The sequence below is a fragment of the Apium graveolens genome, chromosome 2 (genome assembly GCF_009905375.1).
Source record: "Apium graveolens cultivar Ventura chromosome 2, ASM990537v1, whole genome shotgun sequence".
Lineage (NCBI taxonomy): Eukaryota > Viridiplantae > Streptophyta > Magnoliopsida > Apiales > Apiaceae > Apium > Apium graveolens.
In genome coordinates, this window is record NC_133648.1 from 49,809,605 (window position 1) to 49,881,693 (window position 72,089).

Sequence of the window (72,089 nt, forward strand, 5' to 3'; positions counted from 1 at the left end):
CGAGAGCAAGGTGATGAAAAAAGGGGAGAATAATGCTTCTTGTTGTTACCTTGGTAATTGTAATGTAATTTCTTGGTTATGGCTTAACCTTGGTTAATCAAGTGGTTAAAACACTTGGCCAAGAATCATTCTTGCAAAAATATCTTTGCCAATGCTTGCATCATTTCTGTAACGCCCCCAAATCCGGGGTCAGGAATCTGGGTCGTCACGCCATCCTTCACTCATGTGTATCCTGGTATTGATTCAATAATCCAACAGACCCCAATCTCATACTCGCACACACAAGTTATAGCCTTAGAAATGACGTACAAAATGTAATCTTCTTTTATTGCACTCAAATGTACGTTACAGGATCTCAAACAATTATTTATAACCTCTACATGAAGTTACAATAATTACGACTGATATCTTATGTCTGTCTGATACTCTAGCACACCTGAGACAAAGCTGTCAGGGATCCCCCCCCATGTCTGTAAGCGACTAAGTCCCACAACGGCATACTGGTCATCTGTTGTGTTGTGTTATTTAAAAGAAAGCAAGAGTGAGCTATAATGCCCAGCATAATAATGTACAGTATGAAAATGACTGTATGATAAACTCACGTACAACATCATATCTGATAGTTACATTTTATTCGAAAATAATTTCCCTTGGTGATACACGCCTTTTACGAAAATAATCCTTTGGTGGATTTTATTAACCTGCGAATACCTTAATAGTAAACCCAACACCTAGGCTTGGGTTACGGTATTGCATCACAATTCTAATTGGAAGAATTTGGATATTCACTGGAGCCACCGCATACGATGATCAGTCGTACTGCGATAAAAGTAACCTTTTCTACTAGTAGAAGGATGAAACCGTCATCTCTCGGGTATCACCCTTGCCGCATACGGGCTATGTGTCCTCATTTCGGGTATACACACACTTCGCAGGTCCATAGGTACATATTGTACCGTCTCCTACGGTACCAGTAGCCTATCCAATACACGAAGTACTTGGATTCTACCCCTCCCTTGTCCTTTAGGAAATCCTATCATATCTTGAGACTTTGAACCACATCGAAGTTCCTCCAAGCGTTTTGCTTGTTGATAGGCATAGCTTTACTGTATATATATATAGGTACTTCCGAAAGTTTTGGAGGAAGTACTAAGGATGTGAGTTGACCGTTGTCAACAGATAATCAATAAGGGGGAAAAGTTTCTCCTTGAAACTATATTCAAAATATTAATAAGTCGGGATAATATTCACCGACGATCTGAAATTATTCGAATGATATTCCGAAATCAGAAAGTATGTTTTAAATAAGGATCTATGATTTTTAAATCAATAATAAACCCTTTAATAAATAATTAAATGATAATCGATAACAATCAAACGTCGAATGAGTTTACTCTCTAAAAGATTATTTAAAATAATATTCTTCAACTAGTTTGTGTCTGCATAATTAATTAATCTATAATGATTAATCGGTTTTGTAATAATTAATCGTTGGAGTATACTACTCCCATAATAAGGAATAAGTATATAGTATTTATTATTCGAACAATAAAATATAGTTGAGGGAATATGATCGTTGGGAAATCGTTTTAATAAAAGTTCGAGGTGTTTTAATGTTTCGTAAGTGGACGATGAGTCCCTTTAAAAACGTACTACTATGGACTTATAATCGTCCAAAACATCTCCGGGATGATTCCCGGGTTTATACTTTATAAAACAAAACTAACCGACTCTCGGTCTTACGACTTATACATCACACTCTACTGTAGCGTTAATATTCTTAAATAAGCACCTCCGGAATACTTCCGGGTTTTCATCAATTTAACTGACCGATCCTCGGTCTAAAATAAATACACGCCATGCTACTCGCTAGCATTAACGTTCTCAATTATAAACTCCTCCGGGATACCTCCGGGTTTTTATAAGCTTACACCGACCGACTCTCGATCTAAATATAATGTTTCGAACTCGGTATGAACATATACTAGAAATTATCAACAATTGAGTAATGTAATGCATCTCAAACTTCGTAAAACAGTTTAAAGCAATCTTATGCATATATCACAGTTTTGTAAAATATTCACAACACGACAGTTCTTAAAAGGTAGGGTTTGAAAACTTGCATGGGTATCTCGAGGTGGAGGATGCTCTAGGTTCCGCTCGGAAATCTATGACCATAAACACAATTCATTTCGTTAGGTCCCGTTCTAATTTACGGTGACTCACACTCATGCGCTATTTATTATGCACCCTCTCAACTTATAATACCCTTATTATTCCTTTAAGTCCTTATTCACATCATGGTCGCTTCATTTTTCTAAGTATCTTAGGTTCATTCTCTTTATCGTTGTCGGCTCCGCTTATGGATTCTTACGGTTTCTACTCGCGCGGTCTCGGCTCCGATATTTTTATAAAATTGAGAAATCATTATTTTTACTTGAAATTTTTGTTATAGTTAGGAAACCCAATATTTTACTCTCTGTAAAGATTTCATGATTTATGAACACTTTTAAGTCAATCCTTTATATTTTCAAAATTCGTGATTTGTAGCAGTTTTTGTCGCGTAAATCATTTTTACTAAAAGGACCATAACTTTTGATCCGTAAATCGGAATCAAGTGATTCAAGCGCCTAAACGATCCTTATAACATTGCCTATTATAATCAGGGGTTATTTTTCAAGAAACTACAGTTTAAAACTTCGGGACTTTCTGCAGAAACTTAATGTTATGATTCGTTGGTTTTAACGGAGTTACGCTTACGATTGGGGTTTCGTTTACGCCCTAACTCTTAACACAACCATCAATAATCATCATTTAATAATCAACACACAAACTCCTCTCAATAACATCATGTTCTTGAGGCAACAACAATCAACCTTAAATCTACTTAACTTAAACTTCAAGATCTCAACAATACCACTTCTTAAACTAAGTTTTCTACCACATACTAAATGGATCTTAAAAATGAATCTTAAATAAAGTTGGGCCAAATATTTTTACCTTTCTTGAAAGCTTGAGATGTGTTCTTGATGATGGTGGAGGCTTGGAAGTGTTTGGTATGAATTTTGGAACCTAAAACCACCATTGAAATCAAGAAACCAAAGAGAGGTTACTATTCATACTATTCACTAGTGAGTTTCTTGAATTTATTTCACCCATCAAACCTTGATAAAAAAAGATGAAAGAATTTTCTTACCTTAGTTTAATTGCTAGGAGGCTTGAGAATTAATGGGATGATTTTACCATGGCTAGAACTTGAGATTTTGAATTGGACTTCCCCTTCTTTTGCATTAGGGCCGAATGGAAGCATCAAGGGGGGTATTTATACTCCTCTTGGTTGTTTAGCTTGGTTGATTTGCTAGGTAACTTCTAGGAAATGGGGTGGAAGATCTTGCACTTGATTTTTATTCTCCTAGGTTGAATCCTAGGTTTATTCTTATTGCAAATCTTAGGGACAAATCTTGGGTAGCTTCCTAGAAACTACTTATGTTAGCTTCCTTAGCACATTATTTGGATAGCTTGCTTGATAATCCTATGGTTAGCTTACTATTTGATAAAGTAACCATGGTTACTTTTTTACCATGGTTTAGTTAGTGCGTTACGTTTATTTAATCGATTACACGTTCGCTCGGTTGCTTAAACGTTTTCGTAATACTTACTCGCAAATGGTTCACGACATAATTCCTTTAATATTTCTTCCCTATATTTTTAATTATCATACTTGAATATAAATCCGTAGGGTTTTAATCTCGTAATTATATTGTGATTCTCGTAATCCTCGGTGAGTCGTAAATACGGTTGTTTTTCAAAGTTCATTTTCTTCGAAAACTAATATCGTTTATGTTGGGTTCCGAAGGCATAAAACACAGCGAATAAGAGTAAATAAAACAAAAAAAAATTCGAAACCCAAAAACAGGATCCATGTATAATTATGGGCAGATTATGGAGATAACGAATCATACCTTTCAAGAGCTTAACTTTCACGAACTCAACGGAGATCCTAGCTATCACGCTTTGTGTCTACCTCTCGGAGAAACACCTCTATGGTATCCACACGAGCACCTTCAAGAACGTCTCATGAACTTGACTACGGAATGGATGTATTAGCCTCCTTCTTGACGATCTGAATTGCCTCTGCCTCTCTTTGCTGCTAGGGTTTTCTCAAAAACGTACAAGCCACTTTAACCTATCATTATGTATTTAAAATGGTTGATTAAAAAGGCCCATAACAGCAAAGCTCAACCCTAGTAGGTATTGGATTAAATAATAAAAACGAATTTCTATTATTTAATTAATAACTAAGTCATACTTAATTATTATGGACAAAAATATTCCTTTTAATTCGAATTTATATTATCTCAATTAAGTCTTACTTAATTATAATAAAATTTAAATAATCATCAATTAATTTAAATCCATAATTTAAATTAACTATTCCATTAAGTGCTCTATTTGTGCGACCCTATAGGCTATTATTTAATTGGCAATAATTTTATTCTCTAATAAAATTATAAACAATGAGCGGTATCTAGTAATACATCATTGTTACCCAATTAAACAATAATTAAATCGTGATTAGATAAAACCTTTCGTGATTAATGTTTTTCGTGTAATATAATCCCTTTAACCATACATATTATAGATTAAACTCGAGGCATGTATTTAGTCATCCTCTTCAACATTTAATCCGGATTTACTTGATCCATGAGTAGATTATCGAGACAAATCATTATTTGAGCATAGTCATGCTTTTATAATCTCACTCAATCAAGAGGCCAATAATATCTCTCCTAATTATAGGAGGGTTAAATCATTTATCTATCATTCATATTTCTCATACGATTTATGATATACCCGATGTCCACTTTTATCATCACCCGATCAAAAGTAACTTTTAATGTAGTCAAAGTATATTAATCCTCGTATAGAAATATAATGATTTCAAGTCAAAGGATCGTTACACCATTATCACTGTGAGTCTTTCTTATGACTTTATTAAACATGAAGAATCTCACTGTGGGTCTGTCCAGTACCATGTACTCTCACATGTACCTATGTATTGACTTTAGTATCCCCATACTTATAACCAATGAGATGTGGTTATCTTGTCAAACAACATACTAGTCTATCTATGTATTATTATTGTCCTATATAATAATACTCGACTAGGGACCTTTAAGAATATGATATATTATATAATCTCAAGTTCAAGTCATGTACTTAAACTATACAATTTGTATCATGATTCTAAGGACATTTATTATGCTAACAAAATATCGCAGTAATTAAGGTCATAAGAAATACATTTATTGAATGATCAACTGACATAAAGATTATAAAAGAATAATGTATTGCCTCTAGGGCACCTACACTAACAGTTTACATACACTCATTTAGTACGTATAATCGTAATATCAACTCCGAAACTCATTTTCTCATGCACTACATAGTGTGGGCTCAAAAGTTTTTCCCCGTCCGTCAGGGTTACTATTCATTAAACGTTTTACAAGGTTTCAAAAATTCAAGTTATTATATTACCATTCATAAGGATCTTTTACCGATGTCAAAAATTTGGGTTCTTACAATTTCCTTGTCACTTGTCCAATCCTTGTGGCTTGATGACATCATCTTTCTCTAATCCTCTTAATTAATACTTAATTGCTTGGTTAATCTCCTTGTTATTTGTATAAGTTTGATCCTTGGTCGCTTATTTATTTTACGGTTCGCTTAACTCTCGTTCTCGTTGTTCGTTTGAGAGATCATATCCGGAATCTTATTATTTGGGCTTCCATAAAATTTTCTTAATATCTTATGTTTTTTTAATGATCCTCTGTTATAATTCTTGAATTGAATTCCTTTTAATCATGTTGCCTTATACTTAATTCTTTCGGTATCTGCTGGATTTTCGGGAAAAATAAAAGTGTTGGAATTCGAATTCGAATTCTGACGACCTTTACATACACACATTTACATTATGGAGTACTAATATGATCTCAGAATTTCCATAACAGAACTCCTATATAGGGTGGTCTGATAATTTTCATTAGTCAATAACTTTAGCAAAAGTCATTATTCATTAAAATTACAAAAATTGGGGTTATTACAAGGACTGTACTTACTTTTCAAATAAACAAGTACTTTAGTTTTTAATACAAGTTTAATTTTCTTAAAATCTATGACATTCACCAAACCGTAAAACAAATAAAAGACAAATGGAGTACCTTATAATTTTATATATCATTTTAAAAATTTGAAAAATAAATCTGATTCTATTGCGGAAAACGAATTATATATAAATTTCATTAAATTTTTTTAAAATATGTATACAAAATTGATTTTAAATTTGATTTTACCAAAGAATCAGTTTCAATCAATTTAATTCTTTTTTAAATAGAAAAGTAATGTAATTTCCTTTTTTACTCTTTTTATTGAAAAAAATGTGTGTTATATTTTATTAGTAAAAGGTATTGTTTACCAGATTCTTAATAAATATGAATAAGTTGTCCCTAATCCAAATTACATTTCTAATAATATAAAACTACTAAATTTTAGAACTTAAATTTTACCTTAACATTGAAATTAAATTTATGTCAAATATAATAGTAATGGTTTTTAGAGATTTTATTAAAAATAATAATTTTCAATTTTTTAACAATTTTATATCTTTTGAAAGTAATTAAAAAAATAGGGTTTGCGCAATTTATCTGGACAAAAAACTGAATTTTTTGAAATTACATTTAAAGTTGCATTGGATTTTATTTGAGATTGCATATTTTGCAAAACAAAATTTAAAAATTATATTATTACAAATGAAAACTTAAAAAATCATATTTTTATAAAAAAAAATTCAAAAAAATGTATTTTTGAAAAAAACTTCTAGTTTTTATTAATTTTAGGATTAAATAATATGTGTGAGAAAGATAAAATAGCAGAGAAATAGTCTGGTTGGGTGTATGTGGGCTGGTCCTAGACCTGAACCAGACACAAGTAGTAGAAGTGTGTAGAGTGCACGGACACTTGAACTAACAACGAAAGAAGGTTCTGGAAGACCAAACATAAACTGCTCCTACTCTTACAAAACACAAAGTAAACCCCTAATCTTAAACATTACCAAAACTCCAAACACACCCTTCAGCTGCTACTTCTCCTCTTCCTTATCCAAACACAAACCCTAATTTCACTCCAATGGCTTCTGCTAATGCCATTTCAACTGCTTCTATTCTCTCCTCTCCCACTCAGGTACTAACCCTTTTCATTCTACATATGTTTCTTAATACTTGTGTTTCTGTTTTTTTTTAATGTTTTAATTTTTAATTGTGTTGAAATGGGTTGTTTTCTTTGTTGTTTTAGGGGAGTTTGAGAGGCAATAGAGTAAATCAATTGCAAGGGCAGAAGGTGAATTATATGCCTAATAATGGTGGAAGGAGCAGGAGGCTTGCTGTTCGAGCTGCTGCTAAAGAAATTGCGTTTGATCAGAAATCGAGAGCTGCGCTTCAGAGTGGGATTGATAAGCTTGCTGATGCTGTTGGTCTTACTCTTGGTCCTAGAGGTAGTCTCAACTTTTGTTTGGTGGATTGTATAGTCTGTCTCCGTAAAATGTTGTTGACTTTGTGTGAATTTTTTTTTTATCTTTTCTTGTTTTGTTTTGGTGAATTGTCTAATTTTTCTGTAAAATGTCATTGATTTTGTGTAAATTTTTGAACTTTTCTAGTTTTGTTTGGTGAATTGTATAGTTTGTGGTAGTGAAATGTTGTTGAATTTGTGTGAATTTTTAATCTTTTCTTGTCTTGTTTTGGTGGATTCTCTAATTGGTCTGCAAAATGTCATTGAATTTGTGTGAAGTTTTGAACTGTTCTTGTTCTGTTTGGTGAATTGTGGTCGAATTTGTGTAAAGTTTTGATCTTTTTGTTGTTTATGTTTGTGAATGGTTGAATTTATGTGTTGTTATATGTGTTTTTGGTAGAAGCTAATTGATTACAGGTTGATACAATTTGAAAGTATATCTAGTTAATTGTGGTAAAATGTCTTTCTATTTGTATAATTGGACATGCCGGTTTGTTGAATAATTGGCCTATTAAAGTTTTGTACCACGACGGGTTGATTGGAGAAGTGTCTCAGAAATAGGCGGTGCTCTGTTTGCGCAAATTGTTTCTTTTGCCATTTTTAGTGTAACACCAAAATTATGTGAAATTCCAAATCTTTATGTGAAAATATCTTGTATTTTGCTTAATAGCCTCTGTTAGGACCAGATTAGTTAAATGCTTATATCTGTATTGGCAAATTATAAATATATAATTTTGAGCTTTTAAGGCTCTACCTTTTAATTGTATTGGATTGGTGAAACTCTGCGTACAGTGGATTCATATAGTTGGTATGATCTGAGTTGCTATCATATATACTGTATGTATTCTTTTCTTACATTTCGATTTATCATTATTTATTTTGTAATATTGATTATTTGCTTCCTGTTAATTTTTCTACTTAATAATCTCGTGTAGAGATTAAGACATGCGTACAGGAATAGTTATTATATGGCTGTGGACATGGACAAGTGTATTGAACATACAATTATGAATAATTACATTTAATTGATTCTGTGTGAAAAAGAATCATGTTTTCCTCAGATTTTAAATCAAGCTAGTTTATAACCAACAGTGATTAATGAATATCAATAAGTTGTTTTTGTAGTTCTAAATGTATTGATGTATATATTTACTGTTGTTTTCAAGTACTGTGCAGTTGTTTCTTTGCACGCATGAGGAATTTTATTTTGCTTTGTTTTTTTTATGATGATACTGGATGTTTCTTTGAGCTCATTCACCTCGGAAAATGCTGAATGCAGCTTCTTGTACATTTTTTAAAGTAAAAGTGTTGTAATACCCCATGTCAACTGATGTATTTTTTTAAATCTTCAAGGGAGGAATGTTGTCTTGGATGAATTTGGAACCCCTAAAGTGGTTAATGATGGCGTTACAATTGCTCGAGCTATAGAGCTTCCTGATGCTATGGAAAATGCTGGTGCTGCTCTTATTAGGGAGGTTTGTGCCATCAAGAATTTGATTCTATTCTTTCAGGCTGACTTCTCTCCTATCTGCTTCCAACACTTTTTTATTTTTATTTGTCAAATTTTGTGAAGGTTGCAAGTAAAACCAACGATTCTGCGGGTGATGGTACAACAACTGCGTCCATTCTTGCACGTGAAATAATCAACCTTGGTCTCTTGAGTGTGACCTCTGGTGCTAACCCTGTTTCAATTAAGAAGGGGATAGATAAAACAGTCCTGGCCCTGATTGAAGAGCTAGAGAAAAAAGCAAGACCAGTTCAAGGTCGTGATGACATAAAAGGTAGGGATTGGCAGTTGTTTCTACACTCGGTAATTTATACGTAGTTGAATTCTCTATTGTAAGTATAATTATCTGCTGAAAATTTTGTTAAATAATTTTAGCTATTGCATCCATCTCTGCTGGAAATGATGATATTATTGGTACAATGGTTGCGGACGCAATTGACAAAGTTGGTCCTGATGGTGTTTTATCGATTGAATCCTCGTCTTCTTTTGAGACAACTGTCGATGTAGAGGAGGGAATGGAGGTTTGTATCTATTTTGGACTTTAACGGCACTTGACTTCATTTTATAGTTCTGAGACAAATATTTATAAATAATGTATGAATGTGGCTGGTAAGGCTGGATCATAATTTTGCTCATTTGGTGATCCTTTTTGATGTTACAGATTGATAGAGGATACATCTCACCGCAGTTTGTTACAAACCCTGAGAAAATGATAGCTGAATTTGAGAATGCTAGAGTATTGGTTACTGATCAGAAAATCTCTGCAATAAAAGACATAATTCCCCTGCTAGAGAAGACCACCCAGTTGCGAGCGCCTTTGCTTATCATTGCTGAAGATATCACGGGGGAAGCTTTGGCTACACTTGTAGTGAACAAACTGAGGGGCATAATCAATGTTGCTGCTATCAAAGCACCTGGTTTTGGAGAGAGGAGAAAAGCGCTGCTTCAAGATATTGCAATTATGACAGGTGAGCAGTGTACAAGTTAATACAGCAAGCTGTTATAGAAATAATGGTTTTGAATACACCAAGAGTCGAAGGACAGAATTTTTTTTGTCTAAACATTGTAGGAGGTATCAGTTTAAAAGGTGTAAAGTGTGCTACATAACAAACTATCTTTCCTCAAAGCTACAGATTTATGAGAAGCTGCAAAGAAAACACTTTTATTACAAATTCTTATTTATCAGAAAAATTTTACTGTTTAAAAATCAAAATAACAAATGTTCAAGTTTTGTGGTGGTGATTCTGCTAATTTGAATTGTTGTGTTCACTTAAAGGAGCCGAATACCAAGCCAGTGACTTGAGTTTACTCATTGAGAATACGTCTGTTGAACAGCTTGGTTTGGCAAGAAAGATCACCATTACAAAAGATTCAACAACCATTATTGCTGATGCCGCGTCAAAAGATGAGATCCAGGCCAGGATTGCACAGATTAAGAAAGAATTGTCTGAGACCGACTCTGTTTATGATTCTGAAAAACTTGCAGAGAGAATCGCCAAGTTATCAGGTGGGGTTGCCGTTATTAAGGTAGGTGCTGCAACTGAAACTGAGCTTGAGGATCGTAAGCTTCGTATTGAGGATGCAAAGAATGCAACTTTCGCTGCCATAGAGGAAGGTATTGTGCCTGGTGGTGGTGCTGCCTTGGTTCATTTGTCAGAATTTGTTCCTGCTATTAAGGCCAATCTTGAGGATGCTGAGGAGCGTCTCGGAGCTGACATTGTACAGAAGGTAATGAATGGTGCTGCTTATTGATAAATAAAGTAGCGACTAGTCTCTTTTGTATGTTCCTAATTCATTGTTAAATTCATGATTTATTCAATATCATAAAGTTAGTGCTCGAGTCTCATGCTTTAGTTCTGTGTTAGTAGACCTGTCTAGTTTCTACTTTATGTTTGTTGCACCAAGTAAGCATAGTTGTGGAGAAGGTAAAGGCTTACTATAGTTATGTGCATTTGGAGAGAGATACTTTGAAGCCAATTACTCTGGACTAGATTTCCATCTCTGATAAACCTGTAATTTATCCTCTCAGTATACTATCTTATATTATTTTGGGTATTGCTGATTGATATTTTCCTTGTAGGCTTTGGTAGCACCTGCATCTCTAATAGCCCAAAATGCTGGAGTTGAAGGTGAAGTAGTAGTGGAAAAGGTGAAGGCCAGTGAATGGGAGGTTGGTTATAATGCAATGACCGACAAGTACGAGAACTTGGTTAATGCTGGTGTAATTGATCCGGCAAAGGTAACAAGGTGTGCATTGCAAAATGCAGCATCAGTTGCAGGTATGGTCCTTACTACACAAGCTATTGTTGTGGAAAAGGCAAAGCCTAAGACAGCTGCAGCTGGTACGCCGCAAGGTATGTCTATATGATGACTGATTTCGAGCCTTTAGTTTGTTAGAGCCGGGAGCGTTAAGGTGGTTTATTAAGCATAAAATGTGGGGTTACCACATGTTGGCCCTCCTGGTTAGGTCATTTGTATGAATAGTTTTTTCACTAAATTTTGACATACAACTCTTGGTACTATTTTCATAATAATCTGTTATTGTTGAGAGGGAAAATGCAACATCTTTACTAACGTTTGTCAAGTGTCAAGTGCCAAGTGCACAAGAACTTGATGAACAAGGTTGATCCCTCTTTCTTTCTCTAGGGTGAAAGTAGCCCATTATAATGTAAAATTGAGAACCCCCAGATGCTTATGCTTTTTTAGTTGTTGATAATTAAAACCCCAACACTTCACATTCAATAAAGTAAAAAGCGAAAGAAAAGAGAACCTATGTAATACGCTAGACCTCCGAGGGGTTTGTGGATTTAACGCCAGCAGATTGAATTAACTATTTTGAGCGGGAATCCAAGTAGCTGTGTAGAATAAAATTATTTGGTAAATAGTTGTATTCAAACTACGTTAGCATCAATTGCACGAATAATACCTATATCGAATAATGGAAGTTTGTGAAATGTGTATGCACGAGAAGTTGGGGAATTTATATTGACGGACCTGAACCAACGGGTGGCCCATAACATTAGCACCCTCGCACTTTCCATTTCGTAAACCAATTTCTTTATTTATTTTGGGATGCTGCTAACTTTCTACCAAAATTTCTAAAAAACGTTCTCCTTTCTAAAACAATATTAGATCTCCCGGAAATTTAAGGTTTACTACTAAATTTGCTAAATGAGTTTCTTCTTTTAAGTCGTTCATCATATATTACCAGACTGGGATGGCAACTGAAAATCTAAATTTGAATTTAAATATATTCGCATTCTCTAAATTGAAATTAGTCGAATTTCTGATCGGATTTTTTCCGTATATTGTCTTTTAAAAATTCGTCACTAATAGATTAAAATTACGTTTTTCTTAATACCGGTATACAACAATGAAAGATTAAATATTTGTTAAATCCGGACTTTTATCCGAATATTTCGGGCTGTGAGTCTGACCGAATTTTGAGAAAAAAAAAAAGAGATCCATTTAAGGTACGCGAGTCGGGCCGAATCAGGCCAGGTTTTTTTCCGGTTGATTTTTTCGGACTTTTTTTAAAATTGGACCGAGTTTTGGGTTTCAAATTTTTAAACATCTATAGTTCTTTTTATTGAGATTTAATTTTTTTAAATGTAAATGTAGATATCATTTATTTCAGGAAAATAAATTGAAAACAATAATTGAAAATCTTAAAATTGGTACAGTTAAAGCTATGAGTATTATTTTGTAAGGGAACGAGTTAATAGAATTTGAATATTTGAATTTTACCAGGAAAACACATATTTGAGCAGCAATGTAGATGGGGGGGATGATGTTGTATAGCATTCCGATGCTGTGATGAATCTGCTACTATCATCTACAATCTGCTACTGCTACTATTATCCATATCTCAGCCAGCCCATGTTGGTTGGCTCATCCTTTCCATATCACACTATTCGAGGTGATAGACTATGACATATTTTGAAGCCATCCCAAACAAAAATATCCCATCATTTATAATCCCCTTTAATTTAAACGGCAATTTAGTTATATTAAAAGTTAAATTATAATAAATTCTACTTTTATTTAAAAATATTTGTAAAAATAAGGTGCAATCAATATCAATCATATATTCAACTAGTTGTTCGAATTTTTTAATTGAATTCTAGATTGCACGTACTTGAAATAGAGTTGTAAAAACCTATGGCTATTGCATGTAGTGGAATCTTGTTACACAAAAAAAATAATATTTTTTTGCTAAATAATAATAGTATTTTTGCTTCTTTTTTTTACAAAAACATATATTTGCAAATAAAAAATTGAAGTAGATGTTTTTACAATTTTTTTAAAATGTGAGAATATTTTTATAAAAATATTTTGAATTTTAATATTTTATACGAAAGCCCTACAAAAAAAATTACTTATATTAATTAAAAAAATACAAATTTGTGATTATGATATTTTAACACTCGATAAACAGACTTCTCTTTAAAATTCGAAAAATATAATGTATAAGTATAATTTCATAACATAATTTAATAATGAAATGTTTTTATTACTTTTTTTTCTGAAATAGAATGATTTTATTACTCAAAATGTATGCCATAATTTGATATTGGTAGAATTATTATCCACCAAACATTAAATAATTACAGTTGGAGAACAAAATCTAAACAGATATTTTGTTACATGCAAGATTATTTATTTATTAATCCACTAGATTTATATTGAAAAATGACAGCTTACCTACTTAGAAATATACATGGGTAACATACAAATTATCCATAAATGTGAACAATCAATACCTTTTGGTGTCATAGTCCTATATTGAATATGTTCTTGTTGACAATTTATGTCAAAATGTTCCTGCTCCGGAGGTGGTCCCATTTTTCTCTTAAATATTCTTTAAAACGGTAGGGCTTGAATGATTTGACAATTAAAGCCTCGTTAGTTAAATGTCTTCGTCGTACACTTAAAACAAGGACGCGGCAATATTAAGAATCAGCGAGATCAATTATTTTTCATCAATTTTATATATCTATGAATAATAAAAGAGTACTTTTTTATTTAAAAAACAGTACTTTTTTAAATTTGTAAAAGCAATCGCTAAACATTAAACAAGTTTATAATTATTATGATTTAAATATGTTATGTTATTATTATTTTAAATTGTTATAAGTGTAATTGAGTATTTTAATATAATAATAGAGGATGTCCGATTTTAAATTATTTAAAAATTTCACAACATATAAGGTTGTATTTTAATGGGGTTGGTCATAATAATTTATTATATATTAAAAATAAAATATTATAATTATATAAGTTGTTATAAATGCGATATAATATTTGAGATTCACCAAATATAGCCAAGATGTTACACACTATGATAATGTGGATGCGAGCTCAGATAACAAGGTGGCAAGTGAAACTCTCTCTAAACACTGTAAATAAATATACTAGTTTGATGATGTAAATATAGGTTGTTCTATTACTTTCAATGGTGAATCTACTATAAGAGTGTGTTGATTACATTGTAGATATAGAATTCAATCTTGTGACATGGTATTAGAGCGTGATCGATTCTAATTTACGCTTTTATCTCCTTCATCTTCCTTCTGGTTAGTGTTATTCGAGCTTATTTTCTGAGCGACTAATGCAATCTCTTCCTGATCGTTGCTTGAGCTTAAGTTCAGTGTAATTGCTCTACTGTACTGATTTATATCAACAAAATTGTTGTGATTAATGTATGTCTATCAAGTGTTTGATAATTTGTCATAGTCAAATCGTGTTAGTTCTCTGCTTTTATGTCTAGACAATCCTATTCCGCTGATGTTTCATCTCCATCTACGTCTCATATAGCTAATCAATCTAATTCTACAAGTAATACCACTACTACTGTCATTAATGTATTTCATTCATTATATCTACAAAGCTCCGATAATCCTGGAATTGCTCTGATTACACCACCTTTAACTGCTCACGATAATCAATAATGGAGTAGAGCTGTGAAATTAGCATTATCAGCTAAGAATAAGCTGGGATTAATTGATGGTTAAGTACCTAAACCTGTTACTATTTCGTCTATGTATGCTGTTTGGCATCGATATAACGATATGGTGCTATCCTGGTTGTTAAGCTCAATTTCCAATGAAATTAGAGATAGTGTTGTGTACTTCAGCAATTCCAAGGACATCTGGGATGATTTAGTTGTTCGTTTCTCTCGAAGTAATGTTCCTCGAGTGTTTCAGCTGAAGAAAGATCTTACTGCCCTACACCAGGGCACATTATCAATCACTGCTTACTTTACTAAGATGAGGACACTAACTGATGAACTGAATGTACTGGCTCCTCTTCCTAAATGTGTTTGTGTTCAGAATTCATGTACATGTGGAGTCAATTCCAAACTTTGACATATGAATAGATTAATAGCTTGAGTCAATTTCGTATAGGCCTCAATGAAGCCTTTACAGGTATTAGAGGACAAATGCTCATGATGAAGCCTTTGCCTACTCTGAGCCAAACATACTCATTACTGCTTCAAGAAGAAAGTCAAAGATCTGCACCTCTGAGTCATGTTCTTGAGAATGTGGCTATGAATGTGAAGTTCTCTGACCACAAGTCCATGCCTTTTTCTGCTTCTAAGAATACTAATAACTCAGAAGAAGTGTGAGATTATTGTCACAATACTAGACATTCTGAGGAAAAATGCTTCTTCCTTCATGGATACCCTGATTGGCATAGATTATTTGGCAAACCAAAACCAAAGTTACGAGCACCAGGTGCTTGAAAGAGATATGTCCTAAGTCCAATCATGTATGAGGATTTAGGAATAACTTTTATGAAATCTGTTTTGATTTCATTGATATTAATAAAAGGCTTGTTTTGTTTTTATTGTGGGCTCTATCTATTTAAATGTTTAAATAAGATATACCACAATTTAGAGTAAAGCTTTTTATGGATTGTGATGAGATCATAATAATGAGACCTAAAAGATGATAACTCTAAACTTAAATAGTTATCGGTCGTAGGATTACTAACTGGTAATTAATAATCCGTAAAGATCGGTACATACTATGCTTGCTTCATTATGAAGGATGTCTGTTCTCATAGACATTTGTGTGGTGACACTATAGCTAGTATGTAGGTGTTTATTATAGAATAAGTTCACTGAACATGACTCACACAGCTGAACAACTGATGGAGTTCACTCACGTGTGAGAAGTTGTTCACATAGTGATAGTTGTACAAGTATCCTTAGACTTGAGGTCATTATAGTCATCTTGTGTACACTGAACTATGCTTTGGTTTAGTTCTTAGTCTCAAGGGATAATTATAAGGGCTCTACTGGGTATAGGAATTTTTACACGAAGATAGTGTATGATCAATAAAGGATCTACCCCTTACAGTGCTGATCCACTTATGTTAGTTCAGGAATCTCTGGCCAGAGTGAATGAAATTAGAAAGGAGTTTCTAATTTACATTAAATAGAACTAAGCATAGTGAATGAGAAAGCAAGTGATTAAATAAGATAGGCTTGGCACAAGTTTCATGCCTTGTATTTAATCGTGACATTGCATGGTAGAAGGAATTAATTGTACGGTAACTACTCACTGAATAGGTTCTTGGTATTCTAAACAGTGAATTCGTATTATCCGGATAGTCGTGATATGCTGAGAAGTACCCCTCACGATGTAGAATAAATATGATTAATTAATTAATCATATTTAATGAATTAGAGTATTTATATAAATAATGATAAAATATTTTATTATTATTTATTTCTACTACCGGCTTAATATTGAACCTACAGGGTCACACCATAAAAGAGAATGATTTAATGGTGGAGGAATTAATTAATAATGGCTGATAATTATTTAATTATAAAATAATTAATTAATTGACAAATTTAATAATTGATTAAATGAGATTTAATTGATTATAAATTAATTAAGAAAAGGTTCTTAATATTATTAATTAAGAATTTATTTTTGGAAATTAAATCAAGTGAGAGGATTATTTCTAAAGAGTTTAGAAAAAGGATTAATAATTAAAAGGTGTTTTAATTATTAGTGAGAATAATAAAGGGTTAATAATAATAATATTTTATGGGAAAATTTTCAGCTGAAAATTTTGCCTATAAATATACTATTATAAACCCTATTTTTGCCTCAACCAAAAAGATTTACAAAATCCTAATTCTCTCCATCTCCTCCTCCATCATTACATCGTTTTCTTGGTGGATACCGGTGGAGTGCTTCACACTTGAGGAACAGCTGCTAAGGATCTTCGTTCATCGTTCTTGGATCGCTATTAAAGACCTCCATTTTTCCATTAACGTAAAGCTTCTTAAGGTAAACATACTGAACTACGAATTAAATATTATTTTTTCGCATGGATCCTGCGGAGGGTTTCGGTTTTTTTTAAGATTAAATTTACATTTTTCGCTGCGTTTATGTGCTAAAAACCCTTCAGTGCTCACGTTAAGAAAGCTGCTCAGATTACGGTTAAGCCATCAGACTCCACAGACACACCTAGTGATTCTGGTACTACATATGTGTTCTCAGATGCACGGAGTGAACAAATCACTAAGATGATTCAGCACACTATGAAGAGTATGAGTAACTGGAATACTACCTCTCATCTTTCAGGTAAAATATTCAGTGTCCCATCCTCTCACAATGCTTATACAATTCACACTCAGTATAATATCTTTTGGATCTTAGATTCAGACACTACAAATCACATTCATTGTGTTTCATGTTGCTTTCTGACAACACTTTAAACCTCTAAATGTTGTTCTTCATCTACCTAATAGGACAACTGCCCACATCACTCATACTGATGATTTATCTTTAACACCATCTATCACATTATCTGATGTCTTTGTGTTCCATCTTTCAAATGCAATCTTATTTCCATATCAAAACTAACCACATATGCATCTGTCTCTGTTGTCTTTTCCAAACATTCATGTTTGTTACATGTCCTTTCCCTGAAGCAGATGGTCGAGATTGGTAGCATTAATGTTGGTCTATACACTCATACTGTGTCTTCTTCTCATCAGTGTTCTAGAATTCATACTGAACCACCTTCTGAGGCTAAAATCTGGCATACTAGATTATTCCATCCTGCAACTAGTATTTTGAACAAGTTGTCTGTATTTTCTTCTGTCAATTCTTCTTTGTTTACAACTTGTGATGTTTGTCTTAAGGCTAAACAACAAATATTGCCTTTTCCTTCTAGAGATATATCTACTTACAAGTTGTTTGGTCTCATTCACTGTGATCTATGAGGTCCTTATAAATTGTGTACTCATGGAAAGTGTAATCAATTCCTTACGATAGTTGAAGAATATTCTAAATGTATTTCGGTGTTTTAATTATATGATAAAACTCAAGTCCCTAGCATTCTTCAGAATTTTATTCACTTAATCAAGACTCAATTCAATGCCAATATCAAGATTGTTAGGTCTGGTAATGACACTGAATTCACTAATCATACAATACAGAATTTATTTCCTTATGTTGGTATTCTACACCAAATCTCATGTCCTCACACCCCTCAACATAATTGGGTGGTAGAACGTAAGCATCAACATATTTTAGGTGTTGCTAGATCTCTAATGGTTCAAGTGTCTATCCCTAAATCTCTTTGGGGTGACTGTGTCTTAACTGTAGTTCACCTAATCAATTTACATCTTGTGACTCAGCTTCAGTACAAATGTCCTTATGAGATTCTTTATAATCGACTCGCTGATTATCATCACTTAAAAGTGTTTGGGTGTTTATGTTATTGCTGATGTGACTAGTCCTCATGACAAATTCAATCAAAGGGGTCTTAAATGCAATTTTTTGGGTTACCCATTAGAAAAGAAGGATTACAGGGTAATACACTTAGACACTAAGAAATGTTATATTTCTCGAGATGTTATATTTATTGAGAATGTTTTTCCCTTCCAATCTCTTGGCACTCCTGCGGAGAATGTTTTTCCTGCCTCTTCTGGTTGTTATTCAGATTCTCCTCTTTCTTTTGATACATTCTCTTTCCCTGTCGACTCATCTATTGATGTTGTTGACCATGTTATTGTTGACAATAGTTCAGAGGTTTTTTCTGAGCCTACACTCTGCCCCTCTGTAGTTCCTTTAGTCAGACCATCAAGGACCAAAGTTCTCCCTCCAAAATTTAAAGATTATACAGGTTTACCAGACTTTATATCTAAACAGGTGACTTCTAACCCACCAACATTCAATATGTGTGTCCATACTCTACACAAATACATTTCATAACGTGTCTTCAGTTCTCCTCATATCAAGTTTATGGCAAATATAAGTGTTGTTCCAATCCCTTACACCTACAAATATAAAGTCATTCATAAATTATGGGATGATGCCATGGTAGCTGAAATCAGTGCTCTTGAAGATAATAACACATGGGATATCGTTCCTCGACCCCCTGATAAAAATCTAGTTCACTGTAAATGGCTCTTCAAAGTCAAATACACTGCTGAAGGCACTGTGGATAAATACAAGGCTCGGCTTGTGACAAAGGGGTTTACATAAACTATTGGTGTGGATTATTTAGAAATATATGCACCTGTCTCTAAGATGACCTCAGTTCGTGTGGTCCTTGTGTTGGAAGCTAAGTTTAATTGGCATATTCATCAAATGGATGTAAATAATGCATTTCTTCATAGGGTGTTGACTGAAGAAATCTACATGAAACTGCCACCAGGATTTCAACAATTATCTTCTGGTTCTCATCAGTTCCCACTTGGAGTTGAACTAGTTTGTCGGCTTAGAAAATCTATATATGGGCTAAAGCAGGCACTCAGGGTTTGGAACCACAAATTAGCCACTTTCTTGGTTTGGGTTGGGTTCTCTCAGATTGGCTGTGATCATAGTTTATTTACTCTCAAGCATGATGCAGATTTCGTGGTTGTCATTGTGTATGTGGACGATATTCTGGGAACTCTGCTGCTCTCATCTCTCAGGTGAAAGCTTTCTACATTCTCAGTTTAAGATCAAGGACTTAGGTCAGTTTGGGTTCTCTCAGATTGACTGTGATCATAGTTTATTTACTCTCAAGCGTGATGTAGATTTCGTGGTTGTCATTGTGTATGTGGACGATATTCTGGTAACTGGGAACTCTGCTACTCTCATCTCTCAGGTGAAAGCTTTTCTACATTGCTCGCTCTTCTAAAGGTATTTTTCTCAATCAGCGAAAGTATGCTCTTGACATACTTGCAGATACTGGGTTGACTGGTGTCAAACTTTCAGTTGTTCCTATTGAACATAACCATAAACTTATTGATAACAATTCTTCCTTCTTGTATGTTGATGATGTTGCTATATATCGTCGTTTAGTAGGTCGTTTGTTGTACTTGACCATTACTCGGCCTGACCTATCTTATGGCGTTCGTGTACTTTCTCAATTTATCTCATGTCCTAGAAATGATCATCTTCTGGTAGCTTACAAAATGGTAAAGTATATTAAGGGCACCATTGGCCAGGGTCTGTTATTTGCCCATGATACTTCTTTAGACCTGATTGCCTATAGTGACTCTGACTGGGGGGGTTGTGCTGAGTCCAGACACTCTCTTACATGGTATTGTGTTATGTTTGGTACATCCCTAATCTCCTGTAAGTGTAAAAAACAAGCCACAGTTTCGCGTTCTTCTGCTGAAGTAGAGTATGGAGCGATGGCTTATGCTTGTTATGAAGTCATGTGGCTTGTTAATCTGCTTCAAGCCTTACAATCTCCTACTCCTTTACCGGTTCCTCTCTATTGTGATAATAACTCAACTTTAAATATTGCCTCCAACCCTGTTTTTCATGAGCGTACAAAGTATTGTGTATATGTTGTGTACTTGATGATTTCATGAACAAAACATCTTGGTAGATTTTACTTAGTGAAAGTATATAGCACTCGACGAATAAGGTTCATAGTCCCGACGGATGACTCAATATAGTCCCGACGGATGATGACTTATTATCCATCGAGTGAGTGGCTTATGTAACAATAAGTCTGAAGCACATTTCTGCATAAACATTGTTTAGAATCTGTAGTAGTACTTAAGTCATGTTGACTTTAGTTAGATATGCAGAATAGGTTGATTAATTGTACATAGATGATGTCTTGTAATTCTGCATAAGTGAAATAAAGTCAAGTGCCTGATTGCTACCCGACGGATAAACTACAATGAATTCGACGGATGATCAACAACCTGACGGATGATCAATAACTCGATGGATGATCAATAACTCGACGAATGATCAATAACCCGACGGATAAAGAATTCAAATATTTGTTGACAGTGACAACACAGTCACATGCGTCGAGTGGATACAAATGGAATGTGGTAGCCTATTCAACTGGGTTTTCGAGAACAAAGAAGCATTTCCATTTCCATGCTATTATGAAGATATTCAAAGATGCTGAAATAGAGTAATGAAGTAGCATTGTAATAGACTAGATAGTTTTATTTTATTATCCTGTCTCATTACTTTGTAATCTTGGTGATATATAAACCAAGAAGTAGCAACTAAGGAACCATCGAATCTGAGAAACAACCAGAGAAAAATTTGTAAGCAGGATCCTTAGAATTTCTCTGCATTCTTAGTTGTTCAATTGTTGTAAGCAGCTGTGAGCATTTTGCACACAAGGTTCTCTCGATATATATTATATATCTCTGGTGGAATCATTCAAATCCACCAGAAAGTTTTTAAAGACTCCTATTTTTAATTACTTGTATTTTGATTCATTTAAGTAACTATTCCATATTGTGCTAATCAATTCACACTTATATATATTCGAGTGAGAACATTTTTATTTCAAGAAAAAGTTTCAAGAATTTCATTCAACCCTCCTTCTGTAATTCTTGTTATATTGTTAAGGGACTAACAATTGGTATCAGAGCAAGCTCTTAACTTACAAAGAGTTTAAAGATCAAAACAATACAGCAAGATGAACAAGAAGGATGTTGGAGTTAAGATCCCTTTTTCTTGATAAAGATAATTACCATCATTGGAAGGTAAAGATGCATCTTCATTTGCTTTCTCAAGATGAGGCCTATGTTGACTGCATAGAAAGAGGCCCTCATATTCCAATGAGAGCTGCAACAGGAAACGAGCCATCAGTCCCCAAGCCAAGGCATGAATGGTCTGATCCTGACATTGAACAAGTCAGGAAGGATAAAAAGGCCATGAACATCATGTTTAATGGAGTTGATGGAGATATGTTTGACAACATTATCAACTTCAAAACTGCTAAGGATGTTTGGGATACAATACAGATCATCTGTGATGGCACTGAGCAAGTTAGAGAAAATAAGATGCAACTCCTGATTCAGCAATATGAGCATTTTCATAATGAAGAAAGTGAGTCTCTCACTGACATTTTTAGTAGGTTTCAAAAACTACTAAATGCTCTAAAGTTGCATGGAAGGGTCTATTAGACAAAAGACTCCAATCTGAAATTCCTTAGATCTCTTCCAAAGGAATGGAAACCAATGACAGTCTCATTAAGAAACTCACAAGATTATAAGGAGTTTACTTTGGAGAGACTTTATGGCATCCTGAAAACTTATGAGCTTGAAATAGAGCAAGATGAGAGGATGGAGAGATGAAAGAAGAAATGAGGATCCATTGCACTAGTTGCTGAGTTAGAGAAAGAGAAGGAGATGAAGATGGAAGCTGTTGAGTCAACTTCAAGGGTCTGTGAAAGCAAGGGCAAGGGGCTTGCAGTAGAAAGTGAAGATTCTTTGAGCCAAGATGACATGGAAGACATTGATGAACACCTAGCATTTCTTTCCAGGAGATTTGCGAAGCTCAAGTTCAAGAAGAACTTTGGAGCAGCCAAGCCAAATAGAAACATGGTGGATAAATCAAAATTCAAATGTTTCAAATGGGGCTTGGCAGGGCATTTTGCCAGTGAGTGTAGGAAGTCAGATTCCAACAAGAAAAAGTTTGAGCCTGTGGATTATAAGCAAAAATACTTTGAGCTGCTCAAACAAAAGGAAAGGGCTTTCATTACACAAGAAAATGACTGGGCAGCAGATGGTCTGGATGAAGATGAAGATGTCAGCTATGTCAATCTAGCCCTAATGGCCAAGTCTGATGAAACAGAAACAAGTTCTTCAAGTCATTAGGTAATTACTAAAAACCTTGCACATTTATCTAAAGCTGAGTGTAATGATGCTATAAATGACATGTCTACTGAGTTATATCATTTGCGTGTTACACTTAAGTCTCTTACTAAAGAAAATACTAAAATCAAAGAAAATAATTTGTTTTTGAGTGAGAGAAATAATGTGCTTGAGTCTCAGTTCATTGATTTTGAAAAGATAAGAATTGAGTGTAAGATTGCCAATGAGGAATTAACTGAGTCCTTGAAGAAAGAAGAAATATTGAAGAAGAAGCTCGAGCGTGAACATGAGGTGATTAAGGCATGGAAAACATCTAGGGATGTCCATGCTCAAATCACCAAAGTTCAAGGAATTGAGTCTTTCTGTGATGCAGCCTGGAAAAAGAACAAAGAGAAACTAGAACCAAATTTGGTGGATAGAGTGCTAACAGATGTAGACTCGACGGACGATGAGGATCATCCGTCGGATAACAAAAAGGGTTATCTGTCGAAGATGAAGACCCTCATTCGTCGGTTGTAAGCAAGCCTATCAGTAAAGCCAAACTTGTTAAGCTGAATGAGAAGTATGGTTCTGTTTCCAAGAACTTTGTTTCAGGAGAATCGAGTCAGGTTAAGAAAGGGAAAAAGGCTAATGTTGGTCACATGACTGTCAAATAGTTAAGTGACAGACTAGAAAAGATTGAGGTAAAAATAGAGACTAAAAAGAAAAACAATAGAAATGGTAAAGTAGGGATTAACAAACACAATAACTACACACCTGATAAATATGCTCCTAGAAAAATCTGTGTCAAGTGTGGTAGTATAAATCATCTATCTGTCAATTGCAAATCTGCCATGCCTACTTCCATGTCTGTGCCACCTCACTTTCCTAACATGAATGCCATACCTCCCATTCCTATGAATGCTAAGTCTACACAGAATATGAATGCACAGTTTACTAACATGCCATTTGCACCTAATCCTTATTATGCTGCATTTAGTATGCCACAAATGCCATTTAACATGCCTTACTGGAATAACATGTTTACTAATAACATGCCATTCCCTGTTGATTATAATATGCATGATAATTATGTTGCAATGAATAGATTCAAAGGCCCAACTCAAATGACCAAGGATGAATCTGATATCCCCAAGTCAAATGAGATAAAGCCTAAGAAACAGAAAAAGAAAGCCAACAATGCAGGACCCAAGGAAACTTGGGTACCAAAATCAACTTGATTTGATTTTGATGTGTGCAGGGAAACAGAAAGAATCTTTGGTACTTGGATAGTGGTTGTTCAAGACACATGACTGGTGATTCTACCCTGCTCACAGAGTTTAAGGAGAGAGCTGGCCCAAGTATTACTTTTGGAGATGACATCAAGGGTTATACTGTGGGATATGGATTGATTTCAAAGGACAATGTCATCATTGAGGAGGTTTCCTTAGTGGATGGTCTCAAACACAATCTATTGAGTATCAGCCAGCTTTGTGATAAAGGCAACTCAGTAACCTTCAACTCAGAAGCCTGTGTTGTGACTAATAAAAGAAGCAACAAAGTGGTTCTCACTGGTGTGAGAAAAGGAAATATGTACCTAGCTGATTTCAACTAATCTAATGCAGAATATGTTACTTGTCTTCTTAGTAAAGCATGTCAAGATGAAAGTTGGCTATGGCACAAGAACCTATCCCATTTAAACTTCAAGACCATGAATGAGCTAGTAAAGAAAGAACTGGTTAGAGGCATTCCTCTAGTGGAGTTTTCTAAGGATGGACTGTGTGATGCCTGCCAAAAAGGGAAGCAGATTAAAGCATCATTCAGGAATAAACTTGATTCAACAATTGAAAAACCTTTGCAACTGCTACACATGGATTTGTTTGGACCAGTCAATGTTTTGTCTATCTCAAGGAAAAGATTTTGTCTAGTAATTGTAGATGATTTCTCAAAGTTCTCTTGGACATATTTCCTAAAGTCTAAAGACGAGGCTAGTGAAATCATCATCAATCACATAAGAAAAGTCAATAATCATCCTGATTTCAAGGTTAGAAGAATCGGGAGTGACAATGAAACCGAGTTCAAGAATTCTATCATGAGAGCATTTTGTGAGGAAAATGGGATTCTGCATGAATTTTCATCAGAGTGAAAAGGAAGAACATATCACTTATTGAAGCTGCAAGGACAATGCTTGAAGAATCTAAACTGCCAACATATTTCTGGGCTGAAGCCGTTAATACTGCATGCTACACTCAGAATATTTCTCTGGTTAATCAAGTAAGATGCATGACTAACTATCAATTATTCAAGAATAAGAAGCCAACTCTAAACTTTCTTCATGTCTTTGGCTGCAAATGCTATATTCTGAGAAATCAAACTGATCAAAATGGGAAGTTTGATGCTAAAGCAGATGAAGGAATTTTTGTTGGATATGCTGTTGGTAAAGCATATAGAGTCTACAATCTAAGAACCAACATTATTGTGGAATCAATACATGTTGTGTTTGATGATAAAAAGATTGAAGGACTGCAAGATGGAGATTACCATGAGAGCCTAAAATTCGACAATGTGGAGATGGTTAGTGATGACAGTGATGATGAAAGTGATCAAGAAACGGTATCTAAGGATAATGCAGAAAAATCTACTACAAATGAAGCACAAAACTCAACATCTGTCGAGTTGTATAATGCTTCATCCGTCGGGAGGCAATCTGTGTTATCCGTCGGGAGACAACCAGCTTCATCCGTCGGTACTCAAAACTCACCATCCGTCGGGTTATCAAGAGAAGCTGGAAATCAAGATATATCACCTATAGAAAGTTCCCCTTTCTCAAATCAAAGATCCACAAACTCAGGGGGAGTTTCTAACAATCAAAACTCAATCACACATCAAGACAACAATGAGGCCTCTTCATCTAGAGCTAATCTACCTCAACAAAGAAAATGGACAAAAGATCACCCCTTTGAGCTAATAATTGGTGATGTTTCTTCTAGAGTTCAAACCAGAAGAGCAACTCAAGAAGAATGTCTATACAGCAGCTTTCTTTCCAAGGAAGAACCAAAGAAGGTAAAAAAAGCTTTATTGGATCCTGATTGGATTTTAGCTATGCAGGAGGAGCTAAACCAATTTGAAAGGAATAATATATGGAAGTTGGTACCCAAGCCTAAAGGAAAGAATCCAATAGACACCAAATGGGTATTCAGAAACAAGATGGATGAAAATGGCATAGTAGTCAGGAACAAAGCTAGATTGGTTGCTAAGGGCTACTGCCAACAAGAAGGAATAGATTTTGATAAAATATTTGCTCCTGTTGCAAGACTTGAAGCCATCATAATCTTCTTAGCCTATGCAGCTCATGCCAATTTCAAGGTCTATCAAATGGATGTCAAAAGTGCCTTTCTGAATGGAGATATGGAGGAGGAAGTCTATGTCAGTCAACCTCCTGGTTTTGAAGATCCAAATTTTACAGAGCATGTCTATTATCTCTTGAAAGCACTTTATGGACCGAAGCAAGCACCTAGAGCCTGGTATGACACTTTATCAAAGTTCCTTTTGGAAAATCACTTCACAAGAGGTACTGTAGATAAAACTTTATTTTTCAGAAATGTTAATGGTTCTAGTATACTTGTTCAAATTTCTGTAGATGATATTATTTTTGGCTCTACAGATGAGAAACTTTGCAAAAAGTTTGCCAAATTGACGCAAAGTAAGTATGAAATGAGTATGATGGGAGAACTGACTTACTTTCTTGGTTTACAAGTTAAGCAAGTTAGTGATGGAATATTCATTAGTCAAACTAAATACATTTTTGATCTTTTAAAGAAGTTTGATCTAATGGATTGCACATCTGTAAAAACTCCCATGACCACTGCAAACAACTAAGCTTGAATTAAACACTACTGAAAAGTCTGTGGATATTTCAAGTTATAGGGGCATGGTTGGCTTACTTTTGTACTTAACAGCTAGTAGGCCAGATATAATGTTTGCTATATGTTTATGTGCTAGATTTCAGGCTGATCCTAGAGAATCTCACTTAATAGCTATTAAGAGAATTTTCAGATATCTCAAGGGAACACCAAAACTTGGCATTTGGTACCCTAGAGATTCTGGTTTTGATCTATCTGGTTATTCAGATGCAGATTATGCAGGTTGTAGAATTGATAGAAGAAGTACAACATGAACCTGTCAATTTCTAGGAAACAAACTTGTGTCCTGGTTCAGTAAAAAGCAAAATTCAGTTTCTACTTCTACAGTTGAAGCTGAATATATTGCTGCTGGTAGTTGTTGTGCACATATATTATGGATGAAAAATCAATTGCTAGACTATGGTTTGCAAGTTGAGAGGATTCCTATTTTCTGTGATAACACAAGTGCAATTGCCATCACTGAAAATCCAGTACAACATTCAAGGACAAAGCACATAAATATCAAGTACCACTTCATAAGAGAACATGTAATGAATGGTACTGTGGAGCTACATTTTGTTCCAAGTGAGAAGCAGCTTGTAGATATCTTTACCAAGCCACTGGATGAATCCACCTTTTCAAGGTTGGTAAGTGAGTTAGGTATGCTTAATTATTCCTAAATCTATATGAGTTAATTTGCAAGTTGAAATGCAACCAGAAACTTAATTGATTTCTCAGTCTAGGATGAAATTTTGGCTAAGTCAAAATTTACATCTCGACGGATGATCTTTATCCATCGAATTTGATCATCCGTCGGTATACAATTTGCTAATAAAAATCAATTATTTTTCTGGAATATTTTATGACTCGACGGATAACCGTTTATCCTCATCCGTCGAATTGTCTTAATCTTAGCCGTTAATTCCCTGTACATTATCCATCGAGCATACTTACAGTTTGTAAGTATAACACGACGGATAATGGGCGGAATTTTTACAGTTTATTTTTAAACGACTATTTTAGGCAATTTCTATTGGTTACTTTATTTTACTTTATTATTTTTAACAGTTATTTTTGAGATAGTATAAAAGCGTATTTCATTTCAGTCGCTTTTCTTTTATCATTCTCAATTCAACTGCTCTAATTTCATTCTCTCTCAAAGCACTTACTCTCTTTCTCTTCAAACTCTTATTCTCTAACAATGGCACCTGTTGTAAAGATTATGTCTCAAACTGGCTTCATTTATGAGAAGAACAATTTTACTGCACTAGTGAACAAGGGTATTCAGCAATCTAGTGACTATCACAAGATGATGGACTTTGTGAAGAATTGCAAGCTCAATTATGCCATGATGGAATCACCCACAATCTTCTATGAAGTTGTTGAAGAGATGTGGACCACTGCTACCTACAACTCAATAGATAAGACAATCACACTCACCATTAAAGGTAAAGAGTTCTGTATTAATAGTGATGTTATAAAAACATGTTTCAAGATTCCTGATAACATTGTGACCTCACCACACACTGACACTGATATAATCAATATGCTTAATTCCATGAACTATGCTCTTTCTACTTCTAAGTTAAGTGACATTAGGAGAATGGGTCTTAGGAAAGAATGGAGTTTTATGTGTGATGTTGTGACAAAGGTCTTTTCAGGTAAAGTCAGTAATTTTGATTCAGTTAATATCTCAATGCTTAACATGCTCTACATGCTAGTTACAGATAAATTTCTATAATTTCATTGACCTTGTCTTGTTTGAGTTAGGCTTTAAATTAGGAGAGTTAAATAAAAGAGGTAAAAATGTGTATTATGCTAGATTCTTTATGATGTTAGCTAACCACCTCTGTAAAGAGATTGTGCTTGAGAATCCTAACAACAAACTAGATTGTTGGGTTCAAGAGAGAAGGCTCATTGCAGATTTGAACAGGGCTAATCATCACAAGGATGTGCCATTGTTCTATTTCCCTGTAATGCAAGCACCTCAGGTAAGTGAGGTAAGTTCATCTATCCCTACCACTATTCCAACCTCACTAATTTCTTTGAGTTCCAGTCTGGCTATGGCAACTGTATCAATGACCAAATAGTTTCCTACCCAAGCTACCAAAACTGCAAAAATTTTCAAATCCAAATCAAAGAAAGCCCCCCTCTAGTATCTCCCAAAAGATGACAGTTGAAAAATCCACTAAAACCAAAGAGGGGAGTGTGAAGGAGGGCGAGATAGGTGAGGGAAGGGGTGAACATAAAAGAAACCCCAAAAATAAGGTTGGAGAGTTGAGTGGATCCCAGCCTAGCCACACTGCAGTTTCGTAACAAACTACAGTGCTTAAAAAGGATAAAAGCACATTTCTAGCTACACCCTCCCAAAATGATGTAGTTATTGAACAAAGCTCTCAACCAAGAGCACATGCCAAGAGGATTAGGGACACAAGCTCACCCCAAACTTATGCCAGAAAGAAGAAATCTAAAACCCTTGGGGATGCACAGGGTACACACACTGTGCAAACTGGTGCTACAGACACAGTCACCGCACCTTCACAAAATCAGTTTGATGTGGCTCCAATAAATGTGGAGTCACAGCCAAAATCTCTAGTCATAGAAACACCTCAAACACCAAACTCACCAACAAATTCTCTGGATGTGGATATGATAAACACATCAATTCCTGATTCCCCTTCTTTAACTATGTTGGGGAAGCCAAAATCTAGTGCAAGTGAGCATCATCTTTTAGATGATTTGTTGGCTCACTTGCTAATTCTTTCAGGAACTGTTGTATCATCTGTGCCCAAAATATCTTCAATCAGCACAGAGTCAACAATAGTTTCTATTCCCAGTTAATTCATTTCTACTCTCTCGGCGGATATTGCTCATCCGTCGAGTAGTGATTGTATCCCGACGGATAAGCTTAACAGCAGTTATCCGTCGGATAGCAAAAGCACTCACTCGATGGATATCACTCATACGTCGAGTACCTCTGCACAACTTCAAACTTCATTTATTTCAAGTGCAGAAGATTTAGTTGTTGTACAGTCACTCTTAGGATTGAAAGAGAAGAGTGTTTTGAGTGAGAGTCTGGGTTGCTCCCAAGAAAAAGGAGAGGAAATGAGTAAAACTATGCAATCCATTTCTTCAGGATCGGCAAAAGAAAGTGAGAGGAGTCCCACCTTAGTAGGTGAAGGTGAGGGTGTGAGGGTGGGGAGCTAGGGTGAGACCCTGATGCAACAAAAGAGAGAAAACGAGAGAAATGCAGGTACTGGAGCTATAATGATGGATGTCATTGCTAGTGAGTCAATGAATGTCCAAGATACAGACAGGGAAGGACTATCTCAGCATCCTAAAGCTGTTATAGATTCCATCTCCCTTGATGCTGAGGGATTTACTCACCCTGTTCCAACTTATCAACTTCTAGCTGACCAGGGCAATGACAATGCAGAAAGGATGCTGAATTTGGTGCATACCACACAGTCTATGATGAGAGCTAAGGATGCCATCACAACTTTGCCTTCTACAGCTGGTGATGTGGACTATGAGACTGGTAGATCAGCTGATTTCTTTGGTGATGGGAGTGGGGATAGTGAAGATGAGGCAATGGACATAGGGGGAGAAGTAGGTTCAAGTTCAAGATCAGGTATGCCATCGTGGGCATTTTCAAAGAACTGTGATGAGCACTACTTCAAGACAACCCCGATCCAGCTAATCAATCAGACAAATACTGCTCTTCAAACCACTACTAATGCCAGCACCAAGAAGCTCCTTCAGGCACATCTAGCCTCCCTGCAACTTCAACAAATCCAAGGCTTCCAACATGTTAGGGATGTAAACACCATGAAGAATGATATGGAGGAGATGAAGAAGGCCATTTCAGAAAAAATGGATTCTAAACTTCCAGAGGCTATAATGTTTGACATCAAGAGACAATTAAGGAAAAATTCTTATCTGTCAACCAAGATAGATGCCTTGGACATAAGAATGTCAGCCATGGAAGCATCTTTAACAGCCATTCATCTTCATCAAGCTCAACAGACATATTTACTTCAAAAATTGGTGGCTGCTCAAACCCCCTCCTCCAATCAACTTTGATGATAACAAAAAGGGGGAGAAAGGACCAAGTGAGGGGGAGAGACTTCAGATTCAGATCAGTAAAGTAATTGTGCCTTCAATTAGTATCCCAAAGCCACCAGTTACAGACATTATAGATCTGATCAATGCAGCAATAGCCAACATAAGAGCAGCTGATAAGGAGAAGTTGAGTTTAGTTAACTGGGAGAAGATTGATGAGGAAATACAAAAGAAGTTTAAACTTGTCAAGGAGCCAGTTAAGTCAGCCATCCATCACTCTCAAGTCAAGCATATTAGTGTGAAGGAGATGAGCATGAACTATCTATAAAGAGGACAGTCATCCTGCATCAAATCTCCAAAGGCTGAGTTAATTCTGAAACCAAGGGTAAACTACTCAAAATCATCATTGAAGAACCCTTTGGATAATGTGTATGAGACACCTAAGCCTGATGAAAAGAAGCTTCTGTCAAGGTCAATTGCTTTCTACAAAGATCCAGCTGATTCAGCTTCTAAAAGAAGAATTGCTAAAATTTTCAGGATTGGGAAAGAAATTTGTGTGGTGGCTGGACATCCTCAATTTGCTCAAGCAAAGAGAGAAGAAAAGGCTAGATTGAAGCAGGAAAAGAAGCAAGATGCTCTGGATGCTAAAAAGACTAAATAAAAGAATGAGCAAATTGCTATCTTGGCCAAGCTACATGCTGTAAATTCATCACAACAAATCCCTTCTCAGCCATCTGAAGTTATTGAATCAAAGAAGCAAGTTGAACAACAGAAAAAATCTCCAAGAATCAAGGAATTGGCTAAAAGAACTAAAAGAAAACTGGACATTCTTGATAAGGAATTGGAGAATCAGTTTCCCAAGAAATCTACCCCAACTACAACTCAAGCATCAAAACCCTATGTGGTATTTGAAGATATCAAGGTGGTGGACCTTTACAGGAACATCCATGGTGAACCTATTGTGCCTAAGGATAAACCAGTAGAATGGGAGAACATACCAATTCCTGACTTCTATTTGTCAATCCTTAACAAGCCAAAGAGAACAAAGTCAAGAGCAGTCAAGAAAGTGAAGCTGTCACCTCTCAAATCCAAATCTCTAGTCAAAGCTCAATCTAAAATCAGTAAGGGAGATTACATGTACTTGTGTGACATCAAAGAATTTTCTGATCTAAACTTCTATCTAGATGAACTAGATGAAGTGAGAGGAAATGATGCATACAGAAACCTACCTGAAAGGTTAGTGTTCAAGTACAAAGGAGGAAAGGAGATTCAGTGGCCACTTCACAGGATCCTTCAAGAAAGCCAAGCTGTACTGATTAAAGTTTATTCATCCTTCAAGAAGAACTTTGGGTTCAATATTACTGCAAGAAGATTGGTATTGAAGAAGATTGAAGAACTAAGGAGTGTTGGAGCTAAAGATGCACTCCCAAAGACTCTAATTATCCCCTACACAGGGAGAAGAGTGCATCTAAGGCCCTACTGGCTGATGGAGTTCATGGATGACAAAGGAGTGAGAAGATTTTTCAGACTAGAAGACCAATTGAGCATCTCTAGCAATGAGACTCTTTTGGAAATGCAAGGAAAGCTAAATCTCTCAGAATCTGATGAACTGGAATTCCACAGGCAGCTTCAAAATCAGATTGAGGAAAATAACAGAAAGCTTGGAAAGAGATCCAGACCTTGTTAGGAATATATGTGCATTAGTTTGATGATATGTTTAACAAAACACTTAAGTAGAAATTTAGTGTCTGTAGCCTCAACGGATAAGACCACTTTGGCTATCCGTTGATGGTGTAGCTTTACTTAGAAATAAGTCTAGTATTGTAGCATATTTCAGTCTCTGTATTTAAAATGTAATTCTTAGAAGTTGAGAGAAACTATGAGTCATGTTGACTACTAGATGATATGCAGATAGGAAGGCCAATTGTAAATATTTCATGCCTTGTAATTTTGTATAAATGAAGTGGTATCAACGGATGACTTAAAGACCTTCAATGGATGAGAAGCTAAGCTTCAACGGATGTCTCTAAAAGCTTCAACGGATAACATCCTTCAACGGATGAAGTCATCAACGGATGAAAGCTTCAACGGATGTTCTGCTAATTAGCCGTTGATAAGTGGTAGTTGTACCTACAAACAGAGGCACATGGGTTGACAGAGAAAACTGAGATGTGGTAGCCGAATTTCAGGATCAACAGAAAAAGCAGCCGTTCTTCTTTAGTACAAAGATGCAATAGTCAACAAAGTACTTGATTGAACAGGAAAAGAAGCAAGTGAAGAACTTATTTTACTATTGTAATTTTATATTGTTTTTCACTTGTACACTTGGTAATATATAAACCAAGAAGAAGCTAGTAATTAGAGAGAGATTTTCCAGAGCTGTTAAGAAATATCTTGAAAGAAAATTCATCTAGTTTGTACTAGGATGCAGCTGTGATCAACATTGTTGAACACAGATTTTCTAATATACCATCTCTGGTGGAACAACAAATCCACCAGAAAAGTTTTTAAAGTTTGTTGTGTTCCTTACATTTTGTGTTTGAATATATATCTGTCTGCATTAGCTCAAAGCAATTCATACACTTGTTCATCTAGAACACACTGCTTTAATAAACTTCTCAAAACCTGAAAAAGTTTTAAGATTTACATTCAACCCCCCCTTCTGTAAATCTCATTGTTAGTCCTCTAGGAATAACAATTGGTATCAGAGCCTGCTCTTGACACACAAAGAGTTTAAAGATCTTGGAATCTAACAAAGATGAGTAAGAAGGATATTGGAGTAAAGATCCCAGTTCTTGACAAAGACAGTTATCACCACTGGAAGGTGAAAATGCACCTTCATCTACTCTCCCAAGATGAAGGTTATGTAAACTGCATTGAGAATGGTCCTCACATTCCCCACAAAGTAGCCACAGTTGCTACGGCCACAATTGCTGTTGGTCAATCCATTCCAAAACCTAGAGCAGAATGGACAATGGAAGACACAGAAGAAGTCCACAAGGATAAGAAGGCTATGAACATTTTGTTTAATGGTCTTGACAAGGATATGTTTGATAATGTGATAAATTGTTCAACTGCCAAAGAGGTTTGGGACACAGTTCAGCTGCTGTGTGAAGGTACAGAACAAGTAAAAGAGAACAAAATGCAGCTCCTCATTCAACAGTATGAGTACTTTCATTTTGAAGAGAATGAATCTTTAAATGACACATTCAATAGATTCCAAAAGCTGTTGAATGGACTGAAGCTGTATGGTAGAGTGTACCAGGTGAAGGATTCAAATCTTAAATTTTTGAGATCCCTACCAAAGGAATGGAAACCCATGACTATTTCCTTAAGAAACTCTCAGGATTATAAGGACTTTACTCTTGAAAGATTATATGGAATCTTGAAGACTTATGAACTAGAGTTGGAACAGGATGAGGTATTGGAGAGGGGGAGAAAGAAAGGAGGTTCAGTTGCATTGGTAGCTGAAAATGAGAAAGCATGCAGAAAAGAAACTGTGAGATCTACATCAAGCTCCAAAGATGGTGTAAGAAATCCAGAATCAGACAAGGGTAAAGAGCAAGTTGCTGAAAATGAAGACAACTCCAGTCAAGATGACTCTGATGGTATTGATGAGCATCTTGCATTTCTGTCCAGGAGATTTGCAAAGATGAAGTTCAGGAAAAACACTAGAGCCACTAAACCCTATAAGAACATGGTGGACAAATCCAAGTTCAAGTGTTTTAATTGTGGTATAAGTGGACACTTTGCAAGTGAGTGCAGAAAGCCAACCTCTGAAAAGAAGAAATTTGAACAAGTAGATTACAAAAAGAAATATTTTGATCTGCTCAAACAGAAGGAAAGGGCTTTCATTACTCAAGAAAAGGACTGGGCAGCTGATGGAGATGAAGAGGATGAAGATGTGGATTATGTCAACCTTGCTCTCATGGCTGATTCTGAAGAAAACGAAGTTAGTTCATCAAGCAATCAGGTAATCACTACTGATTTAACACAGCTTACTAAAGAAGAGTGCAATGATGCTTTCAATGATATGTCTACTGAATTGTATCATTTGCGTGTGTCTCTTAAATCTCTTGCTAAAGAAAATAGTAGGATCAAAGAGAACAATCTGTTTTTAAGCAATAGAAATACTGTGTTAGAAAATAAGTTGATTGACCTAGAGAAAACCAAATTGCATTGTATATCTGTTGAGAATGAACTAGCTGAATCTGTTAAGAAAGTAGAAATACTTTCCAATCAATTAGAGAAAGAGCAAGAGGTGATTAAAGCCTGGAAAACATCTAGGGATGTAAGTGCTCAAATTGCCAAAGTCCAAGGAATTGAATCATTCTGTGAAACTGCCTGGGATAAAAATAAAAAGAAACTGGAATTAATTGATGGACTGTCAACGGATGTGGAATCAACGGATGATGAAAGTTATCCGTTGAAGGAAGAAAAGGAACATCCGTTGAAGGTTCCTCAATTAAAACAGGCAGATGCTTCTAAAAGAGAAAATCTAAAGAAACTCAATAAAAAGTTTGGTTCAACTTCAAAGAACTTTGTCAAAGAAGAAGCAAACACATCCAAAGATGTCAGAAAGGTGAATGTAGGGCACATGACCTTAGAACAGTTAAACAATAGGCTCAAGATGGTTGAGGATAAAAAGGAATCCAAAAGGAAATCCAACAAAAATGGGAAGGTAGGAGTTAACAAACATAACAATTACACACCTGATAAGTATGCTCCTAGAAAAAGCTGTGTGCATTGTAGTAGTGTTAATCATCTATCTGCTAATTGTAAATCTATTAAGAAATCTCCCATAACTGTACCCTCTTCCATGCCTAACATATTTGTATCACCTCTACATGCTATGCCTGTTATGTCTCAACAAAATCCTTATGCACATTATGCAAACATGCCATATTTTAACAATCCTTATCTTGCTGCATTCAGTATGCCTCAAATGCCATACAATATGCCAATGTGGAATAACATGTATGCACAATCCATGCCTAATAATTCTATAAATGTGCTGGATAATGTTGTGACTAACCCTACACCTCAACCAACCACATCTAAGACCAAGGTTGACTCAAACTCACCTAAGTCTAAAGATGCAGGAGGAATGAAGTCTAGGAGAAAGGCTAACAAGAATGGACCCAAGGAAACTTGGGTACCAAAATCAAATTGATTGATTTTGTGGTGTGCAGGAAAATAGAAGAAATCTATGGTACTTGGACAGTGGCTGTTCAAGACACATGACTGGAGATTTCTCCCTGCTCACAGAGTTTAAAGAGAGAGCTGGCCCCAGCCTAACCTTTGGAGATGACAGCAAAGGGTTTACTATGGGATATGGCTTGATTTCAACAAGGAATGTCATCATTGAAGAAGTTGCATTAGTTGATGGTCTCAAGCACAACTTACTGAGCATCAGTCAACTATGTGATAGAGGGAATACAGTTTCCTTCAATTCTGAAGCCTGTGTTGTCACTAGTAAGAAAGACAACAAAGTGGTTCTAACTGGAGTTAGAAAAGGAAATGTGTACTTAGCTGACTTCAACTCTACAGATGCAGAATCTATTACTTGTCTCTTCAGCAAAGCAAGTTCAGTTGAGAGTTGGCTATGGCACAAGAAGCTATCCCATTTGAATTTCAAGACAATGAATGATCTAGTCAAAAAGGACTTAGTAAGAGGAATTCCTCTTGTTGAATTCTCAAGGGATGGTCTGTGTGATGCTTGTCAGAAAGGCAAACAAAGGAAAGCATCATTTCAGAAGAAGCTTGAAACAACAATTGATGAACCATTACAGCTGCTACATATGGATTTGTTTGGACCAGTCAATGTATTGTCAATAGCAAGAAAAAGATATTGCTTAGTGATTGTAGATGATTTCTCAAAGTTCTCATGGGTCTATTTTCTTGGATCAAAGGCTGAAGCAAGTGAAATCATTATCAATCACATCAGGCAAGTCAATAATCATCCTGACTTGAAGGTAAGAAACATCAGGAGTGACAATGGAACTGAGTTCAAGAATTTGACATTAAGGCTGTTCTGTGAAGAAAATGGAATCATGCATGAGTTCTCAGCTCCAAGAACACCTCAGCAAAATGGGGTAGTTGAAAGAAAGAACAGATCTTTAATTGAGGCTGCCAGAACAATGCTTGAAGAATCAAAGTTACCAACATATTTTTGGGCTGAATCTGTTAATTGTGCCTGTTTCACTCAAAATATTTCTTTGATCAATCAAGCTAAAGGCATGACTCCTTATCAGTTGTTCAAGAAAAGAAAACCAACTCTAAACTTTCTTCATGTCTTTGGATGTAAATGTTTTATACTGAGGAATCAATCTGACCATAAAGGGAAGTTTGATGCAAAGGCTGATGAAGGAATATTTGTTGGTTATTCAGCTGGAAAATCTTATAGGGTCTACAATCTAAGAACCAACATTGTTATGGAATCTGTGCATGTTGTGTTTGATGATAAAAAGATTGATGGACTAACAGATGAGGAACATTATGAGAGACTCAAATTTGACAATATTGAAATATATTGTGATGATAGTGAAGAAGAGATTGATGGAGACGACACTTCAAAAGGAATACAAAATTTGTCCCTGGATAATGCACAAAATTCAGCATCCGTTGAAAGACATTGTGCATCATCCGTTGAAGTACTTAATGAAGCATCCGTTGATCATAGCTCATCAACTGATAATCAATTTACATCATTAATTGATGGAACTCCAAGTTCCCTGCAAAGGACCAACAACTCAGGGGGAGTTTCAACAAATCAAAACGCTGTCTCACATCATGACAATACTGAGATCACCTCATCTAGAGCTCATCTTCCACCTCAAAGGAAATGGACCAAGAATCATCCCTTTGAACTGATCATTGGTGATGCATCATCTAAAGTGCAAACAAGAAGAGCTACTCAAGATGAATGTCTGTATAGTAGTTTTCTATCTCAGGAGGAACCTAAGAAAGTGGAAGAAGCCTTATTGGATCCAGATTGGATATTAGCTATGCAGGAAGAGCTAAACCAATTTGAGAAAAACCAAGTTTGGAAGCTGGTACCCAAACCAAAGAACAAGAGTCCTATTGATACAAAATGGGTATTCAGAAATAAGATGGATGAAAATGGCATTATCATAAGGAATAAAGCCAGATTGGTTGCTAAAGGCTATTCTCAGCAAGAGGGAATAGATTTTGATGAGACATATGCTCCTGTTGCAAGACTTGAAGCTATCAGAATCTTTCTAGCCTATGCAGCCCATGCCAATTTCAAAGTCTATCAAATGGATGTCAAGAGTGCATTTCTAAATGGAAAATTAGAGGAAGAAGTCTATGTAAGTCAACCTCCAGGATTTGAAGATCCAAATTTTCCAGACTATGTGTATTATCTGTTGAAAGCACTCTATGGACTGAAGCAAGCACCTAGAGCCTGGTATGAAACATTATCAAAATTTCTTTTGGAGAATCACTTCACTAGAGGTACTGTTGATAAAACTCTCTTCTTTAGAAATGTTAATGGCTCTAGTATACTTGTTCAAATTTATGTAGATGACATAATATTTGGTTCTAAAGATAATAAACTTTGTAAAAAGTTTGCTAAGCTAATGCAAAGTAATTATGAAATGAGCCTAATGGGAGAACTAACCTATTTTCTTGGTTTACAAATTAAACAAGTTAGTAATGGAATTTTCATTAGTCAAACTAAATATATTCATGATCTTTTAAAGAAGTTTGACTTAATGGAATGTTCATCTGCAAAAACTCCCATGGCCACTGCCACCAAACTTGAATTAAATAAGACTGAAAGGTCTGTGGACATTACAAGTTATAGAGGCATGGTTGGTTCACTTTTATATTTAACTGCTAGCAGACCAGATATAATGTTTGCTACATGTCTGTGTGCTAGATTTCAAGCTGATCCTAGGGAGTCTCACTTAATTGCTATCAAGAGAATTTTCAGATATCTCAAGGGTACACCAAATTTAGGAATTTGGTATCCTAGAGAATCTGGCTTTGATCTAATTGGTTATTCAGATGCAGACTATGCAGGTTGCAAAATAGACAGGAAAAGTACAACAGGCTCCTGCCAATTCCTGGGAAACAAGCTTGTATCATGGTTTAGCAAAAAGCAAAATTCAGTCTCTACTTCTACAGCTGAGGCTGAATACATTGCTGCTGGAAGTTGCTGTTCTCAAATGTTATGGATGAGGAATCAACTCCTTGATTATGGACTTCATGTTGATAGAATACCTATCTTTTGTGACAACACAAGTGCCATAGCCATAACAGAGAATCCTGTGCAGCACTCAAGGACCAAGCACATTGATATTAAGTACCACTTCATCAGGGAGCATGTCATGAATGGTACAGTGGAACTACATTTTGTTCCAAGTGAACAACAAATTGCTGACATATTTACCAAGCCACTTGATGAATCAACATTCACAAGATTGGTAAGTGAGCTAGGTATGCTTAATTACTCTTAAAATTCATGTCTTCTTTGCAATTTGAAGTGAAGCCTGAAGTATATTAGTTGCTAGAACAAATTTGACTTTTAACAAAGTTTATTCCATCAAAGGATGTTCCCTATCCGTTGAAAGTCAAAATTGCTCTATCAACGGATATTCATTATCCGTTGAAAGACAAGTATATTTCTGGAACTTTTATCCGTCAACGGATAAAACTGAAGTACCTTTCAACGGATGACAATTTACATTATCCGTTGAAATGTCACATCAGACGTTTGAGGTGTCTCACAGCCGTTGATTCTATTTTCTTAACCGTTGATACCATACATACATCTGTATGTATTGGTTTTAAAGGTAGTTATTAGAATACTTACAGTTTATTCTTAAACGGCTGAAATTCACTAACACCTATTTACTGATTAATCCTTTATTTATTTCTTTTTCTTTGAAAGAATATAAGCCCTTCTGATTGTTCATTATTACTTTACGCTTTCTTAGAATTTCAAGCATTTACCATTTTCTCTCTGCAAAACCTTCAAGTTATTCTCTGCAATTTCTACTCACAACAATGGCACCAGTCGTGAAGATTATGTCTCAATCTGGGTTCATCTACGAGAAGAACAATTTCATAGCTCTGGTAGAAAAGAATGAAGCCCACTCAGATTATCACAAAATGATGGACTTCATCAAAAACTGTAAACTTAGCTATGCAATGCTGGAAGCCCCAACGATTTTCTGTGAAGTAGTTGAGGAGATTTGGACAACTGCTGAGTTCAACTCCATGGATATGACTATCTCCTTCACTCTCAAAGGTAAAAATCACTGTATTAACTGTGATGACTTACAAGCATGTTTTAAATTACCTGAGAACAATGCCATGACACCACACACTGATAGTGATGTATCCAGCATGTTAGATTCCATAGGTTACTCTCTTAACTCTGCTAATTTAGGGGGTATTAGACGAAAAGGCCTTAGGAAAGAATGGAGTTTTCTTGGGGATGCCTTCATAAAGGTTTTCTCTGGGAAAATTAGTAATTTTGATGCCATAACTTCATCTCTTGTTAATATGTTCTATATGCTTGTTTCTGATAGGTACTTTAACTTTAGCAACTATGTGATGCTAGAATTAGGTACTAGATTAGGTAACAAAGCTAATAGACCTAATAACATCTATTATGCTAGATTCTTTATGTTATTGGCTAACCATGTTGCTGAAAATTTAGTCATTATCAATGAGAATAATAAACTCAAGTGCTGGGCACAAGAGAAAAGAGTTCTTGCAGACTTATTGAGAATGGATCTCAACAGCAGTGTGCAATTGGTATATTTACCAATCATGAATGCACCCCAGGTAGGTGAGGTAATTGCTTCTACAACTCCTACTTCTTCCAACCCCTCTATTTCTTTATCTTCTAGTGTGGCCATGAAATCTGTGTCAATGCCCCAACAGATTTCTACCAAGGTCACCAAATCTAAACTTTCAAAATCCAAGACAAAGAAAACCACCTCTGTTGTTTCTCAAAAGACAACAGTTGTAACAACAACCATTAACCCTGAGGGAAGTGAACAGGGTGTGAGTGGTGAGGGGAGGGGTGAACATCAAAGAAACCCCCAGGATAAGGAAAGAGAGTTGAGTGCTTCCCAAGCTAGCCAAGCCCCAGTTTCTCAAAAAGCTGTGGTGGTTGAAAAGGTTTCTAGCACATCCCTAGTAGCATCCTCCCAAAAGGATGTTACTATTGAAAAGAGTTCCCAACCAGGAACACAGAACAAAAGAGGGAGGGACACTAAAGCCAAACACTCACCTACAAAAGCTTTTATTAGAAGAAAGAAGGCTAGAACCCAATCTTCTATACAGGGTGCACACACTGCACAGATACATCCATCTGTCTCTGTGCCTTCTCAAACTCAGTTTGATGTGACTCCAATAAATGTGGAGTCACAGCCCCATTCTCTCACAATAACTACACATCAATCACCAAATACTTCTTCACCATCTCTGGATGTGGATATGTTATTCCCATCAATTCCTGATTCTCCCTCTTTACAACTCAGGGAGGAGCCCCACTCAAATACAGGTGATCATCATCTTTTAGATGATTTGTTGGATCACCCGCAAATTCTTTCAGATATAATTGAAGGATCTGTATCAACACATATCAAATCAATCTATACAGATTCAACAGTTATATCACTTTCAATTTCATCTTCTTTTCCTTCTTCAACGGATATCACTCATCCGTTGACAAGTGGTTGCTCTTCAACGGATAAGCTTAACAGCAGTTATCCGTTGATAACAACAGTTTCACCTTCAACGGATATTCCACATCCGTTGATAGTCTCTACATAAATAACTGAAATGATTCCAAGTGTAGAAGACATGAATACTGTGCAATCACTTTTAGGATTGAGGGCAGGGACTGAAAATTTGAGTGAGAGGCTGGGTTGCTCCCAGGCAAAAGGAGAGATTGAGAGCACAAAAATGCATGCTATTTCTTCCAGCATGGCAAAAGTCAGTGAGTGGAGTACCACCTTAGAAGGTGAAGGTGAGGGAGTGAGATGTGTGAGCCAGGGGGAGCCCCTGATGCAAGAACATAGAGAAAAAGAGAGAAAAGCAGGTACAGTTGATACAAGGGTGGAACCAGCCATTGCTCATGAGTCAATGATTGTGGATGATGCTGAAAAGGAAAGACAATTTCAGCAACATTACAAAGCTGTAATTGATAACATTTCCTTGGATGCTGACACTTTTACTCATCCTGTGACAGCCTATCAAATGTTGGCTGCTCAGGGCAATGAGGAGGCAGAAAGGACACTACATCTAGTGCACTCAACAGAATCTCTTCAAAGGGATAAAGCTGCTATTAACAGGATGCCTTCTACAGCTGGTGAGCCATCTGAGGAATTTGGAGTAAATTCTGATGATGATGACTCTATTTCTTCTGATGGAAGCATGAACATAGGGGGAGATGAAGACCCTAGTTCCATTCCTAATCTACCTGAATGGGCCTTGACTAAGGAGCATAGAACAGGTGAATTCAATGTCCACTTGGTCAAACAAATCATCACTATTCAAAAGGCCATTCAGAACACTTCAAATGCAAATATCAAGGCTATCCTCCAAGCTCACCTGGACTCACTGCATCTCATAAAGTTGCAGCAAGTAAAGCAAAATATGAGTCTGGATGATCTCAGGAAAGATATTGCTGACTTGAAATCCTTCACTTCAGAAAAATTGGATTCAGTCATGCCCTATGGTACTTTGCAGGACTTGGTTTCGAGATTGAAAAAGGAATCAGTTACTGAACAAAGGCTGGCCAAGTTGGAAGACAGAGTTCAAGGAATTGAAGATTCTGTGGCCACCCTTCTTCTCAACCAACAATCTCAAACCAATCTCCTAATGCAGCTGGCAAAAGCACAAGGCTTGACCCCTCTCCTTGATGATAACAAAAAGGGGGAGAATAAAAGGGAAGGGGAAGGAGAGCCCTCTACAAAGATTCAGATATCTAAAGTGCTAGTTCCTGCCATCACTACCTCTCCAATCATTCAAATCAAGGAAAAACCTGATGGAATTGATTTGATTCAGCTAGCAGCAGCTGAAATACAAATGAAAGAACAATGGAGGAGAATTGATGAAAGGTTGCAATTGGTGTTTGGTTCTACACAAAATAAATCAACATCTGTGAAATTTAGCACAAAGATTGAACCAATCAACATGGAGCTCAAGCCAGTAGGGAGAAATAAGGTTGGAGAGACTTCTTTCAAGAATTTAAAACCTATGGTTCTAAAGCCTAACACTAGATCCAGTATGGACTCCACAAAGAATCCCCTAGACTTTGCTCAGATGCAGGAAGTAGACTTTCCTCTTCCAAAACCTGATGGAGACAAAGTTCTAAGTGCAAGCATCATAAAGAAGAAGGAGACCAAGGACAAGGGTGAGAGAATGAACATGGCCTTTATCTATAGAGAGGGAAAGAGTATCTGTGTGATGCAAGGACATCCCAAATTTCTAAAGGCTAAAAGGGAAGAAACCAGAAGGTTGAAGAAAGAAGCTGTAAAACTCAAGGCTGACAAAAGAGCACAAGCAAAGCTTGAAAAACAGCTAAAGTCAAGCCAAGTTGAAGAAATGAAAGGAATTGAAGTCAGGGGTGAAGAAAAGATTGCTAACTTAGATGAGGTTCTTGGGAGCATATTTGGTGAAAATATGGAAGAAAGAGAGGAATGGCAGAAGGGAAACAGAAGAAAGGCCAAGGCACACAGAAGGAGTGAAGATAACCCTGAAGATACCAAATCTATATCTAAACCACTACCTTCCATACCTGAACCTTTTGTTGTTGATCCCTCTATAAATATCCATGGTGAACCAATCATTCCAAAAGAGGAACCTATTGATTGGGACAACATCACATTGCCTACCTTTTTAACCACTCTACCACTACCAAAGAAACAGAAAAAAAAATCTAAATCTACACCTCCCCTAACCTCTAAGAAATTCACTCAAAAACAAAAACCTAACCCTAAGCCACCCATTTCTAAAGATGATTATGTTCACATCTGTGACATAAAAGAAGCTTCAGACATTAATCTCTATCTGGATGAGCTGGAGGAAGTAAGGGGAATAGCTGCCTACAGACAGCTACCAGAGAGATTGGTGTTCAGATATAAGGGAGCTGGGGAAAGAACATGGCCTCTCTACAGGATTCTAAATGAAGGCTACTCTACCTTGATCAGAGTCTTTTCAGCCATCAAAAAGGATTCTGGCTTTACCAGAACAGCCAAGACTGAAATTCTCAACAAGATTGCCAACATAAGGAAGACTTGGAGGGAACCAAATGCTTTGCCCAGAACCTTACTCATACAAGAAAGGGGAACTAAAATTCACAAATCACCTCATTGGTTGATGGAATTTAGAGATGACAAAGGAGTCAGAAGATTTTTCAGACTTGAAGACCAACTCAAGATTGCCAGCAATGAAACTCTCAAGGAAATGCAATCTAAGTTGGATATCAGTGATGAAGATGAAGCTGAATTCTTCAGACAACTCCAACTCCAAATTGAGGAAAATGACAAAGGGCTAGGAAAGAAAACCAGGGAACAAAGAAGAAAATGATGATTTGCTTAGGCTAGAGGAGCACCCTTGGAAATACTGTAAATCTTCAATTACCTCCTAGTACATACACTTTTGCAGCACTTTTATATTTCTACTTAGTTTCAATTCAAATATTTGTTAAGTGTTTTGTTATCATCAAGTTAACCCTGAATTTATGCCTACAATTCTTATAGACATAAATAGGGGGAGATTGTTAGGAATATATGTGCATTAGTTTGATGATATGTTTAACAAAACACTTAAGTAGAAATTTAGTGTCTGTAGCCTCAACGGATAAGACCACTTTGGCTATCCGTTGATGGTGTAGCTTTACTTAGAAATAAGTCTAGTATTGTAGCATATTTCAGTCTCTGTATTTAAAATGTAATTCTTAGAAGTTGAGAGAAACTATGAGTCATGTTGACTACTAGATGATATGCAGATATGAAGGCCAATTGTAAATATTTCATGCCTTGTAATTTTGTATAAATGAAGTGGTATCAACGGATGACTTAAAGACCTTCAATGGATGAGAAGCTAAGCTTCAACGGATGTCTCTAAAAGCTTCAACGGATAACATCCTTCAACGGATGAAGTCATCAACGGATGAAAGCTTCAACGGATGTTCTGCTAATTAGCCGTTGATAAGTGGTAGTTGTACCTACAAACAGAGGCACATGGGTTGACAGAGAAAACTGAGATGTGGTAGCCGAATTTCAGGATCAACAGAAAAAGCAGCCGTTCTTCTTTAGTACAAAGATGCAATAGTCAACAAAGTACTTGATTGAACAGGAAAAGAAGCAAGTGAAGAACTTATTTTACTATTGTAATTTTATATTGTTTTTCACTTGTACACTTGGTAATATATAAACCAAGAAGAAGCTAGTAATTAGAGAGAGATTTTCCAGAGCTGTTAAGAAATATCTTGAAAGAAAATTCATCTAGTTTGTACTAGGATGCAGCTGTGATCAACATTGTTGAACACAGATTTTCTAATATACCATCTCTGGTGGAACAACAAATCCACCAGAAAAGTTTTTAAAGTTTGTTGTGTTCCTTACATTTTGTGTTTGAATATATATCTGTCTGCATTAGCTCAAAGCAATTCATACACTTGTTCATCTAGAACACACTGCTTTAATAAACTTCTCAAAACCTGAAAAAGTTTTGAGATTTACATTCAACCCCCCCTTCTGTAAATCTCATTGTTAGTCCTCTAGGAATAACAGACCTTCAAGGAACTAGATAAATCTGCTAAATCTGCTCAGGCTAGAGGAGCATCTTGAAAATGACTGTGAGCAAAACTTTGTACATTTTGTTAATTGAAGCACTTTTCAGTAATATCTACTTTCTTTTAAAGTTGTATTTTTAAGATGTTTTGTTATCATCAAGTGTCTCTTAATTTATGGCTACAATTCCAGTAGACATAAATTGAGGGAAATTATTGTGTATATGTTGTGTACTTGATGATTTCATGAACAAAACATCTTGGTAGATTTTACTTAGTGAAATTATGTAGCACTCGACGGATAAGGTTCATAGTCCCGACGGATGACTCAATATAGTCCCGACGGATGATGACTTATTATTCATCGAGTGAGTAGCTTATGTAACAATAAGTCTGAAACACATTTATGCATACACATTATTTAGAATTTGTAGTAGTACTTAAGTCATATTGACTTTAGTTAGATATGCAGAATAGGTTGATTAATTGTACATAGATGATGTCTTGTAATTCTGCATAAGTGAAATGAAGTCAAGTGCCTGATTGCTACCCGACGGATAAACTACAATGAATTTGACGGATAATCAACAACCCGACGGATGGTCAATAACTCGACGGATGATTAATAACTCGACGGATGATCAATAATCCGACAGATAAAGAATTCAAATATCTGTTGACAGTGACAACACAGTCACATACGTCGAGTGGATGCAAATGGAATGTGGTAGCCTATTCAACTGGGTTTTCGAGAACAAAGAAGCATTGCCATTTTCATGCTATTATGAAGATATTCAAAGATACTGGAATAGATTAATGAAGTAGCATTGTAATAGACTAGATAGTTTTGTTTTATTATCCTGTCTCATTACTTTGTAATCTTGGTGATATATAAACCAAGAAGTAGCAACTAAGGAACCATCGAATCTGAGAAACAAGCAGAGAAACATTTGTAAGCAGAATCCTTAGCATTTCTCTACATTCTTAGTTGTTCAATTGTTGTAAGAAGCTGTGAGCATTTGCACACAGGGTTCTCTCGATATATATTATATATCTCTGATGAAATCATTCAAATCCACCAGAAAGTTTTTAAAGACTCCTGTTTTTAATTACTTATGTTTTGATTCATTTAAGTAACTATTCCGTATTGTGATAATCAATTCACACTTATATATATATATATTCGAGTGAGAACATTTTTATTTCAAGAAAAAGTTTCAAGAATTCCATTCAACCCCCCTTCTGTAATTCTTGTTATATTGTTAAGGGACTAACATAAAGTATATTGCATTGACTGTCACTTTGTACGACATCAACTGAAGTTTGGCCTTATTGCTCCTGCACACATTAATACTGATGTCCAGCCTGCAGATATCTTCACAAAAGCTCTTCCCTCTTTTCAATTAGCTTCCCTTCAGTCCAAGTTAAGAGTTGCCAATCTATTTACCACTCCTCACTTGAGGGGGGATGTTACACACTATGATAGTGTGGATGCCAGATCAGATAACAAGCTGGCAAGTGAAAGTCAAGACACCAACAATATATTAGGCGAGAAAGTTTGTTAGTTTGCATCTCAAGTGAGGGGGGATGTTACACACTATGATAGTGTGGATGCCAGATCAGATAACAAGCTGGCAAGTGAAAGTCAAGACACCAACAATATATTAGGCGAGAAAGTTTGTTAATTTGCATCTCTCCTTATATATTAGCTGAAAAACATTCCTTCCAGATTAAGCAAGATTGTCATGTGTGAGACTCACTATAAGCAATAAACTCTCTCTAAACACTGTAAATAAATATACTAGTTTGATGATGTAAATAAGGTTGTTCTATTACTTTCAATGGTGAATCTACTATAAAAATGTGCTATTACAATGTAGATATAGAATTCGATCTATTGACACAATATTTTATGGTTGGCTGACTAAGGATTAAAAACTATTGGAGTGCCAATTATTTTACAAAATCTCTACATTTTTTATTTAAGGAATGACACATATGTAATTTTAGAGAGTATTCAATTGAGATTTTAAAGAATTGATAATAATTCATGATTTTTTAATAAGATTTTCCTAGATTTTAATTGTTCACGGATTACAGATTACTTTGTGATTTTTTAAAAAAATTCTTCAAAATCTCATTATTTTGGTGAAATTTCAAAATATTAAAAATGTACTAACAAATCCATCAAAATCCACAAACTTTTTAAATAAAACAAAATTCATGACTTTTGAACACCACCAGGTAATGAAGTTTTTAAAATTCAAATTGAATACCCCAATATTCTGATAGATTTTTTTCTAAATATCGATGGAATATATTAAGATTTTAATAGAATTTTTACAATTCAAATTGGATACCTCAAAATTATAAATAATTTTTCAAAATCAAAATTAAATATTCATGAATTTTGAAAATCAAAATCTTAATTAAATATATTCCCGTTAGCTAATGGTTCTCATGGTTGGAAATACTCTAAATATAGCTATTATAATGAGTGGCTAAAATTTTAGCTAATGAAAATACTATGTGATGACTTGATCAATATTTTACATAATTTATATAATTTTAATTTGTAGTATATTAAACACACTTTTAGTTGGGAGTTGTCTATGATTTAAACCAAGATTTTTTTATAGGGACTCTTCACGCAAATTTCGAGGGAATAAAAAATAAAATTTGTCTGGGATTTGACAAAATAGAAAAATATTGTCTCTTGAATAAAAAAAAGAAATAAAGAAGGTTGAGAATATCTTTAATTCATAAGAGTTTACCGTCTAAACCAAATGTCATATATATACTAAATTATAATAACTGTAATGAATATAATTTGGGATATCCTAATTTTAGTTGGTATCCTTATCCATTAAATTATGAACATGAGATTTTATTAATCAAATTACGACGACGGTTAGATCCAAATAATGAAAGAATACATTATCCAAATTTTCTAGATTCGAATGCCACAATAAAAAATATTTATAATATTATTTATGCATTGTCCAAATTTTCAGGTTCGAATCTTTCTAATAACAAATATTATATTAATATTTATATTTATAAAGATACAAATAACTCTAAAGTTCGAATCCCACGAACAATAATTATTTATATTGTTATCAGTAAATAAACAAATAAGCATATACTATTTCACATTATTTAATTATAATAAGTCTGTTTCACGGATTATAGGCTACTACTTAATTAATTCAAAATACGAGTATACAACTAACATGAAAAAGAAAGTTTATTTAGACGATAAATAAACGTAAATCTTGGTAAGTTAATATTCGATAAATTAATAATTTCGATTAATTAATAAATTTTTGGAATCCTGACTCTAGTCCTTTAATATAAAATAATAATTCGCTAAATTTATAAAATGATAATTTTTAATTAAAATATATAGGTCCCATATGATATAAATTAATAATTACATCCTATATCAAATTTATATACTTATTCTAGATAGTCATTTTCCGTTTCATCTTAATTCTCATTTATTATAACACAACTAATCTCTTCTAAATATAATAGGAGCACAAATATTAATGAGATCTAAACTACCCCTATTTTTAATATTTATATAGAAGATGTGATTTGTGGGAATCGAACTCGAGATATTTCATTCAACATTACACTATATTGTCACTTGTGTTTTTTATCATACACACAAAATGAATATTTTATTTAACTTTAAATATGGTTACTTGAATTCCGCAAAAAAAAGATAGTTATTTGAATATTTATACATTTAATTTTAAACAATTGAATTCCAGATATAAAGTTAGGTATAGTATATAAATGGATTATTATCTTATTATTAATCATTTTTTAGTTTGAAAATATATCTCATATATTTTTAACATATTTTTTATTATAAAAAGTAATAAAAATGTATATATATAATTTTTAAGAAAATATTGAAAATAGAATCGCTTATATATAAATAATCTATATTGATATTACATATTTAGATAAATTCTAATTATAATTAATCAATGCATTTTAGTTTATTTCGAATTTGAAACCGGAACGTGGCCCATTGTTCAAAAATTACTCGAAATTTGACTATATGACACGGCCGAAAAACATCATCACATTCTACGTTTAGTAAATTTAAATTAGAAGCTCAACAAAAATTTCTTACCAATAATATGAAAATTTTTAATATCTTATATTAATTTAAATTAATGTGTTTGAGATATTTATAGGATCAAGTTAATTGATTATTTATATTAAAATTACCAACTTCACTGGTAACGCATTATTATTTTTGGGATTTGTCCCGATTTCATGAATATTCGAAATTTGATATGAGAACTCACTAGATTTGTGAATTTTATCGAATTGAAAAATATTTAATTTTAGAAGAATAGTATAAAATATTATCAAATTAATATACGAAGAAATATTAGAGTCGTAATGAAAGAAAATTAAAAACAGTTTAAATAAAAATATAATTACAAATTTTCTTTCGAATTCTTGAAAAAATCATGGAAATCAATAATAAGTCTTAAAAAATATATAATTTATTTTAATGTTACAACCATAATTGATACTCGGTTGCGTAAAAAATAGATATAAATTATTTGTTAGTGATAATGTGAATACCATATTTAAATTATAGCAATTTATTTATTACATAATTTTTAATTTTTGAATAATTATAAATGCATGTTATTTAAGTAATCAATTGTCTTACTAGATGTTAATAATATATGTATATAAATCAGATATTTAGCATATACATAGTTGAAACTATCATAATTTACTAAGAAATGTAATATACAATAATTTACATGTTAACACACACATACATATAATTTAACCTTACTTTGTTAACACTAGTGTAAATAAAAAATTAACATTTTCCCATACATATCTACGTTGAATTTCAAAATCTAACAATTTTCATTAAAATCAACTTTAATATTAACAATAATGTAAATTTTATATTATTGTATATTATGATTGCAAGTCATTCTGACTTCAGGTATGCATCTTTTATCTTTTTAAATTGAGTAAGTTAATTGTAAGTTAGTAGTGAAGTCAGTAATTATATAGACTAGTACATATAGTTTATTTAAATAAAATTCAAAATTTTTGGTCAATTATGTATTCAATATATATGTTAATTTTTAGCTTTTTATTTGTAAATATGCTTACGTAATTCTACAGATTAAGTTTAATCATTTTATTTTAAACGTACACTGACTATCCTCTTTATATTAATTTATTAAATACAAATTATAAAACACAAATAAGAATATATATATATATATATATATTTCTTAATAAACTATATTAGAAACGTTGTGTAATTTGATAATGTCTTGTATGGAAATAATACACATTGATAAACAATCAATTTGTATTTGATATACGTTAGACATGGTACAATATTTACAAATAATAAAACAACTAAGAGCAACTCCAACAACCTCCTTACATTTTCACTACAAATAATATAAATAAATGAGCTCTTAATTATTTAGAAGCCAAAATCAAACAATTTCTCTAACAATTCTCCTTAAACTCACTCTCTATCTATCTTTTTCTCATTAAAGTCATTTATGTTAAATAGACGGGTAAAAAAAATATAATATAATAATAGTTGAGGAGGAGTATTCATATCTAAAATTGAGAAAGCATTCGAAACTCCTCTATAACAACATGCATGAAGCTTGTTTTTGAGAAGTTTTATCTCTATTTGTTCAAAATTTGATTTAAGAGCCTATATAAGGATAATATTGGAGTTGCTCTATGAACATTATATTAGTTATTTATTTATTATCCAACAATTATGCCCATTTTTCAATTATCAGCGTAGGCTTATTTGTAAAGAGAATTTTTAATTCAAATACACTATTGATAGTTTTGTAATTGCAAAGCTTGATTATTAATTTATCTATTAATTAATTAATATTTTAATTAATTAATAATTTTTCTGGTATCAAAATAGCAATTTATTAAAATTTACATGTAACTAGTAATTTTGATTGTATATATTCCATCAAAATTAAAAATATTTACGTTTGGAGATGAAGGGGAGGGTTGGCCGGCGAAATCCCTATATAATTATGATTAGTGTTTAAATTTTTGGAATTTTATCTATTTATATATATATATTTATTATTAAAATATTAATATTTTTAGTTTCCGCTCTCATAAAATATTTAAATTTTAAAAAAATTGAATGTACTAAAATTAATAATGTTTATGATAATTTTGGAATTTAAATATGTGAATTAAAGTATAATTGTAAATTAAAATTGTTAAAATTAACTTTCAAAATTTTATTTAATAAATATTTAATTATAAAAATATATTAATTACTCCCGAAAAGAATTGGCCTCATCAAACAACGATTCTTAGGTTTCTCCCTGTTTACGTTTGGGGCGATGCTTTGATAAAAAGAAACAAATAAAAACTACGCGGTGAATGTTTCAATATTTTTTTCATTAGGCAGGAATTGACGCGGTCAGCCAAAAATAGGATAATAATAAAATAAAAAAGTAAGAAGCATATAGAGTTTTAATCCGAATCTAACAATCGAAATAGAATAAGAATATACACCCATTATACATTTTTCCATAATTCACGCCCGAAACACCTATAAATACCCACGCCCGTAAAACACAACACTAACGATACATATAACATTATTTTATTATAAGCAAAAGGGATAGAGAGTCGAGAGAGAGAGAGACACATAGAGAGAGTTGTCCGTATTTGCATCACAGAGAGAGACAAACACACAGAGAGAGCGAGCGAGCGAGCGCAGTGACTCGTGGAGGTACAGAAGAGTAGATGCGTGTATTATTATTGACACTCATCAAAAAATGTCGTCGAGATCGCGTTGGAAATCGCGTCACCTTCTTCTCTTAGCCTTTTCTTCTTCTAATTATAAACCCTAACATCCTCTCTCTTCACATCAAACACATCCTCAATTATTCCCCACCCCCCCCCTCTCCGTAAGTGTTTTTAATTGAGCATTGTGTTTTTTCTTGATCTATTCTTTTTTTTACTCAATGTTGTTTTAATCAACAGTTTGTGTGTTCAGAAAAATGGCGGAAGTGAGCAAGGTGCTGTATATAGTGGTTGTAAGTGATGACGGAGGAGGAAAAGAGTCGGTGTTGTCGTCGTCGTCGTTTCGATACACAAGGCCTGTTCTTCAGAGTACTTTTCAGCTTATGGGCTGCAAAGCTAGACATGCTTTTAAGGTCCATTACTACTCTAATTGTCTCTGTTTTATATTTTTAGTTTAATTGTGTTGTTTTTGTTTACATATTACTGTTTGCTTTATATTAAAGAATATAGCTGAGATTCGAGTGAACAATTGATTGATGTGACTGTTTCTTGTAATTAGTTTAATTAGGCTTTCATTTTGTTTTTAGTTAGTGGTTTATGGATTTTTTTTGGTAAATTTAGGGAGGTTGGAGGAAATTTGTGGTATAATAATTAAGAATCGCCACCACCACATCCACAATTTAAGTGGCAGAGTATATGAGATTGGTGGTATTTTACCTACGGATTTAGTGTGCTTGGGGGTAACTGAATGTTTTTTTATATAATGTGATAAATTGGATATTTTGCTATCAGCAAGTGAATGTTTGTCAATCTGTTGTAGAATACCAGTGTCGTGAAAATCTACTCTTTTCGGCTTTCCTTTTGCTCATTCGTTTTCTTTTGATGTGGGCAGTGCAGTTTTTTTCTTGTTACTTCCTATTATCCAGTGCTTATACATAATTTGAGGACCCTATTTTGGATTAAATTGTCGGATTTGTAGCAGTCTATTGATAATATGGGCAACTCTTCATCCTTTGTATTTAGTATAAGTTTTAATTAATAAGTAATTTGTATTAATGATTGTGAGTTACACTTAACCAGGTGAATCTAAATTCATACACCAAGTCCTATAAGTAAATTTTAGACATTTTAGACTGCCAAAAAGATTTAAGGTTTACTTAAATGTAAAAAGATATTAGAAAATACATTTCTTTGTTTTTATTAATGTACTCGTAATCATTCTGTCTGCATTTTCCAACCTTTGCCTTACTATGTCTCTAATGTTAATAAATAGATTCTTACATAAATGGACAATTGCAATAATTATCCTATATTATGAATTTTAACTTTTTAAGTGATAGTAGGCTAGTAGTATATTCTTCTCTTCAGTTAAAATGTAACCATTAAAGTATATATTGCACGGGGACTATTATTTTAGTTGTGTCATGCTGAATTCTATTACTTCACATCTGGAAATTATTGTATCTTTGTCTCTGATTGCATGTTTTCATATAATTGTAGATCAGTTATCTGTTACACTGAAGCTGTTTTCTTGGCTTTGATCAGATTAGCAAGAGGGTGTTTGAATTGGTGCGAAATGATTGTTCTGGTGATGCTTTTGTTTCGGACGGTCAAGTAATAGCAGGGCAAGAATCTTCGAAAGTACACCCTGTGAAAGAAAATAACTGTGATACTGCACAGTTTCCAGATAAAGCAAGTTGCAACAACTTTCTGGTTTCAAGCACTGAAACTGAACAAAAGAGCAAACCTTTCGATTTGTACAAGAGACGCACTACAGCAATTGTTAAAAGAAAAACTTTCCTTGATGTTTCTTGCAAGGCTCTAGCGGAGTACAAGTATGTGTCTCCCAACCAGAGGGCGGATTTGGTATTAGCATGCAGGTAGATTCTTGCATAGTGTATATATATTTTTTTAACGTGACTACGCAATGTATACTTGTCATGTGCAGGGAAGATTCCCTCTGTTGTACATTTCATGCAATTTATAGACCTAATCATTCCCTTCTCAGCTAAAAGTAAAGTCCACATGACTAAAACATTTGATATTTATGCTTATTAACATGATGGGGGTATTTAAGACTGAAATGTTAACCATTTACTGATATTAACCAACCTGCTACTCCGCTCTCTCCCTATCAGCTGAATTGTGTCAATAAATAGAAACTTACTTTTTTCAGAATTCGGGAGCGGAAGGAATCAGTTACTGTGTTATTGTGCGGCACTAGTGGCTGTGGCAAGTCTACCTTGTCTTCTTTACTGGTATTCATCTTATTTCTGTTGATTTCTTCCATGGAACTGCTAAATATTCTAAGTCGATGGTATACATGTGAAGGCTATCTCTAATAATCTGTCTTATGTTTTCTGATCATTTATTTATTATTTTACAATTCTAGCGGTACATAAAACTGTGTTATCTTCTAATTCCTCATTATGTTGTTTATTAAAAGATGTGTAGATCACATCCATTCCAGTGGTAAGCCTAGTACTTGTATGTTAAGGAGATAAAGCAATGTGTATTGATGTAATGAGATGCAAGTGGATCACATAAGCTAATAAAGTGTATAAATTAAACTTTATAAGTTATAACAAAGCTTGGTCTATTGTAGACAAACCTATGTGACTAAACTTTGAAGGGGAAGTTCTGTACTACGTCAACGTGTGTCAAGAAGTAATTAATTTATATCTAAGAATCTAGCACTGATTAAGTATTTTGTATAAGTTTTACTTTTTTGTCTCTATAATTGATGCATTGTAGTCTTTCCTTCTGTATCTGTACTGATCATTTATTGAGTATCTTCATAGATACTCTTCTCATGCTCATAAATAATAAAATCTAGGCTGTCAATTGAAGTTTTAAAGTCATCTGTTTTAGTTGTTAAGCTTTAAATTCATTTTGCAGGGTAGTAGACTGGGCATAACAACTGTTATATCAACAGACTCAATTCGACATATGATGAGGAGTTTTGTTGATGAGAAGCAAAATCCCTTACTATGGGCTTCCACCTACCATGCTGGGGAATATTTAGATCGTGTGGCTGTTGGAGAAGCTAAGCTAAAAAAGAAGGCGAAGAAACTAGTCTCTCCCTCGCTATCAACGGGTGATGTATCTGATAGTTCCAACAGTGGAAAGACATCGCCAAAGGGAGGTTCAAGCACTGCCGAGTTGATCAGTCCAAAACAGATGGCTATTGAAGGATACAAGGCACAAAGTGAGATGGTGATTGATGGTCTCGATCGGTTGATCACAGGGTGGGAAGAGAGAAAAGAATCAGTAGTTGTTGAGGGCGTTCACTTGAGCCTAAATTTTGTGGTAAACATATGTACAGATGCATTTTATAGCAATATGGTTTCGTACCTTTGTAGTATTTAATTTTTTTATATTGTTTGCAGATGGGCCTTATGAAGAAACATCCTTCAATTATACCTTTCATGATATATATTACAAATGAGGACAAACACTTGGAACGGTTTGCTGTTCGTGCAAAGTACATGACACTTGATCCTGAAAAGAACAAGTATGTAAAATATATTCGGAATATTCGAACAATTCAAGAATATCTTTGCAACAGAGCCGACAAGCATTTGGTGCCGAAGATTAATAACACCAATGTTGATAAGAGTGTGGCAGCCATCCATGCAACGGTTTTCAGCTGCTTGCGGAGGCGTGAGGCAGGGGAGAAGTTTTACGATCCCGCCAGAAATACTGTTACTGTTATTGATGAGGAGTACAGGAATCAGTGTGTTGCTGACTCATTGAGCTCCAAAGGAATGTTTCAACTGATCCAGAGGCAAGGTTCGAGCAGGCATCTGATGGCCCTTTTAAACACCGACGGATCTGTCGCAAAGGCTTGGCCCGTGGTCTCTGTAGATGGCAATGGGGAGCCTATTTTTGGCCAAATGACTGAAGATGAGACTGGGAACCCTATGGACGGATTGTTTACTGTTGGTAAAGCTGAACCTGTCAATCTCCAGTTCGGCAATTTTGGGATCAGTGCCTGGGTCAGTGATACAGGTGGTACTAGTCATGCCAGCAGTCTTGATGAGTTCAAGGGTGATGGAACTGACAATGGCAGTAAATATTATTCTTCATGCTGTAGTTCACCAAGAATGTCTGATGGACCTTCCAAGGAGGTAAGTTTACCAAGAATATCTAATCGACCGCTCAAGAAGTTTCTAGTAATTGATGTTCTTTACTCTGTATTTGTTTTTAATTGCCCCTTCTCTGATTTCAGCGGAAGGAAGAACAATCTGTGGATGGAAGTGATGAAGAGATTGATGTACCACCTGAGTTGGACAGTGATGAGGATTTTAGTGATGATGATCTTAAACAGATTCAGGAAGAGGTATAAAACTAATGATTTGAGAAGAAATATACATTTTTTTGGCAAATATCAAGGTCAATTTGGTACACTTTTTGTCACTGTCTCTCATATATTTTTGATATTTTTTTTTGCTAAACTAGTTTATCTGTTGTCTCCTTTAATCGTGAATCCGTGATGGTACAATATTTTCTCACTTAGTAACAAAAGTAATTAAGGCGGGGGAACTAATATCATTCAAGTAACCAGGTCAGCTAGCATTATTTATCTTAGGTCAGAGTTATTTGTAGCTGGAAACAAAAAAATTACTGATATGTACTTAAGTAGTGGTGTGTGTTATCCCTTGCATTTGTGATATCTTCTGATGTGTTACGATGATGAATTTTTTTGCTAACTTTCGCTGCATGGTTTCCATTACAGATTGAGGGATCAGTGGATGAGGAATCTACAAAATCTGATGAGGAGTATTTGGATCTTGCGATGGAGGATATTCAAGAGAATGGTTACTGGTCGGACAATGATGAATCCTGCAAAGATGCACCTTTGCCTGTATTGGCTAAACAATCCAGTGATGGTTTAAGTACTGCAAAATACAAGGAAAATCTTGATCGGTTCTTAAGAACTAAAAGCGATTCTATGTCCGACTCTATCCGGAAAAAGGTGACATCTCCTGGGAAAGTCGGGATTAGAAGACGGTCTCATAGCATCTCAGCTGTTGGAAAGGTTGGCGCATTTTTTAATGGTCCTGATCTCCCAGCAGCTGCCCAAATATAACTATACAGTGCACAGTTCTGGTTTTAGTTTCAGCTATTAGCGAATTTCTCCCATGCCTAATTTGTTAGGCGCTATTGTGTTTTATGCTCCTTAGTTAATGTAGCAATGCAGAGCATAGGTCTGGCGTTTTTTCATAGTCTAGCTTTAAAGAGTTTTTGACATGCCTAATGTGTAGGTATGTGCTGCTTCTTGTACTCCTCAAATTTTAGCCAAATGATCAGAGCAATGTTTTACCGTATGTATTCTTGCATCCTCAAGAACCCTTAAACCCGGTTTCTGTATTTTAATAGTTTATTCTGTAATTGTTGTCTGGCTTTTCACTTGGTTATACATATAAAGTATGTGATTATTAGCCTACATGAAATGAACTGAAAAAAAAAATTGGATCTGCATTATTTTCGAGCATGTGCTGCTTATATATAGTGAAAGTTGGAATAAATAAATAAACATTTGTACCCCGGAAGTCGTAGAAGATCCCATTAAGTGGCTAATCCCATGCATATTGTCTGTCCTGGTTGAGCAAATAACCGATCCCGGGATAACCCTCCGGTACGGTTCCTCAGGGACAAATAGCCAATCTCGGGATAACCTTTATAATTTTACCGTGATCAACCGACTTTATTGAGAACAGATTATTATTTTAGGACAAAAAATTGATAGTGAGATCTCGTATCAACTTTTTCTTGAAAGGCGAACCAACTTATTGGTCTTATGGTATATCTCAGTATCGAGAATCATACCGGTGACTATTTATGATACCGTGCAATTTGTGCGATCAGATCATGAGATTTGCAGTTTCAATGGAATCTTTTATCTTGGACGGAGGAGAAATTACCAAACATCTAGCGTCTCCTCATACTCGGCGTCAATGAGGTTTTTATGTGACAACTTTATGCTAGCAAAAAAAATGTGTAGCTAAGAAGTACTCCCTCCGTCTCTAAAAACGTTTCCTCTTTGTGCTTGACATGTTTGCTAATGCACACTTTTGATCGTTAATAACTTTAATTTCGTATGAATATTAAATGTAAAAATTTCGCCGTATTAAAATACTCATAAACACGAATCCAACAAAATCACTCATGACTATATTTAAGCTTATAAATTAGGCATAAATTAATAATTTATCTCATGTCATGAACAATACCGACATATCATTTAGGAAATGTTTAAAGAGACAGAGGAAGTACAAATCTAAGGCCATTAATCAACAAAGGAAAAATGCAATATTGTGCTATTGACAAATTAAATTAAAGAGTAAATTACATATTGCAGATATTGGTACTTTGTTATCACTTATTTCAACAATTGCACTTTATATTCTATACAAGTTTAAACATTGCACTTTGCACCCTTTCCGTTAATTTTTGCTGTTACCGTTAAATATGTCAGGGGTAAAGAATTAATTTGAACATGTCTAATTGCACTTAAATCATTAAAGTTCAATACATTTTTCATTTAAACTTCTGAATATTTTTTTGTTTACAATTATGACATTTAACTATAAAAATTAAACATTTTAACCAATTTATTAAACATTAAGCTTTTTATTTAATTTTTTGACCCTCAAAACCATATTTTTTGAAAAATCGTATAAAACTAAAGTTCTAGATAATTGAACGATCTTTTCGAAATGATAAGACTCATCAAATTTGAAATTATAACGAATCAACAATTAAATAAAACATACACCCAACTAAAAATTATATAAAACAAACTTTTGTTTTTTTTAATTTCCTTCAAGAACCGTTTAATTTTATTAATTATTTCGAGAATAGTAAAAATGTTAAAAATTCGAATATGATACGAATTAAGTTTTTATGAATATTACACGTACTAACTTTTTGATAGTTATTCGAATAAAACTTTGATAATTTTTTATCTCTTAATAATATTTAAAAATAAAAAAACACAAAAGCTTTTTTCTTGTTTTTAGTTGCGTGTACGTTTTATTTAATTTCCGATTCGTTATAATTCCAAATTTGATGACAATTATCATTTTGAAAATATCTTTTAATTATCTAGAACTTTCATTTTTACGATTTTCCAAAAAATATGATTTGATGGGTCAAAAATTTAAATAAAAGGGTTCATTTTTAATAAATTGGTTAAAATGTTTAATTTTTATAGTTGAAAGTGAGAATTGTAAAAAAAAATTGTTCTAGGGTTTAAATGAAAAATGTGTAGAATTTTAATGATCAAAGTGCAATTAAACATTTTTAAAATAGTTCTTTATCCGTAACATATTTAACGGTGACGGCAAAAATTAATGGAAGGGGTGCAAAATGCAGCGCCTAAACTTGTAAGGGATACAAAGTGTAAGTGTTGAAATAAGTGGTACCAAAGTTTCAATTACCCAAATTAAAGGGATGCAATATGCAATTTACTCTAAATTAAATAACACCCTTTATATTTATGTTGAGCAAGAAAAAATAAACATATTCGGTACTGCTGCTCGGTAAAACATGTACAGGGAGTTTGTGTTGGCAAACAAACAGAAGAAACTATCTAATATGTAAACTGGAGACTACTGGTATATAACAGACTTTTTTCCTTCATCATCTTCCAACTGATTGTAGGCTGTCAATTTATAGTTCCAGCAGTGAGTTTGGTACATGAATAAGTAATAAAGATTATCTCATGGTCTTCCTAATTCACTGAACTAGACATCAATAATCATGTATGAACTTAATAACATACTAGATACATGAACCAGACCAATCAAGTTTAACTTTTAACACCCCCTCGTAAACTTGATCTCCTTTTGTAACTCCAATCCAAGCACGCAGCCTAACAAAATCTTCAAATTTCAGCGGCTTTGTGAAAATATCCGCAATCTGATCTTTTGTCTTGACATAGGTAAACTCCACTTCTTTCTTTTCAACACATTCTCTTATGTAATGATATCTAGTGTCGATATGTTTACTGCGATCATGAAAAACGGGATTATTCGCCAAAGCAATTGCAGACTTATTATCAACGTATATTGGCGTTGCTTCTTCTTGAGAAATGTGAATCATCTTTAGTAATCTTCTCAACCATATTAAGTGACAAACTGATGATGCAGCGGAAACATACTCAGCTTCACAAGTAGAGAGAGTCACTATAGGCTGTTTCTTTGAGCACCAGGTGAAGGCAGTGTCTCCCAGGAAGAATATAAACCCAGTGGTGCTCTTACGATCATCAACATCTCCTCCCCAATCGCTATCGCTATAGCCATAAAGTTTAAAATGTGTAGATGGAGAGTAACTCAGACCATATTCAAGAGTACTTTTGACGTAACGCAGTATCCTTTTCGCCATTTTCATGTGAGTAATAGTAGGTGCTTCCATATATCTACTAATCAGACCAACGCCATAAAGAATATCAGGCCGAGTGCACGTTAGATATCTGAGGCTTCCAACGAGACTTCGATAAAGAGATGGATCGATTCTGGTACTACCATCAAAGTTTGACAATTTAGTTCTACAAGAAATAGGAGTACTTGTTGGCTGACAATTATCCATCTTAAAATTTTTTAGAAGCTTCTCTGCATAACCTTTCTGGGAAACAAAAATCTGATTTCCTTTTTGTTGTATTTCCATTCCTAAATAGTATGACATGAGACCAAGGTCTGTCATTTCAAACTCCAGTGTCATTGCCCTTTTAAACTCTTCAATCAACTGCACATTATTTCCTGTGAATATCAAATCATCTACATACAAACATACTAACAGAAAACCTCCATTCTCATCATTTTTATTATAAAGAGCATGCTCATCTGGACACTTGATAAAACCATGATCTTGAAAATACTTATCAATTCGGCTATACCATGCACGAGGCGCTTGCTTCATCCCGTACAACGCCTTCTTTAACTTCAAAACTTTGTCTTCATGACCTTTAATAATGTATCCTTCAGGTTGTTGAATGTATACTTCCTCTTCGAGATAGCCATTTAAAAACGCTGACTTCACATCCATTTGAAATATATTCCACATGTTTTGGGGAGCCATAAAGATGATTAATCCTATTGTTTCCAAGCGTGCAACAGGGGCAAATACATCTTCATAATCAATTCCATGCTTCTGACTATATCCCTTGGCGACGAGTTTAACTTTATTTTTCTCCACGTCTCCTTGCGCATTCCTCTTCACTTTATACACCCACTTTGTGCCAATTGCCTTATGACCTTTAGGAAGTGTAGCGAGCTCCCATGTATCATTTCTTTTGATTGATTTAATTTCCTCATCCATTGCATGCTTCCAATATTTATTCATCTTTGCACTTTCAAAATTCAGTGGTTCTGTTTCAGCGAATAAACAGAAACAACTTGGATTATGATCGACATAGAAACTTGGATTATCAACCTCACTTGAATCTGCATAAATCTCAGAAAGTCTTTTTGTACGAACTAGTCCTTCAGAAGATTCATCATTACTAGATGATCGAGAGGCATTAGGTGAGTCAGGCGGTGTAGCTACATTTTCTCTTGCAACCGAATCTTCTTCGAGGAGAGGAAAAATCACAAATTCTTCTTCTTGAGAGATATCCCAGTTCCAGCAACTTTTTTCATCAAATTGAGCATCTCCACTAATAATAATTTTTTTAGTAACGGGATTATAAAACTTGTAACCTTTCGTGCCTGGATTGTAGCCAATGAAAACACACTTTTCACTTTTAGATTCGAGCTTTAATCTTTTTTCATCAGGAACATGTATATAGGCAATGCTTTCAAAGACACGCAAATGCGAGACAGTAGGCTTTTTACCACTCCAAGCTTGTTCGGGGGTCACACTCTGAACACTTTTTGATGTTGATAGATTTGACAAATATACTGCACATGATACTGCCTCCGCCCAGAATTCCTTTGGCATATTTTTGCTTTTAAGCATGCTACGTACCATGTTTAAAATGGTTCTGTTCTTGCGCCCCACAACATCATTTTGCTGCGGTGTTCGTGGAACTGTAAGGAAACGATAAATTCCATTATCTTTACAAAACTGATTGAATTCAGTGGATGTAAATTCTCCTCCTCGATCGGTTCTTAAAGTTTTGATGTAACAACCACTCTCTTTCTCTACAAGAGCTTTGAATTCCTTGAAGGCTCCAAAAGCTTGATCTTTTGACTGCAAAAATAAACCCTTGTCTTGCGAGAAAAATTATCAATAAAAAGCAAAAAATAATTTACTTTACCATATGATGAAGGTCTGATCAGTCCGCATATATCAGCATGAACATGTTCCAATTTCTTTGTTGCTCGAAATGTCGCCTTTTGTGGGAAGCTTCTTCTTACTTGTTTGCCGAAAAGACATCCTTCACACATATGATTAGGATGATTGATTCTGGGAAGACCATACACCATATTTGATGATAACTTTAGGCTTTCAAAATTAAGATGGACAAATCTCAAGTGCCATATCCATAAAGTGTCTTCAACACAAGTTTTCAAACATTTCGGATGATCAACCTCAATATTAAGCAAAAACATTCTATTTTTTGTCATTGAGACTTTTGCAATCAACAATTCAAATCATTTTTCAAAGTTAAATGATTCTCTTTCATGTGAATATCATAACCCATCTCAAGTAATTGTCCCAAACTCAATATATTTATCTTCAGATTAAGAACATAATAAACTTGAGAAATTAGAATATGATTTCCAGTTCTGGAACGAATAAGAACATCACCTTTTCCTCTAATTGGCGCTTTGGTGTCGTCTCCAAAAACAATATTTCATGTCACCATTTCATTAAAAGTTGAAAACAGCTCCTTATTTCCACTCATGTGATTTGCTGCTCCTGTGTCAAGATACCATACTTTTCTATCTTTTTCTTCTCTGGTTGCCATTAATAAAAGCAATTCTTCATCCTCCTTTGCTTCCACTTAATTAGCTTTCTCATCTTTTTTAATATTTGAGTTCCTACATTCATTGACATAATGACCATATTTTTGGCAAGCATAACATTGAATATTTGATTTGTCATACCTTCTGGCTCCACCTCTTTAGCAACCTGATTCCCACGTCCTCTTGAGTAGTTGAATGTCCTATCATTATTAAAAGTTTGGCTTTCGGTAGATCGGCCACGACCTCGACCAAAATTTCCACCTCTGCCTCGGCCTCTTCCTCGTCCACGATTTTGTACTCTTCTTTGGTATTGTTCCTGCTCTTTCATGTTATTTTCTCCATACGAGACATTAGTTTGAAGAGCGTGAGAATCTGGTTCTTCCATCTTTATTAATCTCTCTACATATGCTTGTAGAGATCCCATGAGTTGATCGACAAACATGGCTTCCGTATCATTTGCTTCTTCAATGGAGACTCCGACAAGCTGTAGCTTAGTGTTGAGAGATCTGATAATTTTATCATTAATACGTTCATCATCAATCTTTTCTCTGTAACGCTTCATTTGATTGACCACTGAGGATACTCTTATAAAATAGTCTTGGACTGATTCAGTTTCCTTCATATGTAATGCTTCAAATTCACCGCGTAGAGTTTGAAGACAGACCTTTTTTACTTTATCGATTCCCTTGAAATTGTTCTCCAATATTTCCCAGGCTTCTTTTTTCTTTGTTGCTACAACAATTTTCTCAAACATGGCTTCATCTAAGCCCATGTGAATGATGGAGAGAGCATGTTGATCTTTCTTCCGAATTTGCTGCAACACATTCTTTTGATTTTGATTCAAGGTGGCTTCATTCTCTGGTTCTTGAAAACCTTTGTCAACAGTCTCCCATACATCTTGTGAGCCCAACAATACTATCATGCATGCGAAGACACCAATGGCCATAGTTCTCCTTGGTAAGTTTAGGCACAACAAAAGGAAATGAGTTACTCATTTTTTCACAAGCTCTGATACCACTCTGTTGGCAAACAAACAGAAGAAACTATCTAATATGTAAACTGGAGACTACTGGTATATACCAGACTTTTTTCCGTCATCATCTTCCAACTGATTGTAGGTTGTCAATTTATAGTTCCAGCAGTGAATTTGGTACATGAATAAGTAATAATCATGTATAAACTTAATAACATACTAGATACATGAGCCAGACTAATCAAGTTTAACTTTTAACAGTTTGGATCCGTAAAAGTATGCTTAGGCAGTTCTTTCGCTGAGCACAACAGAATGAAGAAGAATTTGTATTTCGAGGACCAAAGTCATTATTAAAGTCACGTACAACCAACAATGCACTGTATGCAGAGTTATGCATCGGATACACATACACTTCTGCTCGATGAAACATGTACAGAGAGTTATATGTGCATCAGATGCACTTTTTGCTCGAAATATCATGAAGACATTGGTGTGTATAAAGCAATGGTCACATGAAATCAATATCTCCGTACACCAACATGAACATGGCGTGGTTTGTTATCTGCGCCCACCACCAGAAGTAGACAGGCTTGGCCTCGTTGCCTTCCACAGCTGCGACTGCAAGTAGGAAAATCAAAGGTCCCATACTCATCATTTCCTCCACAACTAATATATCCAGCTCAAGAAATTGATATTCTTGGTACAACAAGATCTCTCTTGATATGTAAGTGACCACTATAATCTATATTATTGTTGTACCTCCTTTTGTGCAGGCAGTGCTTTTAGGACCACCGATCGAGTTGTATAAACAATGTCTAGATTTTAATATATTTATTTTCTTCTGTTGGATTTTTATTAAGTAAACATGTCTTTTCTCTTGTTAAGTTATCAGCTCTTCCAACTTCAAAAGTTTAAAATTACACACTTTCTGAACTTGTAAATAAAATTTCGAAAAAGCTTCAGGTTATATACGATTAAAGAGGACTTACAGCTCCAATGTGTATCAAATCAAATTAAACTGATTATAAGAAAGATTAAAATATTTGTAGCTGACATTATTCGGTTGATGCTAGTTAGTGAAGTTTGCAGCTAACATACTAGTCAACAGACTATATTTAGTTCGAACCAGCGAATTTATTTATCTTTCACGAGTCATGACCATTGTTCTAGAACAATGTCGGTTGGATATGAGGTAAAAAACGACAGGTTTTGTCGGTCGGTAATATTCCGTTTTTCTTTCGTAAAGCATCAGGATAAACTGAACAAGCGCGATTACTAAAGACAATTAGAGCTACTTCTACTTATTTAAGGAAAATGAAAGAAATATTGAACTAATAAAATTAGTTCTGGCACCGCTGATCAATCTTCTTGTGAGCTACTTTAGCTGCAGGTTTCTTCAAATAGCTAGTCCTACTCCGCTCCATTTAATTAGCTAGTTGAATTGAAGAACTAAAATGAATTACATATGACCTCGTTTGTTTCGATATAACCCAACTATGTAACTTGAATTTTCTTGGAATCAAAAGTGATTACGGTGATATTGGAACTTAGTTACCACGTTTCACCATGGTCACCACAAATTACATAGGTATACAATACAAAAATATTAATTATTTACCAAATTTAACTACGTAACTTATAATTTTATAGTAATAAACCATGCAAACACAGGTTTTTTAATTATTTCGAAACTTGTAATTGTAACTTAATTACAGGGAAGTTAAAGTTTCTATGTAATCACGTAATTGACCAAACAAACGAGACTATATATATGGATGAAAAATTATATAGTGACGAAGGAGAGAAAGAAAAAATTAGTTGAACAAATAGGGAGATTGAGATCGTTTGAATCACGGAATTTAAATTTAGTAAATGAAAAGGAAAAGTAGAATGAGATAGTACAATAAAAATACTGTATCATAATCTCATTACAATTTTTTATTAACCGGTTCCAATGCTATGATCAAAACGATCCATTGTATATATGTATATGTTTAGGGTTTGTACAAAGTGTATAAAGTGTATAAGTAGATTGAATATATGGTATATTTTTTGTTTAATAAGAATTAGTTTATATTAATGTTATGGAATGTAAATACTTAAAATCTGAACTTTTGACTTGTAAGTTTGTGTATACTTTGTTGTAATGAAAGATACGGACACAAAAACTGACCGTAAATTAACCAAGAGGGACATCAAATGGTACGTGCACCTTTGTCTTTGATCTAAGTGAGCTCTGACAGATGTTCATATCACCATCAAGTCTAGTGTAGTACTGCAGAGCCTTAATTAATTCATGAAGAAAAAAAAAGAGAACAAAAATGCATATATACATATAGCTTGAACTTTGACAGTTAACACATGTTATTCCACATTTACATCTAAGTAAATTAATTGACCAAAAAATCAGAAAATTTAAATAAAGTTTTACAATAAATTAACTCATGCAATATATACTTTGGGGGTTGTCTTGGGTGATCCACGTTCTTCAGGGGCAAGCCACAAACGTCGCCTGACCAGCTCCAGCTCCACACATATACATTTCATAGTGTATCATTCTGATTCACCCCCATAATAAATGACATACTTGTATATGTAGGCTTTTAACTGCAAAAACAAACATATAACAGCATGTGTAATTTTACTAGCTAGGTTATTAATTATACTAGCTACACGCACATACGATATCATTCATAATGAGAACTGCTAATTTGTTATAACCTAAAGTTGACAACTGTGATGCATGCTATTATAAATGCCAACGGTCATGGTGATATGAAATTGTATTGTAAATGCTAAACAGAGCTGGCCCTGGCCTAAATTGAAATCAGATTTCGGAGTCCAAGCGTACATATACGCTGCATATTTAGCAAATTTGTAAACAAATGTATTCCTGAATTCAGTTCAGGGTCTTTCGACAATAGCCAAAATCATCCTAGTACTAAATATAGTGATTATAATCCAAATCACTAGTTCTTACTATTATTTATAAATACCTCTGAAATACTATATGTAATTACCTTGATAAAATTTTCATAATAACTACTTCTAATTAATTAAAAAAAACCCACTGACTCAAGATTAATTGATGAATTAAGTTTGTATTTAAAATTGTGGAAAAAAAAGTAATAATTGGGTGATTAGAAACTGACCTGATGGGGAACTGATGACTTGCCAGTGAAAGATGTAGGGCAGACAATATAATCAGGAGAAGGTGAACATATAGTTGGAAAAGATGCTCCCAGAGGAGGTTGATAGAGAAGTATAATCATGGTGCCTGGTAATCTTCAATGCCCGCTCTGATCAAAAAGAGGGAAAATTTAAACCAGTCTGTGTCATGGGGACCAGGCTACATAATTACATAAAGTTGTGTATCCCTGTAGGTCCATTTCAACAATTAAAACTTCATGACTGCAGATAACTCAGCTGTGTTAATGTGTTATTATACATATGTACTCCTACAAATTGAATACCATAATTATCTCCCCAAATAAAATCATCAATATAACTATCATTAATGTTCAATTTACTGATAATACGGACAAAATCATCACAAAAACAGATTGATTCAGTTTAATCACTTGATTTACAGGATAATTATGCGGACAACCCAATAGAGAAAATTCAAACCAATGAAAGCTAGCTACCTAGAAGTCAGATATGTTCTTCCTATCCTATTGGGGCCTTAACATGGAACTTTATATATCACTGCTCGGTTTAGCAAATGGTTTCGTGTTCGAGTCTCCTCACACTCATTTATTTAATTTAAACATGTGTTGTTGATATTGGTATTTGTATATGTTTAAATATATATGTATTCTGTATACGTAGTCGTACAATTGAGGGAGAATGATTAAGAGAATAAGATTTTAGGTTTTCCTCCGACATTTTAAAGTTTTGTGGCTTAACGATTAATGAACACTTCTTGGTATCTTTTTTGATGTTCTTACAACTATGTTTAGAATATGTTTTTTGGTTATTTATCCACAATGGTCACCCTCCATCATAGGGAATATATATACTTTGCCGTTATCATAAATTGATGATCCACTGTATTCTTTATACTGTGAAATCGTGATACAAGTACTTGTGTTAACATATAATCCCTCTGTCCCATGTTAACATTGTTCGAATTTTATACGACGGAGAATTTACACAATATTAACAATCCAATGATTCTATGGAACGGAAAGAGTAATAAACAATCTTATTATACTCTTCTTCCAACACCTTAAATTTTTTAGGAGAGATGATATAATTAAACATGATTTCGGCATCTTGTTTGATTTCCTCTTAACCCTCAATATTCTTGAAGAGTTATATTAGAGGGAGTGTTAATATTTAATTCAGGTTCTTACTAAATAAGTCATCCTCCTAACATTGAGTAATTATGAGAATGAATTAACAACTTCCAGAATGAAAATTGATGATACTAGAGCTTGCGACTATCAGACTAGCTATCATTATAATCTGAATTTTTTATTAGCTAAAATCTATGTAAAGCTCGCATGGAAAATTTATATTAATCACTTGCATAATCCTTTATTAAAGCTTTCCGTCCTCATGAACCCTAGCCCTGCCATATATTAAGCTACTATAGGCAAGTAATTAGTTAACCAACTTGACCAAAAAAAAAAAGCCCTAACTTGAAATAATTAGCTGTTAGAAGTCCGATGCTGTACAGAATTATAAGAGAACAATTAATAATACTCAAAGGAGTTGAAAAAAATGATACCACATAAATGCTTACAGTTGCTCACCTGTAGGAACTGAAGAAAAGTTGCAGAAGAGATTACAGATCAGCCATTTGCTGGACTTGATGGGTCAGTCACTCTCATTATAGGCCCTGGGTACGTACATGATGTGTAGTCGTTTTATTGCTAAAGCAGCATCATCAAGATTCTCATTGCCAAAATTGCCCAATTGGTAGCCACAAAAAAAATGTAAACATAACTAATACATTTACATGATGACTACCAACAACTTGCATTTGCATGTGAATCTTGATGATGCTACACCAGCAAACAACGACTGTTTTTCAAGTGTACACTACCACCAACAAGGCTGTTCTTCAGGGACATATATAACGGTATAAATTTGTATTTTTATAAGAAAAAATACAAATAAAAAATTTGAAATCAGTGAGATGTTAAAACCCTCGCAGACTGTATTTTGGAGTCCAAATTAGCCTTTCAACATGTTTTAAGTTGTAGGCGAACCCAAAGGTCCCAAGACAACATGAATATACTGTAAACACATCTCAAGAGAAGGAATATACTGTATGTAAGTATATAGATATATACATCACCAAAGCACAACCCTATATTCTTCTTAAAAGTTTGGTTTATCCAATTGTTTTAAAAAAATTAAAAATTATAAAATCACAAAATTGATATAATAAAAATATACCTGAAAGTTTGAGAGCCAGTATATAAATGAGTAGCTTCACATTAATCTGACCAGAAAAATCCCACACATCTAAGTTTCTTCTTGGCCAAAGAAAGAAACCAACAGGACTAACAAGTACTCCGTAGACTATAACAATCTAATCAAGATCTTAAACTAGAATCAAACATATATTATTATTTATATGAAAAGAGAAAAAACAAGAAAAATAAATATGCCAAGGTCGAACTACTGGATGGTCGTTTACAAGAGATAATTATCAGATGGTTGTCAAACCACTGTGTTTTCAAGTTTGCGGCTGAGGAAAGAGGGAGAGGGAGGGTGGAGAGAGAGAGAACAGAAGGGCTGAGTGTATTTCTTTGAGGAAGATAATATATTTATACAAGGATGCTGGTGCATTTAAAAGAAAAAGATGCATTTTTTTTACTAATAGCTTTTTATTATATAATGGAGTTTGCCAGCTGTGTGATTCTAATTGGCTAACGCATAGCTGTATTATGTTGTACTGCTATCGTCAGAGATATGACTGCAGTTACACATCAGTGTAAACCCTAGTTGCTTTCAAGTGGGCACATACCTCTTTATAATTTCACCTTGCCATAAAGCTTAGAACTTCATTCCCCCATCTAGTTATAGCATCTTGGTATATATAAATTCTAATTTCAGTTTCTTGTATACGCTTCATGTGCACATTTATACTATATATATCCTAATTTCAGTTTCTTAGATATACTTCTTGTGCACATTTATACTATATACACTTTTACTTGGGATCGTAAATGATCCGAATCGAGCTGAACTATTATTTGTATTCATATTTTATCTTGTTAGTAATATATTAACTCGAGCTCAAATATATTGTTGAGTTAAAAAATTTATTAGTGTATCATTTTATTAAGAAAAAGGTTAATAATTCCTGAAAACAATATAATTTGCTTGCAAACAATTTAGTTTACACAAACTCGTTTTCACAATTCCTAAATTTTGGCATAAGCTTCACTTATTTTTTTTAAAATTAATAAAATTATAAAATATACATACCAAACAAATAAGTTTGAGTGTTTAGTATTCTGATTTTGATTTAATTACATCATTTCTATTTAAAATAATGAAATTGATACACTAATTTTATACATGAACACAAGTTAAATAAAATAGTAATACATTTACCATCTAGCATGTATTATAATTTAATTTCTATGAATATAAAAGTTTATAAATTTTAAAAAATCAAATGAATTAAATAAATTGGTAAACTGATTAGTAGATAAATGTATACATATTTATTCATAAAATATTGTGTCATATGCGTGTTTATTTATGAGCATATATAACTAATAATACATATTCTTATTCACGAGCTATATCGACGAACATATTCACGAACATTACTCACGAACCTATTCACGAACATTGTAATCAATATGTTCGCGAACTTTCGAATCAAATTATATTGTGTTCAAGTTCAGATCATTTACAAACCAAACCTTAAATCTGTATCCATTTTCGACTCGTTTATAAACCGAACTGAACTCGAGCCAAACTTTTTTCAAACGAACACCGAACTGTGTTCGTGAGCCGATACATCCATACTATTACAATTATATTAAAAAAATATTAAAAGTTTTGTTACGATACCTAATTTTTGTTTCACACTGAATTTACTTAATGGCTCTAATATATCTTTCATAAAACTAGGTTATAACCCGTGCAATGCACGATTTTTTTAAATTTACCTTTTTAATTTTTTTAAAAAATTTAAAATTTATTTTTAAAATTTTTAATATACACACATATATATATACGATATTTATTACATTGTTGCAATATTGTTTTTTATTTTTTATAATTTATTGTAATATTGTTGCAAAAGTAGAAAAAATGTCCAAAATAACCATTTTATTTTACATCTATCTTCAATATACCCATTATTGAGAGTCCCAAAATTTTTAACCACCACATACGCTTCTAGGTAAGACGTATGTCACAAAAATTAACTTAAGAAACAAAATCAAACCCTGCCGCAGTTCAAAATAACTTTTCATTTCAACTCCCCTCAATCTTTCCCTCATCCCTCCCTTTTTG

General features: G+C 34.3%; 3 protein-coding genes and 1 long non-coding RNA gene across 7 annotated transcripts; 3 read left to right on the top strand and 1 right to left on the bottom strand.

Moving 5' to 3' along the window:
• The first annotated feature begins 7,021 nt into the window (after positions 1–7,021).
• LOC141707391 (ruBisCO large subunit-binding protein subunit alpha) lies at positions 7,022–11,757 on the top strand. The gene is made up of 8 exons (XM_074510529.1): positions 7,022–7,239; positions 7,351–7,549; positions 8,917–9,038; positions 9,137–9,344; positions 9,446–9,591; positions 9,732–10,038; positions 10,347–10,798; positions 11,151–11,757. Exons 1-8 carry the CDS (start codon positions 7,186–7,188, stop codon positions 11,436–11,438), a joined length of 1,776 nt encoding a protein of 591 aa, XP_074366630.1. The 5' UTR covers positions 7,022–7,185; the 3' UTR covers positions 11,439–11,757.
• Positions 11,758–18,650: 6,893 nt separating this feature from the next.
• Positions 18,651–19,587, top strand: LOC141689363 (uncharacterized). Its single transcript, XM_074493640.1, has 3 exons — positions 18,651–18,701; positions 18,802–19,251; positions 19,342–19,587. The coding sequence occupies exons 1-3, from the start codon at positions 18,651–18,653 to the stop codon at positions 19,585–19,587; spliced, it is 747 nt and encodes a 248-aa protein (XP_074349741.1).
• Positions 19,588–52,551: 32,964 nt separating this feature from the next.
• On the top strand, positions 52,552–58,119 carry LOC141707392 (P-loop NTPase domain-containing protein LPA1 homolog 2). 3 transcript variants are annotated; one of them, XM_074510531.1, is made up of 8 exons: positions 52,552–52,873; positions 52,950–53,122; positions 54,255–54,589; positions 54,886–54,967; positions 55,608–56,018; positions 56,099–56,839; positions 56,941–57,051; positions 57,448–58,119. In XM_074510531.1, exons 2-8 carry the CDS (start codon positions 52,967–52,969, stop codon positions 57,799–57,801), a joined length of 2,190 nt encoding a protein of 729 aa, XP_074366632.1. In that variant the 5' UTR covers positions 52,552–52,873; positions 52,950–52,966; the 3' UTR covers positions 57,802–58,119. The 3 variants fall into 3 exon arrangements, with proteins under 3 accessions (XP_074366632.1, XP_074366631.1, XP_074366633.1); XM_074510530.1 differs by having other exon boundaries at positions 52,963–53,122; XM_074510532.1 differs by lacking the exons at positions 52,552–52,873; positions 52,950–53,122; positions 54,886–54,967 and having other exon boundaries at positions 54,451–54,589.
• Positions 58,120–66,909: 8,790 nt separating this feature from the next.
• On the bottom strand, positions 66,910–70,375 carry LOC141707393 (uncharacterized). 2 transcript variants are annotated; one of them, XR_012569041.1, is made up of 4 exons: positions 70,008–70,375; positions 69,359–69,662; positions 67,751–67,897; positions 66,910–67,205 (listed from the first exon to the last, which is right to left on the bottom strand). It is a non-coding gene; the product is annotated as an uncharacterized LOC141707393 (long non-coding RNA). The 2 variants fall into 2 exon arrangements; XR_012569040.1 differs by having other exon boundaries at positions 69,359–70,375.
• Between the last annotated feature and the right edge of the window lie 1,714 nt (positions 70,376–72,089).

Bases quoted from the DNA above. Each gene is read 5' to 3' on its own strand.
- LOC141707392 (XM_074510531.1), top strand. From the start codon at position 52,967: ATGGCGGAAGTGAGCAAGGTGCTGTATATAGTGGTTGTAAGTGATGAC. The intron at 56,840-56,940 runs GTAAGTTTACCA...CTCTGATTTCAG, and splicing joins CTGATGGACCTTCCAAGGAG to CGGAAGGAAGAACAATCTGT. The intron at 57,052-57,447 runs GTATAAAACTAA...TTTCCATTACAG, and splicing joins TTAAACAGATTCAGGAAGAG to ATTGAGGGATCAGTGGATGA.
- LOC141707391 (XM_074510529.1), top strand. From the start codon at position 7,186: ATGGCTTCTGCTAATGCCATTTCAACTGCTTCTATTCTCTCCTCTCCC. The intron at 7,550-8,916 runs GTAGTCTCAACT...TAAATCTTCAAG, and splicing joins TCTTACTCTTGGTCCTAGAG to GGAGGAATGTTGTCTTGGAT. The intron at 9,592-9,731 runs GTTTGTATCTAT...TTGATGTTACAG, and splicing joins ATGTAGAGGAGGGAATGGAG to ATTGATAGAGGATACATCTC.
- LOC141689363 (XM_074493640.1), top strand. From the start codon at position 18,651: ATGGTTCAAGTGTCTATCCCTAAATCTCTTTGGGGTGACTGTGTCTTA. The intron at 18,702-18,801 runs GTAGTTCACCTA...ATCACTTAAAAG, and splicing joins GGGGTGACTGTGTCTTAACT to TGTTTGGGTGTTTATGTTAT. The intron at 19,252-19,341 runs GTGACTTCTAAC...CCTCATATCAAG, and splicing joins CAGACTTTATATCTAAACAG to TTTATGGCAAATATAAGTGT.